At 44.2% G+C, this 71,379-nt stretch overlaps 1 protein-coding gene across 2 annotated transcripts; it reads right to left on the reverse strand.

Moving 5' to 3' along the window:
• Positions 1–7,296: 7,296 nt before the first annotated feature.
• On the reverse strand, positions 7,297–45,518 carry GLRA1 (glycine receptor alpha 1). 2 transcript variants are annotated; one of them, XM_009983684.1, is made up of 9 exons: positions 45,463–45,518; positions 30,632–30,762; positions 26,661–26,728; positions 17,897–18,120; positions 13,972–14,054; positions 13,175–13,312; positions 12,441–12,655; positions 11,619–11,765; positions 7,297–7,587 (listed from the first exon to the last, which is right to left on the reverse strand). In XM_009983684.1, exons 1-9 carry the CDS (start codon positions 45,516–45,518, stop codon positions 7,297–7,299), a joined length of 1,353 nt encoding a protein of 450 aa, XP_009981986.1. The 2 variants fall into 2 exon arrangements, with proteins under 2 accessions (XP_009981986.1, XP_009981987.2); XM_009983685.2 differs by having other exon boundaries at positions 7,297–7,611.
• Positions 45,519–71,379: the final 25,861 nt, after the last annotated feature.

Consider the following 71,379-nt stretch of genomic DNA (forward strand, 5'->3'; position numbering starts at 1 on the left):
TGCTCAACCCAGGCCAGCTGGCTCAGCTGGTCTGTAGCCTAAAGCTTGATTCATGTCTTTGGCAATGAACCCAACAGTGCCTCAGTATTGCCAAGTGCCTCAAGAAGGCAGGTATATCCTCCTACAGACCCACTGAGGAAGGTGATTTCAGCCTGCCACAGTGCTAACACTCCTGGGACTGGCTCCCCAAAAGCCACTCCTGAGCTCTCTGCCCATTAAACCTGGCAGCTCCAGGCCATCTCTGCCTGTCCCTGCTTCTGCCAAGCTTGACTCACCTGCCATAGCAATGACACACTTGCAGCTCTGAGCCAAACCATGTAGTTAATGATGGTGCCTTATGCCCCAGCCAGGCTCAGCCAAGTTCCTTGTGTAGGTGAAAAGGGTGTTCTTGTTTGGCTTAAGCTACTTAAGCAATTCAAGTGGCAAATCCATAAATAAAACCTAATATCAAGCCAGGTTGTCTTGTTCATGGTGGCATCACCCTATGCCCAGGGAAAGATGGATGATTGGAAGCACCAACATACTTGAACCTCAGGCTGGGAACAGGGAGTAGGGTTTTGCATCTTCTTTCCTTGCTGAGAACTACTGCTGTTGGGAAGCTGCTGAGATCCCTCTCCCTTGTGCTTTTTGTGGCTGGCTTCTTACTGTTGGTAGGAGTAGTGGCAGCACTAAGCACAGCCTGCAAGTTCCAGCAGTGATGCTTTGAGTGCTGATGGGATTGTTAAGCCAGTGCGAAGCCATTCCTGCCTTCTCCTGAAGAGCCAACATCCCCTTGTGCTGAATCTGTTCTCGGTGCATGCACTCAACATGTGCATGGCCTGGGTCAAACCCTGGTTTATCCATCTCTAGCGCTGCTGGGAGCTGGCCCAGCCCTGGACAGGCTTCAGTGCTCTGCCTATGATAGACCAGGAGCAGGAATATCACAAAGATAAGACTTCATTACAATTTATACTCAGGAGCCTGGCAGTAAAGTGAATGAGGACTGCAACTGAGGTTTGCTAGACTTGATGGTCATGATTACTTAATACAATCTCGTAATTCCTGCTGCCAGCTTTGACTCTTGCATCATACCTGTTAACGCTGTCTGCCTTGAATGCCAGGAGAAAACAGTGATGTGACATGCAAACAAACCTCTCCTATTGCTTTTCCTTCCCCTTGTCTTCCAGTCTATTCCATGATCTTTGTTTGACAATTTAACTGGTAATTTCCTCTGCTAGATGATGAAATCATCCCTCTATTTATAAACTGCAACATGCTTTGCGTCCTCTACCATGTTATAGTACCAGGACTTTTGGTCCTTTGCCAGCAGCATGATGCTGGGATAACATGATGATGTGACTGAGAGTGGAAATGAACCAGGAAAGCTGCAGACCTTACAAAGGAAAAGGTCAGCCTTCCTGTGCATGGGACACCTGCTGCGTGGGAGATTGCAGGCTGGGATTGCCTACACTTGTCATTACTTGGCTAACTCCAGTATGTCCAGTCCAGGCTGTGCACTTCAGTGTCCCCTCAGTGTAGGATCACCTGAGAGTATCACCCAAGGGCTGCTCATCCCAGCAGTTCTCAGAGGAGAATGACTCACCTACTGCAAGCACCAGCATCTCCCCATGGGCTGCAGGTGGAGCCTGGAGCAGCTCTGAGCAGACACCCTGTGCAAAATGTGCAGCAACTCCTTATGCATTGCCTGGTTCACAACACCTTCTGGGTCCCTCTGCTGTACACCGCAGTAGAAGGACACTGCGAATAGAAGAACCTGATTTCCAAAACACCTGCTATCACTGAAAACATGGAGCCCTATAGGGATAATAGCCAAAAAGGCTGCCTTCCCTCTGACTTAGGCTGCTTTGCTTTCACACAGAGCACAGCTAAAAAAGACCTTGTTTGCCACCCTCCTATTCCCCAGGAGTCCTCTTCACGCATGCTTTGCTATGGGAGCACTTCCCTGGTAACTGTACTGTGCCTGTTTAGGAGGAACGGTTTTCTTCATGTGTTTTGTCTTGTATTTCCCAAGACACCCATCTGTGCCAGGTCCTTCAAAGACTGCGGAGCTGAGGAACTTATTTTCGTAGAAATGCAAGTTCAGGTGGAGAAAGAAGGGAGATGAACACAGAAAAACACAATATACTTGAACAAGGGAACAGACTCATGGTGTAGATTTATTTGAGCAAGAGAGATGTGCAACTGCCACTGAGAAATAATTGTTAAGTAGATGAGGAGATGGGAAGACTTAACGGACCTGAAGTAATTTTGAAGATGCTAGAATTAATATTAGCTTCTGCTTTAGTGCCCATCCTAGCACCCTCAAGAACAATCATGTATCTGAGTTTTCTACTTGAACAGTATACTCTCTCCATAGAAATGGTGGAAATCTGTTGAGAAGTAGGAGCAGCACAAGATACCCCTTACATCTCCCCTTGAGAGGTAGACAGGAGAGAGTCAGGTGGTTTCTAGCAGGGAAGGGATCAGATATTACTTTCACTGAACTGAGCTCTGTGGGATGTTCCAGGAGGGCAGGACCTGCTGCTTGCAGTTCCCCAGACAGGAGGTGCACGATGTCCAGCTGGCAGGCAGTGACCCCAGAGCTGCAGCTGTGCTGGTAGGATTGGCTTTTGAGGGAGAAGGGTCCATATTGCGTTATTCACTGCTGCTGGTAGCAAGGTTTTGGAGTAAGGAATGGGGCATTGAAAGAGATTGTCTGTTTTTGGCACAGGGATAAGAACTATGTTTTATTAAGGAATGGTAGTACAGTACAAAAATATGATTGTATAAAATCTGTGAAAAATATGGTACCATTTAAAATAGCCTTTTCTCCTTTCATCTGTTCCTTTCTTTTTTAAAAATATATATTGTAAATACTTCTAATCTCTTTTCCACCAGCATTAGGAAACCAAGCAAAGTCTTCAAATTACAGTCTGGATAAAGGACAACCAATAGTGTAATTTGAATTGTCTTGGATTTGCCTTGAAATTAAAGATCTTCAGAAGGGGCAGAAGAAAAAAAAAACCTTCCAGAAAGGTCTGAGAAAAGAAAAAAAAAAAGTTTCTGTTCCCAAGACGTGAGAGTGTTCAGCATTAGAAATTGTTTGATGCTTTTAGGAACAAAGTCCCCCAGCCCTGAGCAGCAAAGGCTTCTAGGACAGGAGGAGCGAGGGCACTACCCGACCCACGAAGGGAATGACCCTGCCCGGGTGTTTAAAGGCGAGCGGGTGCTGTGCCAGGGCCAAGGCTCAGCCCTGCGGTCTGTAACAGACCGTGTGCTGAACCCGTCTGTCCTGGACCCTCTTCAGCACCTCTCTGATTGCCATGGTATTGGGATCCTGGATGAAAAAACACTTTCATCAGGAATTAAAGTGGGAAAAAATAGTCTATCTGACCAAAAACCAGTAACTTTATGCTACTTTTCTTTTCTACAGTTATACTTATATACCAGGAAAAATTATTCCCGCTCATGAGGTGATACGTTTCCAGCAACATCTGGAAATAATGTTGTTTGGAATAAAGCTCTGTTTTTCCAAAGAGACCAAGTGAATTAGGACCTTATTTTCTCTCTTTGTTGCCAGACCGACTGCTGTCTATCTTACTCACAGGTTTTGCTTCTGAGCCTCGTTCTTAACAAGAGCTAACAATTGCTGAGTTAAATTCCATCAGTGTGCCTGGAAGCTACCCTGCAATATCAAATCCTGGACATTCTTACTCATAAATATAATTGCTGGCACTGTTAAAACAGCCTACTTTGAAGATGAGATGGGTTATCAAAGCAAGTTCTCATACAATACAGAGACTAACCACAGCCTAGTACAAATGGAGAAAAATGTTTGATTTTGAGAACTGCACAGGCTTGCCAGGGGCTCCTGGGACAGCCTAAGGTCCTGTGTACGTGGTGGAACTGTCTGGCAGGATGGCTATCTTGGCACGGTCAGACCTCTGCCAAGACCCCAGCGTGTTTGGTGTTGGGATGTGAGCACTGCTCGCTGTGGCTGTGCTGGCAGCCCTGGGGCTGGAAAATGGCCTGAATGGAAACTGGCTGCTTAATGAAGAGAGAATAACGCTGCTTATGGTGAGCATCAAACATGCCTAGTGGTTGGCAGAGCTGAATGGGATGCCAAGGCAGGCTGGTAAGTGTGTAATTCTGATTTCAGTCCCTAAGCTCCCACAGGCTCCTCTAGCAGCTGAAGTGCTTCTGTACGAGCAGGAAAAGCAAGTGTCGTTCTGATGATCTGTAGTCCCTAATTTACCTTCCTCTGGCCTTCCTCAGTGCCAAGAGGTGAAGCTGGAGCTCCAGGGAAGCAGTAACTGCGAGCTTATCTGCATCTCCAAGCAGCAGATCTAAGACGAACATGGGATTCCTCTTCAGTCCTTCTCCAAGCTGGAGCAGAATGAAGCGAGGTGGGAATGTGTTCCTTTTCTTTGCTCTCGTCTTGCCCTTGGGATGTAGGATCAAAACTCACATGGGTGGGAGGATGGTGCACGGGTTTGTTAACAACCTACAGGCAACTCCAGTTAGGAAGGAAACCTGCAGCCCTGCAGCTGGCTGTGCCCTGCTGAGCCGTCCCAGGGAGCCTGAAGAGACTGAGAAATGTGAACCAGGATGGAATTGCCCGACTCCTCAGAGCCAGGTCTGGGCATCGAGGAAGGAGCTTTTTTTCCCAACTGTCAGCGAGTTGCGGTTGTTCCCTGTGTGAGCGAGGAGCCGCGGTGTGTGGGCTGCCAAGGCTCTGCCCTGCCGCTGGGCAGGGAGGGGAATTCCCTGGATTTGCTCTTTCGGCTCAGACAAGGACACTCCGATTAAAGCGATCACGCACGCCGCGGCTGGCACAGCCGGCGCGCACGCGGAGAGGGTTCAATAATTCAGCAAGTGAAACCAGAGCCAGCAGCGGGTTTGGGCTCCGGCCAAGGCTGGGAATGTTGTCCCAGTGTCAAATAACGGCTCAGCTCGACAGCTTGAGATCTCCCTCCTCGAGAAAACACTGTCTGCCATGGGAAGGAAAAATCCTCAGCCCGCAGGTCTTCGGAAAGGGGAAGGGGCTGATGCACTGGTTCACACTGGTACCCCGTGACCTTTCCCTGTCTCAGCAGTGCAAAGGGAGTCAGAAAGCTAGATGCCTTTGCCAAACGTTAGGAAATATTGCCGTTTGCCATAGTCCATGCAGTGGCCATCATGATTTTTTCTTTTTTTTTTTTCTCCTTGTTGTTCTTATACTTTCTTTCTTTTTCTTTTTTTTTTTTTTTCTTTTTTCTTTTTTAAATAAAGTGTATTTAGTGCTGGTGAAAGGTGCTGAATTGGCAACCTCGGAGATAGGTGTCCCTCTGCCCAGCCCAGGAGAGCCCTGGTACTTTCTCTGGGCTTCCTCTTCTTGGCACCGACCCTGTGCTGGGGCAGCTTGCGGGTCCCTGCGCTCCACTGCCCTCTCCTATCACTGCTGTTGGGACACCCACGGCTGAGTGTAGGCTCCCACCTCCCATCCCAGGCTTGGATGCTGCTGACCTGGGCCAGACTGGAGCTGGCAGTGCCGGAGGGCACTTTGCTGTGAGCTGTTCCAGCTGCTTGGGGGGATGCAGCTTCTACAAGTGGGAAGCTGCCTGTTCCCAGAGCAAGCACCATCTCTGCAGCCCGGTCAGCTGTGGTCCAGCCCTGAGCAGGAGACGGGGAGAGCAGAAGCACCCCTTGGGTGCTGCTTGTCTCTCTGCCTTCATTTAGTGCCTAATCCAGACCTGACCCGAGTGCTTCAGTGCAGACTGATTGTCTCTTCCTTCACTCTCTCTTTCACCCCTGTCACTAAAGTGCAAACGAACACGACTGAACCACCCAGCTTACACTTGGGATTCCAGCCAGGCAAGTGGGACATCGCCCTCGGTTTGCCCATGCCAGCCCTGAGCTGGGCTTGCAAATAAAAACCCTGGAGGCTTTTGGTGTGTGTGTGTCCCCATCCAAACTGCCAATACCAACCTGTGCTACCACTTGGCCAAAGGGAGACCCCTTTGCTCACCCATTCCCCCCTCCCTCCCCACCCTTTCCCCATCCCCACCAAACTGTGTCAGCCTGCCCTGGGGCAAAGCAGCCTGCTCCATCTTCCCATCCACGTTAAAGCTAAATGCAGCACCAAAATAGATACAAAAATAGAGTTTGGGTCCATCGGCCCAGCTTCGCTATTAATATTACTACTATGAAATGTCTGAAAATAAGAGCCCCTCTCTCTGTACACACCTTGCTCCCCCCCCCCCACCCCCGACAATATTGCCGTTCGCCCGGTCCTGTCGCAACAAGGCATGAATATGCCCATTTTCTCTAAATTTTAAATATAATTTCTGTTTTAACTCATCCAACACTTCCATCCCCCCATTGTAAACACACATGGCAGAAAGAGGTTTGGAAAAAAAAATATATCCTTCACCATTCCTAGTGTTCTGAATTGTATTTCTGACTCCTGGGACTCAAATCCTACCAGGTCATTGAAAAGGACAGAAGGTACCTGCGGTTTCTGATGAGGCCCTGATGTCCTTCTCGGGTTTCCCATTGGATGCTCTCTGATGGGGATGAGAGAGAGAATGTATTTGCTTTCCTCTATCCAAAAGTCACAAACTGTTTGAATGGCAAACCCGTGACTAAAAAAAGTAAATATATAAAGTAAACAATAACCCACAGCCTCTTTCTTGACTAAAAAAAGTAAATATATAAAGTAAACAATAACCCACAGCCTCTTTCTTAAGTTTCCCCGTCTATCCAGTTTTCAAAGTGCAAAACCTAGAGAAGCATAGAATGATTTTCTTGGGGTTTTTTTTCATTTTGTTAGGGCTTTTTGGCCCCACGTGCTTGACTGGTATGGCCTTTCCATAGCAAAAGTCAGATAAAGCGTAATAGCGGTCGTTTCTGCACATGGAATTATGAATCATTCCAGTGACTTGAGAATCTAAGCTGTTAATAGGCTAAAAAAAGGATTTTTTTTTTTGTTTATCTTTTTTTTGGATTGTTTTCTGTTTGCATTATAATTAAGCATGAATATATATTAATATATTACACTGCTTGGATTGCAGCTGGAGCAACCCAAACCTTCCTATGCTTTAAAACTAACCCCCACCCTGCAATCCCTGGATCAAGAGATTTTTTTCTTCTCCCTGTGCCAGTTATCCTCAGTTCACATGATTAAAAGTCCCTCCCAGCCCCCCCTTCCCTTTTTTTTTGTTTTGTTTTGTTTTTTTTTTTAGTAGATATTGCCACATTCTTAAATTCATGCATTGCTGCATTGCTATTGCACATATATAAAGGATCGCTTGCTCCCTCCCAGCTGCTCCCTTTCCCTCACTGGTTGTGCACATCCTCTCTGCGAACGATCTTGTAGATGATCCAGTAGAAAATGTTGAAGATGAGGAACGCCATCGGGAAGCCGATGCGTGAGATCTTGTCGATCTTCTTGGCTCGCTGGATGAAGAGCTTCCGCATCTCCTCGGGGGAGCGGGAGGGCGGGGGGACCGGGTTGGCCGTGTTGTTGTTGTTGGCGCCCTTGACAGAGATGCCGTCCTTGGCTTGTAGGCAGGCTGGTCCCATCCCGTAGGCAGTGAAGTTGAACCTGCCTTCGCTGGCTTCGTCCTCCTGAAACAGATTGAGCATGGGACTCTACTTAAAATGAGATATAGACAATGCACCCTCGCTATAAGGCTCTCCACTGACGGCTTCCTGCTCTGCAAGGGAAAGACGCCTCTGTTGCGCCCTGACCTCGCTGCCCTTGGACAAACCCTCTGCGCTTGGGAGATCAGCCTTATAGAGGGGTGCCAGCCGTGTGATGCACAGATGCAAATCAGGGGATCCAGACACCCCATGGAGAACAGGACCGACTCCCACCCCGCCCGTGTCTTTGATGTAACTCAAAGGGTTTATGGTACTGAGGGCATTTTTCCAGTTGCATCCCCTGTTTTGCTTCTGCCTCTCCCTCCCGTCCCCACTCCTGTCAGCACCTTCTTTGCTTTGCCTGTGCTCTCTCAGCTCGCCCAGAAGGAGTGGGCTCCATGTAACTCATGCACTCGAAGCCGCAGCGCGAGACTCCCCGCAGAGTTACATGGATGCGCAGGCACCCGGACCCCTCCAGCAAAAGACCTCTGCAGACAACGTGCAACCAGCCCCCAGCTCTCCTGCCCGCTGGACCCCCTCAAGCCCTGCAGCCCCTCCCCAAAACCCATCTTCCAGGTGAGGAACAGAAGTGCCCTTCTGTGGGTCAGCAGTAAGACATGGCAGCTGGTGCTAATTCCAGTTATTGAGCAAGAAAAAATTTATTCTTCAGTCTAAAAGCAAACGCTATTGCTGTTTTTTTTGATTCAGGCTTCTCAGAATGATTTAGCCCTATTTTATCAAACACGGGGATGGTAATCACAGGGAAAACCAAATTTGGCCAAAATAATACACCAGTGAGTGGCAGAGGCAGGGTCAGAAACCCAAATTTCTTGACTATAGGTCACTGAGGCTGATTGTTAGACCGATGGCACTAACTATCTGTCAGAGAGGCTGAGCCACACTGTGTCCCCCAACACTGACCTGTGTCCCCAGCACTGACCTACTGGCCCCCTCCCTCGTAAACCCCTGCCCGACATGTCCTGCTGCCCCTTCCCATCTTCACAGAGGGTCTTTGCTGGATGGCCTCAGTGTCAAACAGGCAGCTGTGTGGGATGGAGGCTCTGTGCTGGGGGTGGGGCAGAGAAGCAGGAGGGAGAGCACGCTGGCATATCTGAGCAAAGCGAAACAACCCAAATAAAATTAACTTTCTCTGTTTCATGGGTTTTTTTGGGAGCTGGTGAGTTGTATGACCTACTAGCGGGCTTATTTGTCTGCTGACATGGACAAATAAGCCCACTGGTAGGTCAGAGTCCCGGCTGACACGAATTTGCAGGTTTTTGGACAGTTCTTCCCTGCTTTGGTTGCATCCCCTTCGTGTATCTCTGGTCCCTGACATCTGGGGCTGAACAATCCTTAAACGTCTTTGCCTCCTAACAATACCTTTGTGAGGGAGAAGGGCACCAGTCAGGGAAACTGAGGCACGAAAAATTAGGAGCCACCTGCTCTCAGGGCTGGGCGAGACTAAGTGCTGAACATCTAGTAAGAGCCACTTTGTGAGCTAGGAGTCAAGGTTCATAGAAACTCTTCTCTTGGTTCTCTTGGAGAGAATTTTTCAGCTAATTCTGATTTTCTGATGATAGCTGATGCAGATGTTCTACTTTTCAGGCAGCCAGAACCTGCACTGCAGAGGAGGCACTGGGAGTAAGTGCCGTACCCAGGACAGAGGAGCTGATGGTGCCTTTTTCCAGGTGCTGTAACAAAGGAGAAGGGCAAAGGCATCACCAGCCTCGCTGGGCCAGCCTCCTTTGGCTGGGTCTCCAAAGAGGCTCTAAGTGGGTCTGATGATGGTGTCGTGTTAACCAGACTGGTCCGTACCTCGAAGGGACAGTAATTCTCCCTAGCCATCACAATCCCTACATCTCCTCATTCTAGGACCTGTCTGCCTCAGTAAATACAGAGTCATGGGTTCGGAGAGAGCTGTCTCACTGATCTTTCCAGTTGAGTTCTTCCCCTTCTTCCAGAGGGGAGGAGGTACGAGGTGGGTCAGAAATGGAAATGGCCAATTGAAACCTGGCAACAGATATTCATTGATTTGATTTTTGGTTTTTTGGAGAGGAAGAAAGACTCTTAATGATGAGAATAAGGTAGCACCTTGCATTTAACTCTGAGGAAAGTAAGAAACAGATGTGTCTGGATTCACTTGTGTTAATGCCAGACCATGGCACATTGTCCAGCGCATTGAGCTGTGAAGAATGGTGAGTAGGATTTGATCTGGGCAGACCTAATAAATGTGGTCACAGGCTGGTCCCCTCCCCAGCTGCCTCCATCAGCATGGACCACTGCAACATCTCACTTGTTTTCAGTCTGGCACGTCATACCTAAACCAGGCAGACCTACCCGGACAAGTCGGGACATCAGGACAGGGCAATTAGCTGCTTTGGCAGCTGCACTAACCCATTTGCATATTTGCAGTCGGCTCCTAGTTTTCTGATGAGCCTGCAAACTTTGTTCATTTGGCTTTTGCAAGTGTTTTTGTTTATGCTTCGTTCCAATTAAATTGCTGTGAGATTGGGCAGGGATTGTAATAGCAGCCTTGTGTTCAGTGGAACATCTCTGGCAAGTATCTTCTAAACTCATCTATATATTAGTGGCTTTTTTCTCCTTATTGTTTTATCAATCAAGCGATCTGCATACAACAGCATAGATCCAGAGACAGGATGCTTTAATCTGGAATAAGAGATAAAAGCACTATGAGGCACCCATGTTGGGTGGGTTTAGAACAGCCCCAGTTGATTTTGAGATGGCAGGGTCTCGCTCTGGCCTGACGAAATCAATGGGTGATGATGGTGTCAACTGTTACTTCTTTTCCCTTATATTTGTCCAACAGCCTTCATCCCTGGTCCTGACTGGGTTGGGGACAAGTGAACAATTATCTCCTGTTTTGCAGATAGGACAACTGAAGCAGAGAGAGGGAAATCTTCCAAGAGACAGGGATTCCTGCACCTTAGTCCCTGCTGTCTCCTCGAGTGGTGGCAGTTCTCCAGGCACACACTGTGAGCTGCTGTAGGACAGGTTAGACTCTGGGAAAGACTTTTAATGGCAGGGACAGGGAAGCAATGGAATGGGAAGTCTCTGAATGGATGGATCATGGCGGGCTCTTTAAAATAGGGGGTAGAAAAATACCTATGAGGAATATTTTAGGCAGACCTTAGTGCTCTCCTAGGGGCTATCTTGAGATTCCCATCAGCAAAATTTTCTATGTTTTTTATTTCTTAGCAATTTTTTTTTTTTTAATGCTGGCTTGAGAGCAGCCTCTCAGGCCTGGTGCTGAAAATTTGATACCACCTACCTGATTCTACTAGTTAATTATGGGCGATTTTAAAGTGCCTTTGATCTTAAGGCAAGACTGTCACATTTCTGTTTCTTTCTAGAGCATCCTGTGAGGTGAAATCTTTGCTGTGGTTCCTCAGCCTAAAAGCTGGTAGGGTCCAGGCCGCCGGGGACGCGTATCTATGTGATGCACGCATGCTTGGGTTGGCGCCAGTCATGATGAATAAGCACAGAGTGAGGATAAGGCTGAGAAAAATGCTCTTTCCTTCCAAGAGGAATTTGCAGTCTGTCTGAGAAGCAGATGCTTTAGAACACAGAGATGACAGAGACAAAAGAGTTGTCACTTACCTCTGGGCTAATGTAGGCTATCTTGTTGGGGGATGCTGTTCTCCGATAGACATGTCTCACACCTCCCTGCCTGCCTCCCCCCAGCCCTCCCTGTGTCTTCTGAAGAGAACTCAGACCACAACATTGCTGTGTGGAAATTGTTCTGTTGGGAACAACCCTTTTGGCTTAGACCACTTGGCTGGCTAACAGAAACCAGCTTGTGAGACTCCTGGGGTCAGTAGACTGTTAGAAGAGACACAATTCATTGAGGTAGCCCTGCTTTTTGATGTGTGACCTTCCTTAACATCTGACCACACACTGAGGACTTCCCTGGGAGCTAGTGGCTTTGTTCAGTTGACCATGTAGTGATGTTCTGCTGAGACAGATTTCAGCCATGTCCTTCATGCTTTATGTATTACCTTATGATGCCTCCTCTTCCTTCTGAACCTGAGCAGTTCTTTGTGCTGCCGAGACACGAAGTTGACAGCAGCGTACTCCAGAAGTGCGGAGAACACAAACAGCAAGCACACAGCCATCCAGATGTCTATGGCCTTCACATAGGACACCTAGGAGTCAGAGAGAGAGACTGAGATGAAGTGGCTTCTTCACCCAAATGACTTTTTGCTTACCATTTTATGTGGTACTCCCAAGGTCTTTGGAAGGAGTTGGTGAAGCCATGATACAGTTGACATCAGATCTTGGATATCAAAATCTAGCTCATTTAACATGAATGTATTGTCAGGCCACTGAAATTGCTCCTGGGCTCTGAAGTGGCAATGATTCCATAGTTTTTAATTTATCCAGGTCTTGATGGCGATGGTTTATATGCAAGGAAAACAGTAATCCAATCTGGTCACACCAGAAGCCCTTCATAACAGGGAAATTCAGTACTATTATAAAAGCATGATGGGCAAGTGAGTAAAAAGCTAGAATGTAGAGTGCATATCCATGCGTGGTTGTAGTAGGGGTTTGTAAGGTACAGAGCTCCTGGCTGCTGGGAGCTATGGTGGATCTCAGGGTAAGTGCTGAATCTTAGTGAAAGTTTTGCTACTAGTCGTAGAAACTCTGCTAAAATTTTTGCAGGAGGAGTCTGGAATTTGTTGTTCTTGCCCTTAAACCAGAATAGTGCAACGGCAACAGAATGTCTCTTATGCTGAGCAGGAGGGTCTGTGTGCTGACTTACGTGCTGTCCCCAGAAAGCGCACATTTTGCCCCTTTGGGAAGGTAAGTGTGTTCCCTACCTTGGGCAGTGATGCTCGGGAACCAGAGCTCTGCGTGGTCATAGTGAGCACTGTGGTAATCCCCAGGCCAACGCGAGCAGGTGCAGCATCCATATTGATCCAGAAGGAGATCCAGGACAGAATGACAATAAGGAGGCTGGGAATGTACATCTGGATCAAGTAATAGCCCATCTGCCGCTCCAGGTGGAAACGAGCTTCTATACAGGTGAACTTGCCTGAGAATGATGGGAGATACATGGAAGATTACTGATAAGGCACCGTCAGCCTCCTGTTTTCAGCTATTGTCTGGGGACTTGCCTTGCATTGCCCAGAGCCATAGTTTTGTTAGAGGAGGAAATTAACAGCTGTTGCCCAGGTCTGAAATACGAATGTACAACATCAACATAGAAAAGAAAGCTTTTGGCAGTATGTCCTTTGTTGCTTAAATTTCACCTGCTCCCTTGTGTCAAAGATGTTGGGAGAGAAGGTACAGACCAAACACCCTTGAACAGATGCAGATGTTTCTGGGTACAAGAGGGTTCCACACACTTGTGTCTATTAGCTTTTTATTCACTATACATGTGCATGTTTACTGGCAACATATTTATGTGTATTTATATATATGTTGTCCCTAGCTGTGTAGGACAAGACTGATATCACCAGAACGTCATCAGACATAGCAAGAGACTCTGGCAAACTCACAGTCCTGGATTCTTCTCTAATGAACCCAGCAGCTAAGGGTAAACAGCACTGACCTGTGTTGTAGTGCTTTGTGCAGTATCTCAAGTCTTTTTCTTCTTTGAGGATAAACTGAGGCAATGTCAGCCCGTCAGCAACTTGCACGGCTCCTTTTTCTTGCCACTCAAATATGAGATCATTCATTGTGTAGCCAACTGTTGAGAGGAGGAGACAAATACCATGTGAAACATATTAAATACTGATGTGGAAAGGTCAGATTTGTAGAAGAGAGCTACGCTTGGAAGCAGGGATTTATCCTGGCCCTCCTTGACTGTGCTCTAATGGATGGGATTTGGGTTGAGGCGAACTGTTTATGCATATGGTAAAAGCCAGGCTGTGCTGGAGCTGGGATGGTGCACAATGAATTGTCTGCAGTAAATCACATTTTTTCTTGAATTTGACTTGTTGAGCTGCTTTGCCATTTTTTTCAGACTTGACCTCTTTCTCTGAATGAAGTTGTTCATTGTCTTTCCCTCCTTTGGGATAAGCAACATGTACAAGGGGCCAAATGTTCATCCAGAGAGAAAAAAATCTCATTTGCAGCTGAAAGCACTTTCACCTTTCTCCTCCAAAGTGAAAGGCCAATGCAAATACAAGCAAGGCAGGGCTCCTCTCATGAGATCTTTTAAGGTTTGGCTTCTCTAGGAAATGTCACGTACTGAATGAATGGAAAATCCTGAGCGAGTGGTTCTCAAGCAAGCCTCCAGTGAAGGCTGAACTGGGAATGGGTGACAGCTGGGGAGGGAGATGGCAGAGGGGAGGGAGGGGGAAAAGACATTGCTTCCTCTCCAAAACAGATGTGCACAGGACTCACAGCTTTCTAACTGCATGATGCACGTCTGTACGTCCATGGGGAAGTTCTTCAAGTCCATGGGGCAGGCCAGAGTCAATGTGATTCTGAGGAGAGAAGACAGCACAGGAGAATGCCAAGTGGTTTGTGGCACTGATGAGAGGGTGAAGCCTCTGGGACACCCAATGTTGCAAACAGACTGGTACCTTGCCCAACACACACTGGCGTGCTGGGGGGAACGACTGATCATTCACCTCTTCCCTGCCTGTCTTTTCACACGTTGTGTGGGAAAGCATCAGAAATGTCAAACATTTGGGTCTGTGATACAATTCCCGGCAGATTCTCCTGCTGCAGGTGGCGTTTCATTGCAATGTTGTTTTGGACTGTGCAGAACAAAGAGCTCCCACACCAAACAGTTTTGCTGCTTCTGTTGTCATTTCTTGCCTCAGGTTCATACCAGTCTGGATTAGCAGCAAGCGCAAACTCATCCTCTGAACCCCCCAGATACGTTTCTAGAGACTGGGACTGTTTGGAAATCTTTGAACAGAACATTTCTGAGCCAGGGAAAAAAAAAAAGAGCTTTGGTCAAGATCACACTTTGCTATGGGGGAAAAGAGGGACTTTGGTGGGATTTTCTGCAGGGTAAATGCCCTGTGGTAAGTCAGTATGAATCTCTATATCTTCCTGAATTCCTGCAGTGCCCCCTGAGAACTTCACTTTTGTCTCTCAAGCTCTATTTTCCACTTGGTGCAGGCTGCATTTTCTGTGGTATATTGCTGTGCTGCCCTATATCATGATCTGTGCTCAAAATGTTTGTTTGGTTCAACCAGCTGATATTAAATTATTTGATTCAGATAGCTAGACTTGTGTTATTTTGTTTGATAATGCTGAAAACGCTGCTCCCTGAAGTGTTTAGATTTTTCAGCTTTTTACCTTGATATAGAAATAGCAGAATTTCCTGGGGGACAGGAATTGAATTTTTCTATCACCAGACCTACAAGAAACTTAGCAGGAGGGAAAGATATTTTAACTTAAATCCTTGAGTTGGAAGAAATTCTCTGCTTGAGTTTAGAGGCATGTGGGGACAGAAGATGTTGTGACAGAAAGAATCGACCTGCTCAAGTTTCCTTTTTATGAAAACAACAGCATTTTCTGTGTTTAAACAAACGCCTGGGTAGAAGAGAGTCACCACTAGCCTTTGTTCACTTCATTTTTCTCGTCACATCTCTGGCAGGGGACTCCATCTCGGATAAATCAGAGAGATAAGCCTTCAGTTGCATCTTCAGACAAGCCCCTTGAGAAGAATTCACTGTAACTGTCTGCCAGATATTCACATGCTAGATATGAAACAGGGGTGAGTGTGGCTGTGATTAGGTCATGAGATGCTGAGCACACACCGGCCAAGTGTGTGCTAAGAAGGGATCAGAAAGTAAAATCTCCAAGGGTGATTTTGGGTGAACTCAGTGCCGAGCATGCTGAGTTTTGGGTCCACGGGACAAAGCCTACCTTCTTGTAAGCGCCTTGACTGGAGTTTGACAATGGAAATAGTAGTAGCAAAGAGCCAGATAGAAAATGGCAGAGCACTTAAATGGAAATGTTTTTTTTTTGAAAGGAAAGATGATTTCTCCTCTTGGAAACTATTTACATTGTGCTCTTCCATCATGCATGTCCTCTTTTGGATTTTCATAGGAGAATATCCTTAAAAAGAAACCTATACTTTCATTAGGAGATGAGGAGACAGGAAAATTCTTTTTTTTTGAAACAAGAACTGAAGTGTTTTCAAGTTTTTGCCTTGAAAACAGTGATCAGCTCAGCCACATTTCTCCATGTCCCCTGCTGAGTCATTGCTCTGTTTTGCAGAGCAACCCCAGGGCTAGGGTGACCCATTATTCCTCCTCTGTGCTCCTCAAAACCCATCTGGAGCAAAACTCTGCCATGCTCACTGCCAAGATACTGGTGGCAGTCTTACTAGCTGCCTGTTTCTAGAAATTAGGAAATGTAAAGTTTCCACATTCACCCAACAGATATGGCAATCCTCTTACTGTTTTGGCCATCAGGGATCTGGTCTGTGGACTGGAACCACCTTGATGTTTGATGGAGACTGTCTATGTCGCAGAATTAAGCTGTTTATTTTCCATTTGACAGCTTCAGGCTGCGTTTTCTTCCCCATGGCTGCCACTGGGAGCTGCAGTGTGAGATGGGGTGTGCGTACCTTAAGCAAATTTACGTTATACATGAGGTGAAGAAGTCTTCGAGACAAAGTTAAACTTTCCCTCTTTAAGCTCACAAAGTTTGATCTTAATTTCACCAGTTTAAAATAAAAAGTGGGTTTGGAAGTGAAGTGAAGGTGAAGGATTGGATTGATTTCCCATAGGAAATTCAGTGCAATTAGTTCAGCTGCACTGATGGATTCTGGAATCTGGTGATAAAGGGATAAATGGGAAGAGTTACGCTGAGACAAAGCCATGGAGCTCTACTTAGCAGTTTCCCTAATTTTTTGACTGTAAAAGCTGCAGCTTTCAAAACACAGTTTTTCATGGGCTTCTACTAATTTTCATGTACTAAAACTGGTTGTAGGCTTGTGTTAGTATAATATCTGTAGTAATTTTACACTAGGGAAATCTTAAGGAATCTACTGGTGAGGAGCAGAAGTCCTCGGACTGAGAAAAGTCGAGATGAGCTAGATTCCTTCCTAGACCAACCCTTGATCTCCATATGCTTTGGCTAACACTTTCCTGGTTATCACTTTTCTGCCTGTTGCAGAAGCAGCAGTGAGTGGCGACCATTTGGCTGAAGGACCCACATCCTTCTGCTCCAACATGGATTCAACTACTGATGTAAAGAGATGTTTCACATCCTCCCTTTCTCACTCATTTTTTTCCCCTCTCCCTTCTGCAAATAAAACTGTTTCTGAAAAATAAATTTCCCAGGCATAATTGTGTCTTAGCAGGTCTTGAGGACAGAGCTGCCTGGGGGTGTGGAAATGCCCCCAGCTATGCAGTGGTCTCTGCTGTCCCAGAGGCAGCCCAGCCCATGGTGTGCAGTCTCCATGTCTTTTGAAAGCACCATCCAACTGCAAGATCCTGACTTCTGGAAGGAGGCATGAGGCACAGGAAATTTGTATCCATCTCCAGCTCTTCACTGGTGTGTGACAGAGCACTGCCAGGCTGCCCATTCCTTTTGAATGGGCATCTTCATATCTAATCGTGAAGAAAAATGACGGTGTTTTGTATGCTTTCTTTTAAAGGGAAGCTACTACTGCAAAATTAGGACTTGAAGCTCAGGTAGCTGGTGGCACTTTCTCAGAAGGATTCCACACTTTTGCCAACCTCTTCTTCTTGGGGCAGCTGGAGAAAGACATTCACTTACAGCCCATTACTCTGCTCCCACAAGGACGTGCTCAGACATGCAAACAGGGAACTGTATACCTCACTGCTCTTAAGAACAGGTGAATGTTGGATATAAAGGTCCAGAAGAAGGAGCTGGTTAATGACCTTTTCCTTCCTTTTAGCTTCTATAGTGATATTTATCTCAAAAATATTTGAAACTATATTGGTCAGGGAAATAAGGATGTGTTTCACTTTTCAGTGATTTTTGTGCAGAGGAATCTGTCCCAAAAGGAGGATGAAACACTGGCACAGGCTGCCCACAGCAGTTGTGGGATCTCCATCCATGGAGCATTTCAATTTGGCCAAAGCCACAGCTAACCTGAGCTACTGTTGTCAATCATCAGGAGGTATTTGCATGGGAGACCTCCAGAGGTCCCTTCCCACCATGTTGTTATGACACTGTTAATTGGAAGCTTTCCCACTTAAACCACCTCAATTTCTTTTATCCAGCAGCATGCTCAAAGTCACCACTTTCTCATTTTAAGCTTGAACAGTGGGGATTTAGCTCTGCCCTCCCCCACCTTGGTGAAGCTCTCCCCATTAACATTAAGTCACCTCACCTGATGCTGTAGAGCACATTGCCATTCCTGGAGATCCTCAGAAGTTTGTTGTCTGTGGTAATCTCATGGAAATGGGCCCCTTTCTCATTAGCAAAGAATAAGTCAGGCTTCCAGATGGAGTCCAACATAGAGGGGTCCAGGTCCAAAGAGTCATCAGGATATTCATTGTATGCCAGCCGTGGGTCATTCCACTGCTGTCGCAGGAAGATGTTCACCCGGTAATCCTGCACGGTGTAAGCAGGGAGCATAGAAACACAGTTAGTGCTCAAAGCAGGTCGAAAGTGCTGAGAACTGGGGAGCATGTACTAAAATTGTTCTCAAATCCACACCATGTCTAGGTCTACATTCCCAAGCTATGGCAAGCCTTGGCATTATTTCTCAGGGAGCTGTTGTTATTTTTAGCTCCATATCTTGGAGCTATCTCATAGCATGAGCAGCTGCCTATCCTTGCGTCCCTCCGTCACAGTGATCATCAGCTGTGTGTGAAGTGTCAGGACCTCTAGTCTGAACCCTGGGGCTGGAGAAGTGATGTTCAGTTGCAGCAGTCGTAAGGGCTGGGGTCAGCACGATGACCGTTGCAGAGAATTAAGTGGGAAAGGACATCGAAACCAACTTCCTTTCAGTGTTGAACCATCCCACATTGTGACTATCTATGGTTCCTCCAGACTTGTGAAAAGAAAAGGTACAGTGAGACAGGGAGTTCATGGAAGGGATATTCCCTCTGTGTCCACTAACACAAGGGTGACTCCGATGAACTGGTGGGACAAGCTTCCCTGGGCAATAGTGTGTGAAGATGTGTGTGAAGTCTGCTCTCATAATCCTAAGTGAGTGTTCTGGGCTTTGCTCTTTAATGTCAAAATGCCATAAATGCTACGGATTTTACAGGATGGCCATCTCCTTAAGTTGAAGGTAGTCCCCCAGCACTATGCAAAATGGTATCTGCCTCGTAACCGTGTATCTTACAGCTCCCCTGAGTTCCCCAGGCCAAGGCTGGCTACTGAGGTCCAGCTCAGACACTCTCCTGGGCAATTAAAGGCAGTTTCTGTTCTCCCTGTCTGACCAATAGCTTTCCAAGGAGAACTGCATGCCCCTTTTCTGCTGAATTTCACATAAGAAAGTGAGCCAACAAATTGAAATGCAGAAAGGATGTGCCAGCTACCAGGAGAGGGATGAAATCTCCATGTCCATAACCTAATTGACATTTTCTAAGTATAGAGGCAGAGTGCATCTGAAGAGCAGCATATAATAAACCAATTTCACTGACCTGGCCCAAACTAATAGTTGCTATCATGATTAAAGGTTTCTTTGGTGCCTTTGTAATACTAACCTACTTTGAAGACTTTTCTTGAGAAACAGTTAACAGAGGATATCTGATGTGCTTACTGGTCTCTAATACATGCTTCAGGCACTAGGACCTTTCTTACAGTGAGACTATTTGGCACCTCTGAGGGTATCTCCCTGGCTCTGCCATCAGGTCTGTTCTTTCCGTCTGGAGAACACAAAGCTGTGGAGTTGAAGGGTGTATGTGGAGAAGAGTCTTTCTGATGTTGCTGCCTCAAGTGCTCATTTGACTGTGAACCTACAGCCTCATATCCAGGAGGACTTGACTCGTGTGGAGTCCACTCACACTGGAGCATTGGGAGAGGACGGTGTCTTGAGTGCCTTGTGTTTTTGGCTGGGGCAGTTCATAGCCAAGCCGTGGTCTAGAATCTGTTTGAGGCCACTTAGTGCCATCCGCATCCTTGGAGCGCAGAAGCTGCTAATGACATTACTGATTGTGACAACAGCAAATGGACCAAGGGCTTGATGCTAAGAGGAGCAGACCTCTGAACATGAAAAAAAGTCGCAACACTCTCTTCTTCTGCTGATATTCCAAATGTCACCTCCACAAGTCCTAGTGCATCCCTCTGACTTAATTATTCATCTTTGTTGACCCTGGATAATGGGTCTTGAGAAAACATGAATAGCTGTAGACAGCTGGGAACCAGGGTCTTAATGCAGGACTGGCCCATCATGCAGACCTGTGAAAAAGAAAGCAACCTCCAGTCTCCACTTCCCATGGCACGCAGCAGCTCCGTGAACAACTTCTACACTTTCAACTCTCCCTTTTCCGTGTGTAAAGATCTGCAGCCATCACAGTCTGAGGAAATCAATGTCACTGACCTAATAGGTAGAAAGTAAAAGGTTGTTTTGCTTATTCAGCTACAAATAAGCTGGATGCTAGCAGGTCAGCTGCAGTTGGGGGCTTATGTCATGTTCAACACAAATTAAACTCATGTTTGGAAGAAACTTCAGCGGTAGCTGCCCAGAAGTGTTCTCAGCCTGATGGAGTGCTGGAAGTGGGGGCGGGGAAGTGGAGCCAATCTCTCTACAACAGCCTGTGTTGCCATGGATAAGCTTTGTTAGAGTAAATTCACTGCTTCTGCTGCAGAACTTGCCAAAAGAGAAGGAAAGGATGGAAAGAGAGGTGTAGTGTGGTTTGCTCTACCACCACAGCAGGCACAAACAGAGTGACTGTCATAGTCTTCATCACTGTGATGAGGGATCTTAATCACAGTCTTGAGAGTCAAATGACAATTAACTTCTCACAGTAGACGGCTGTGAGAAGGCCCCTCCTAACTTGTCTCCAGAGGTGAAATGTCCTGTACTCATGTCCTACGTGGGAACCATCCAGGGGCATGTAGTAAATGTGTGGAGTGAGAGACTGCACCACCTCCTTCCAGAGGATGCTCAGCAGTGTAGTGAGCAACTCTGGTGTGTCCTAATATTTGTGCTCCTCCTTTGGAGACAAGTGTTTGCAGTGGATATTTTTTATTTTGAAATATAGACACCTGAGCATTTTTGTTGTGACATAAAAAAGGCAAGGCCAAAGAAATATAGTATGTGCACTGGATGCAATTCTCTGGCTTTGCAACTTTATGGCATTAGTATTTTACCTGCCTGTGTGTGCCTGGTGTATGTGTGTTTATGAAGATTGTCCTGCCCAGTGGGTTTATTCCACAGTTCTGGCCTGGCCACTGAGAAGGGATGTTTCCTCCCAGATGCCTTTTCCCTCGTGACAGACAGCTGCATTGCACTGTAGTACTGAAGGTGCTGAGCAGCCTTTTAGATTTCTTGTGTCCAGGCTTATTTGAACATAAATGTAAAACCAAGCACTGCGACTGCACACTGGACATTACGCTGCCTGAGGAGCCAGCAGAAGACAGTGAGCAAATGGGGTATGTCTATGGCTGTGACATCACCTAAGATAAGGGTTGCAGTGTTCTGTACCAGCTAAAGGATCTTGTGTGTTCAAAGCTCCATGTCTAGGCATTGCAGTCAAGCTGAGAGGTGATGAGCCAAACAACACTCATTTGTTGGCTACCTGGAGATATACAGTGTTTCTCCTGGATGCTGTTGTATGAGGTCTTAATTAGCATCACCAAGAAGTCCGCAGTTATTCCTAACTGATGGACAGAATGGACCAATTTCTGATGTGAACTTTCGACAGAAAAAAAAAAGAAAAAGGTTTTACTGGGGCTGCAAACTCAGCAAAATACCCTTTTTCTCCATATCCTTCTTATCACTTGAGTTCCTCATTTGTGTGCCAATCACATCCAGGCATTGATTATCTTGTGCAGCCTGCTCCTCTGGCTGGCTTGGGAGCAGAGAGCAGCAACTCGGTGTTGTGAGGGCATTTAGGAGCTTTGCAATTTGGCACAAAGGCATTTTGGTCCCAAGGGGGAAATGACACAGGGCAAGAAGAAAATAACCGAAGTGATCTAAGTAGTTCAATTTGATAATGCTGAAATGAAATTCTGCTTAGTGGCCTCCAAGGAGCCAAGGAAACAGAAGATCATTTCAGACTGTTCCTTCCCAAGACACGACGGTCTTGGCATCTGATGAAGAGTGAGCTGATGAAGGCAGTGGCTGCTGGAGGTAGTGCTGTGAAGAAGGGATGGATGCTGTCGGGAAACCCATTAGGTTTCAGCCCCTGACTCGGGGGCTCTGTCAGAGCAGCCTCTGCACTGAACAGTTTTGGTGAGAGACTTCACTCTGATGGATTTACATTTTGGTGATGGAAAAAAACCCAGGGTAGAGACTGAGCTCCAGGAGGGGTTTCTGTTATCCCACCTGGATAGCAAAGCAAAAGAGGCTTTATTGACATTGAGTTCATTCTCTACAAAGGGAAGGAACAAACACTTTTAAGGCTACTTGACCTGCAAAGGAGCACTACAGCTGACTGCTTGAAAAAAAAAAACCAAAAACAAAAACAAAAAAACAACACACTGAGAGCAGATCTTGGAAGGGTTAATAAAGGACCTCATTACCTTGCCACAGCTGTAGCCAAGTAGTCAATTTGAAGCCTGATGTGAAAGCCACAGCTGGGCAGGGGAGGAGGCATTGTGGGTAGTGATTGTGTTGGAGGTGCTGCTGAGGTGGGAGTCTATCGCTTGAGGAAGGTAGGTACATGGTGAGGGGCGGGAAGATGTGCCGTGGTGCTTAATATGTGTGGGATTTTGGTTCTGGAACCCAAAGAAGAAAGTTTTTCTGGGCCCTCCTGTGAAAGGAGGGGAAAACATTTTCCTCTGGGCCAAGGAGGGGGCTGCTGGTGGGGGCAGGCTGTAGCTGCTAACTTGGATTTCAAGCTTAGCAACTTAATAGTGAAGTCTTGTTCTTCAGCTTGATTTTTTTGTGTCCTTGTATTTGAGTCACATAGTCTCATTTTATGACTTTTTATTTTTAATACCTTCCCTCTAATCAGTGCAAAGACAGATTGCAACCACAGAGGTGGCCAAAACACTGCAGGTCTAACACTGAAATTGCAGCACACTGTGAGATGTTGTGAAAACCTTTTCATTTTGTGTTACGTGACTTGTTACATGCTTATCATCTCTGTGGGACTGATGGCTGGTTTTAAGAATGACTGACTGCAGAAAATTGAGCTTAAAACCTAGCCTTTGCTACCAGCTCTGTGCTGTGGTACTTATGTCTTTTGCTGACCTTGGAGGGAGCAGGTCTGATATTAATGTGACCCATACACTTCATCAGTCATGTTTGTGATCTCCACTGTGACTTGTGAGGCTGGAGTGAATTGCTTAGCCTGTTTTGCAGGATGGTTTGTTATCTCATTGCAAAGCTCACGTGCAGATGTCTCTGAACAAGTATTTAACATTTGGACAGTTGCAGCCTCCAGCTTCTCCTGTCCTTAGGAGATGCTGGGAGACCAATTGCGGCTGTCTTGCAACCGGCTGGAAAGTTACATTTGGTTTGCTCTCTTCGGATGGCATAACTATGGCATGAAATCAGCAGAAATAAATTTGCATATGTACTGTGTCTAGGGGAGTCTGTGCTGGCTGTTTTGTGTGTTTGGTTTTTTTTTCTTACACACTATCATTTTCTGCGTGTGGGTCATTTTTAAACCATGGGATGAGGACCAGTCATCTCGAGCATTGAATCCAGCTCCTAGAAACTTGAAGTGATGATATAAAAAAATATTCCTCCTTATGCATGTACTTTGGCTGTACACAAAATGCTCTCAACTGCTTAAGCCGATGAGAGATCCATAAAACTGCACCCTCCATTGGAAGAGAGATCAAGGGCATCATTTAATTCCAAGTTTTCTGTTATAGCAGGAGATGTGTTAGATGAAATGCTCAGATAATCCTACCAGCTGGCTCTGAAAAACCAAAGATGGTGCACTTTTTTCACTTAAAACTAAGACCCTGTTCCTGAGGTACTTGACTTCTACTTAATTTTGAATTAAGAATTTGTAGCTTTGCTACAGGTTTCCTACTCTGTTATGGCTGGGGGAAAGATGTTTATGGTTGGGGTGGGGGTTTTCTGGTGTTTTTAGTAAAAATAAGCAGATAGAACGGATGCATCTTGCATTTGTCCTCTGGAATCTCTTGCTGTTGGATGCACTACTGTAGTAATGCTTTCGGACAGGAGAAGGTTGACTGGACTTGTTTGGGTGCTGTCTTGGTAGTATCTTTCCCCTTGAAGCACTCATTGGGTTCACAGGGATGTGTTCCCAATCACAAGTTCCCTTGTCCTTAGAGCTGATTGCAAGTGAAGCTGATGGATATAAGCTATAAGTTGCAATCTAACATAAACGTCCAATCAATTGTGTACTCCACTAGAGGCTTTTATGCTGGATCTCCAGTTCTGCAGGATACTTAAAGGAGTTTACTTCCCTTGCTCTAAGTCAGCTTTGCTTTGGGAATTCAGTTTGGTGGATGACTTTGCTTTCTGCCTGCTCTGAGAAGTCCATGTGTTCTCTCAGCCCCGACTCGTTATCCTCCTCCCTTCTGAGGCTTTTAGAGCGAAGTGGTTGTACTGAATGCCTGTTTTGTTCTGTTTTCCTGTATTTTATCCTCTTCCTCTACCTTCCATGAAGCCTCAAACTGTAAGCGAACGTTTGCCTCCAATCTCTAATCCTCTGCATTTACACTGATTTGTGAGATTTGAGCAGTGTAAACCCAAATGCTAGCAGTGGTGTTTTCTTCAGCAACTAACAGCCCTGCTATGGAGATATCTGAAAGGCTTCTCTGATTTCATGTGTGGTATCGATAAAAACCTGTGACTCTTCTCCTGCAGGGAGTAGTGCAATAACAACCAAATATAAGATGATGTAGTATTCAGAACCTGAACCTGGCCAGGCTCAGAGTACCTAATGGTTGAGGTTTAAACCATAATGTTGCTCTTTCTCTTTTGGCCAGGGAAGCAGCTGGGGGAGTGTTACCATCATCTCTCCCAAGGGTCAATGATAGAGTACTGTTTTCTTTTTTTCTTTTTGGTAAAAGATTGAATTGCCTCTCTGCCACCCCAGCTTCTCCCCTGCCCCCAAATTTGATCACTGGTTTGAATTCAAAATAGTTGGGTCTGTCTCAAAATCCATCCACAACGGGAGCTTCTGCCCTTACCAGAAACTGGTTTGTGGTGGGGGGGAGAGTAGCTGACGCTGCCTGTTTGACCTGATGCATTCTCAAACAGTGAGGAGACACTAGCTTCTCTGCAGAGTATATCCCAAGTTAGCAAATCCCAAAGACTGCTCTAACTTGCTGGACTCTCCTTTTCAGATGTTTCAGTACCTGTGTTTCTGGTGTTCTCGTCAGTGTTTACAAGCAGAATTGCTGTCCCCAAAGCAGCATGTTATTTTAGGTTGTGTGCAATGCTGCGTCAGCCTGACATCTGGATTAGCTTGTCAGAGCTGGCTTGGGTATTTCGAGACAAAGCAATGTGCCCAGAGGGTGTTCTGGGGCTCCCATGGGAGTTTTTTTCTGGGGAAGATAGACTACGAAATGAGTGGCATCTAGAGAGGGGAGCAAGTCCCCGCAGCATGTCTTGGAGGTGAACTGCATCTCTCTCTCTCTCTCTCTCTCATGCTAGTCTATGCTAATTTTATGGAGCATCCTGCTTACTGGGATCCTGGGGTGTCTTTGTATGACTGCTTTAATGTATCTTGCAATGTAAGACAGACATACTGGAAAACATGTCGTCGTGATGTTCCCTGTGCGTCGCACAGGGATCCCCTGTGGGCCTGCCCTTCTCCCTAGTGTTCTGCGGATCACCTCTGCTAGACTATGTAGGAACAGAGTATTTATTGCCTGTAACACCAAAGGAGGTATCCAGTAAAATAGTAAATTAGGAATAGATGTGTATTTCGGTGCTAGTTCTTGCTCTTTTGTTTTATGTACAAATGAATCCATAATTACACTTCTCATCTATGAACTTGGATAAATTCTACAATCCAACTGTGAAATGTTCCTTTGTGCTTGGACAGAGTTACAGCTTTTTTTTCTCTAGTGCTGAAACTGAACTGCCCCCAACCTCAAATGTTTCCAGAAGAATGGTATAGTGTCAGAAAAGACTTATAACCCCAGACATTTAGCTGTTGATCTCCTCTGACAATGATGTGCATGACAAATAACTTGTTCAAGACAAGGGGTGTAATCTATACGTAAAGCCTATAACATCCTGCCTGAATGTGCAAGACACCTGAAGCTGGAGCCTTGCATTCTTCATTCAACATTTTTCTTAGAAAAAGAATTACCAAAGAGTAATTAACCACCATATTTCTGGATTACTTTTAATTAGCACAGAGGTAAGGCACTGTACCTCCAGAGTTTTCCTTTGCTGTTCACTGATTATGTCACAACCAATCTTTAATAGTTTTCAGATGGAGCAATTATCTCCTGTTCTAGTGATCCTCTGCTCCAAGTGTCTTGTCAATTAGATACAGCCTTTAGCTGTGTTCACTAATTTTGGCTGAAGTGAGCCTTAACTTGCAAATATTGGTTTTGATTTTTTTATTAAAAAATCCTTGTCCAACAGAATTATGCCTCCAAGAAAATAATAGTCTAGTGATTCTCTTGATCTTTGGGAATCTGAAATCTGGTGCAGACCGAATTAGAGTTTGACCGATTTATCTTCACTTAAAGTGTTGAATAAAACTTCTGGATTTATGTGCGCTTAATCACAAAGAATCTGCAACTGTCTCTGAGCTGGGGTCCTTAGGCAAGTCTTCAAAAAAGACCATTTGTTTCCTTTTCTGACCCTTATGCTTTGCCTCTATAGTGCTTTTGTAGAGATGCAGATAGAGACTGATCTTCAACTACATGCAGTGTGAGTCTTATGCACTGACTATTAATTTACTCAAACCTTAGGTAAACTTGGGAACAGGGAGACAATGTTTTCCTTTGGTCACACTAAAGAGGAGAGTGATGGTGCATTTACTGGGAGCGCAATGAGGCCGAGCAGCTGTGCTGTGATTTTCACTTACCATAGTTGTTTCTGCAATCGAACCAAAGCTGTTGATGAAAATGTTGCAGCTGACGTTCACGGGTGGGCCTGCGTGACAAATACAGATTGGAACAGCAGTTCACCATGTGCTTGCAAAACAAAGTATTTCCATGCTGCAACATTAAAACCTGTTGTGGGAACAGGGTGACTGAGGGGGGTGAGTATGGGAATAGGTGTGGATGGACATGGCTTAGTCTGGTCTTGGTTCTGATGCCAGTTTGACATCTGACAATGCCCTTGTTTCACCTCTGTTCCCCTGTTTGGGAAAGTGTTTATATCACTCTCCTGTGAACTGTTTTGATAAAAAGAAATAGCTCACGACCAGGCAGGACGGCTTTCTAGATATCTTGACATTGCTGTATGAGTGCCAGGCCCACTTTGAACATGATAGCAATGTATCTTAGAAAAGGATTGAGAGACCATTGGCAGGTGCTCTAAACAAGAGCCCTGTACTTTTAAAATATTTAAAGTACCTAAATCCTTCTGAACTAGGACCATAGGCTCCTGACGGAGCCAGCGCAGGGCTAAGTGGAGTGTGCTGTAGGGATCAGGCTGGGTAAAGGAACAAGTACCCCAGGGGGTGATGGTGGTGTCTGCTGAGGCTCACAGCTGGGCAGACTTCAGGGTTCTGCCAACAGAAATTCCCTGGCTGTCCTATTTTGGGAGAGGGTACTCCCAGGCTTTGAGAAGTGCATCTCCTGGGCTTTGTTTGCTTTCAGACCAAAGCTTTGCTTAACCTGCTTGTGTTAGAAAAGTCAAGGAGCCACTAAAGGAGGGGAGTGAGGATTAAGGGATGAAAAGATTGTGGTTAGAGGGGGATGGGGGCCAATCTGTTCTGTGGTACTAGGGCCCGGTGGTATCAGTATGACCAAATGCAAATCACAATATTACCTGATAAATTTGAAGGGGAAAAGCTGCATTTTCATTGAGGGAGATGCCAACAGCCCCAGTTTGGCACAACTTTTCACAAGCTGGAGAACATTTTGAACCAGAGCCCTATTTAGTGCCTGGAAAACCAGTGACTTTCCCACATAGTTCGAGGATTTCTGTAGAGCCTTAACAGGGGAATGAGAGAAGCAGAAAGGGCTCCTGCTACTGGCACTGCGCAGTGCGTGGTGGGGAGAGGCAACCCAGGCAGAGAGCAGAAGAGGGTACTGTCCCAGGAACCACGGTCCCCCTTCCTCACTGGGGAAATTAACCTCGTATGGTCCCTGTGACAGATTCTTCTGGGAAGATAAGATCTCTGGAAGTGGCAAGTGTGGATTTTTAGATTGTTCCCCCATCCTTTATGGAGTCAAGGATGGCATCTGCATTTCACACACTGCCTGATGGCTCAGCCTTGCTCCAGGAGGGACACTTGCCCCTCGAGGCCACATCTGCAGTCTGGCAGCTGCTGCAAGATGAAATACTGGGGGGAGGAATGGCTTTCACAAGAGGCTTGTGCCTCTAATCAGTGCAAGCTTCCTCCTCTGTGGAAATCAATGGAATTCCTTGATTATCTAAGTAACATTTGGAGCTTGGTTTGCTTCTCTTCATTTCCCTTTCCTCCTCTCCCGCTTCAGCCTCTTCTGAAACTTTGTGCCTGTCCTCTGCAGGAGTGGGATTGCAGCCACGTAACAGCAATGCTCTATAGCTGGGATTTTCTTGGTACGAGTCCCAGACAATCTGAGCAGGCTTCTGCCTCACCACCTCCCAGGCAGCCCTTTGCCAGCTCGGCAGCAGCTCCCATACTCTTCAATCTGTGCAGCTCTTCCCTCCAGACTGTTAAGCACAGGCATGGGCTACAATATCAGGTACAAAATGGTGTCTTTTTTCCCCTTTGCCATCCCCTCTTATCCAACAGGTTTGTCAAGTTTATCCAGCAGCTGAAAGTACTCATTTGATCAGGCTTTAGTGCTTGTTTGATACCTTCTGTAGTGCTCCTGTTGAGCTCAGGAGTAATAGTTTTCTTCTCTGGACCCATCTCATGGGCCATGCAAAAGGTCCGTGTGCATTTGATTTCCCCTCCTACGGCATCAGAAAAATATGGAGCTGACCTCCCAGATAAAGACGTGCTCATGCCTCTGACAGGCACAGAAGGCTCTGGCCCTGCTCTTCCTGATCCTGTGCTGATGTGAAGCTGGGAGTGGGATGAGCTCGGCCCAGTGCATATGAAGACAACCCTCTCCTTGAGGCAGCCCAGCTCTTGGTACCTCACCACACTCTTCCTGCTGTGTCCAAGGGCAGCTGGGAGCATTGTGCAGGTGTTGGGGTTCTTGTTATTTGTTTTTAACTTATGTGAGGCTCTAGAAACTGCCCTGCCTACCACTGAAACGTGCCACCTCTGCAGCGGGATGCAGCTGTGAGAGAACATAGTTTTCCAGCAGCGGGGTTAAGGGCACAGTCTGGGTGAGGGGTCCCTTGTCCCATACCTGTCAGGTTCAGCCCTGTCCCTGCCCACGTTGCTGACTTCATCCTCCAACTTAAACCAAAGCCCGAACACTTCTGCCTTTTTCTCAGAATGCAAATCCCCAGTTAAGTCCAGACTCCACTGCATTTATGGAAAAGCTGCAACCTTCTTTTTGTTAATCTTCCCCTCCCCCAAAATCAATCTGATATGGATCTTTGGTATTATTTTCACTTAGATCTAAGCCATTAAAATGCCTTTATGAGTTACTGCAGTTAATTTAAATGATATGCTTTGAGAGCTGCAACCCCAAGCTCTGTAAAACACCTCCTGTGCCTCCCATGTAAATTGGAGCCTGATTTATGTGTGGGAGGCTAAGCCAGCAAAACTGCCCTGTGGGGAAGGTGTAGTTCATTGAAATAAAACTGAAATTAAATTATCTCAAATAAAAATGCAATACAGCTGCCTTCAGTAGGAAGATAATGTATACATTTCATTAAATATTAAAGTTTAATTTCTTTTGTGTGTGTGTGCATAACTTAGTGGTAGGCAGGTTTACAGGGTGGGTTAACTCTTTGTGATTTGGATCAAAACAAGTGTTTTCTATTGTCTAGTTGATTGCTAGGACATGAATTTCTCACCTATCTTTGGGTTTAAAAGCCCAGAATAGAGCTCATTGCTTGAAGTTGGATGGCAGGTGCTGTCACTGTGATTAATGAGTCCTTGGAGCCCTTTGTTAGCATTGCCAGTGACTCTTGGGGTGAGGAGGAATTGGTGATAGGAAACAGAAGAAGTGAGGTTTGAAGAGGGCTGGACAGTGGCTGAGAGGGGGCAGGTTCCACTTGATCTCTGGGTGTGAGTCGAGGGCAAATAGCTCTGGGAACACAAGTTCAGTTGAAAAGAAAACAAAAATAAAAGCTCATGAAACCCACCCTTGTTAGAAGAGTTGCTTTGAGGAGCAAAGATAGATATTTTGTTGCCTCTTCCAAGGCCTTTTTCAGTGTTGCTTGGCCAGTGAGTACAGGGTCAACTGGGGAAATCAGGTGTGAAATGCAGTGGTTGTGATGGGGCTGTGTTGGGCACTGGCTTGAGAGCTCCTCTGCTATGGGCGACAGTGGGGGTCAGAGCTGGATTCCTCTGGAGCTGATGGGAGAGAATCCTCTTGGCTTCGGTGGGTGTAAGGGGGGAGCATTGCCCGCTATTACAAGATGCTGCGGGCAATGCCCTAGAGGAGAAGGAAATTTGAAGATTTTTCCCCTAATCTGTAAGATGTTCAGCTCCCTGTGGGTCACTGCTTGGTTTGGCAGGATCCCTGATCCCTCAGTGTGTTGATGTTGAAGTTCTTCCTGCATATAAAGGTATTACAAGGTTGTTTCCATTCTGAGTGGAAATCAGATGCCTTTCCAGACATCTACAAGGGATCTGTAAGCCAAATCTCTTATTATCCTACGTTTTTCACATGAACATAAAGATTGTTCGTAATCCATAGGCAGTTAGGGAAATATAAGGATTGCATGTAGTTTTCATTCCCAAAACCGAGCCACATGAGCGGGGTTTTCACATACCTTTAAAATTTGGCCTGATCCTGGCATCGTATCCTGAAGTTCGCCCCATTAACTTATCCAAGAAGTCGGAAGGAGACATGGGTTTGGGGGCAGATCGTGCTGCTGCTTCAGCTTCTTTGGAGGCTGCCAGGCTGTGTGAGTAGAAAGAGATTTTTAGTATATGTCCCATACCGGGGAGTGTTTGGGGTCTAGAAACTGAGCAGTCAGCATCTCATTCCGGCTGTGAAACAGGATGGGTACCCACATGAATTCATAATGAGGCTGGTCTCTGCTAATTTGTTTGCCCAGCCCAAACATCTCTGAATACAGAATCCCAGCTGCCACCAAAGTAGAAGAGAGATGATGAGTGGAGAAAATCCTTTTGTGAGTTTAGGTATAGCTCCTTAGCATGCCACTAAATTACTAACGTGAACTCTGGTGCTGAGCTCCACAGGAAAAATACACTCTGAGATTAGCCTTGGGCAGCAATTACTACTTAATTACATGGCAAATAACAAGGAGCATATTTGGTACTCTGACAGCCTAATTTTCCAAAAGGCAGGTAGGATCAGAGCAATCTGGAATTTGAGGCTTAAATGAGTGTCATGTGATTGCAGCTCCTGCAGAGCCTTTGAGACTGTAGGAGATACATATATCTTTGTTTCCCACTTGCTGGTCAGTCCAGCATTTGCTGTTGGTACCTGCAATGCAGGAGTCTGAGTTCAATACAGCAACACGGTCTCTGGTCTGGGAAGTGTCTGCAGTGTAATCCTGAAATGACACTCACGTTGGGTTGATGAGGAAAACAAATGAAATTTTTGGGACCTGTATGGCCTTTTGGGTAGAAAGAGTGAAATTACCAATTGATCTGTAGAAGAAAATTTTAAGGCTGGCAATGTGCCTTCTGACTGTATGGGAGTCTGCAAGGTCATGATTTGGGCTTAAAGAAGTCTCTCTTGTTTCCATCTATGCAGGAACAAGTGACCCCTGATACTAGGTGCTTATTCTCAACTTTGTAGGAAGGTTTGATTTCCAAGACAGGAACAGACACTCACGGCTTGGTTTTCAATCCTGCCAACTCACAACTGAAGTCTGGCTTAGTCTGCAAGCTGCAACTGTATTAGGGTTCTCTATTGCTGGATTTCTAACTGTTAAAAATTGTTTAATTTCTGCAATTAAAGAGGGGAGATAAATCCCAGATCACTTCTAGTGGGAGTGTAAAACTAGGATTTAATTTACCCTTTATATCTTCACAATACCTTCCCAGACACGACCTTATCTGAACTGGCAGGTGCACACTCATGCTTGGAGATGATCTGACAAAGTGTGGATTCGGCTTTTACTTACTTTTACTCCTGCCATTTCTTGTTTTGTCCTCATCTCCGCTCTAAGAAACTATGCAAAGCCAAAACAGTGTGTTTCAGGGGTAAATAAGGTTGTGGAATGGGTGATGTTTTTTAATTTTCTTTTTTTTTTTTTGGAAGGAAAACAACAGGGTGCAATTGATTTGCAAACTCAGAGGAAGAAAGCTGGGAGTGGGAGGACAATCAATACTGGGCTTGACTACTGCATTCCAATAGAGTGTCTGAACGGCAATGAGTCTAGAGAAAAGATTTCAATTAAGCAGCAAATGGCTTGGTAACCAAAACCTCCTGCCACTTCAGCACGATACCAGATAGTGCAACACACTGATTTCTTCTTATTAACTGTAGACTGAAGGAAGTATATGGAGGTGGAAAGTGGGGAGGTAGGGTGGGGAAGAGACAATACAGATCTAACAAGCTTTAAGTGTAAAAATATAATTTAAAAACTGTAACTGCCCGGACATTAATTTTAAAAATGATGCGAAAAAGCACTTCAGCTTTCCTGTAAATTCAGTGTGAAAGCCCATGCTGGATATGTCCAGTCCACTTCCAATGAGTGAGTCTTCTGGTGTTTCTTGGGTGCTATCTTCTGATTCTGTTTCAAGTAAATGAATGCAATGGACTCAGTTCCTACACGGAAGGATATATCAAGACAAACGATTCAAACAAGCATCTGGGAGAGGACCATCCTCTCACAGCCTCACTGTTTATTTTCAGCTTCATGCCCATCCCTATGAGTGTTTTCTGTGAGCACCTTTGGGGATGTGCTGAAACTGTCAAATGTGGTTTGGTGCCTCCTAGTGAGTGTTTTAGAAGCTCCGTTTGGCTGCTGTGTGTTGTTACCCAAATGACCCAGGAATGATGAGTTCCCAGTTCCTTCCAGTTTCTATTTAGTTACTAAATGTTTTCCTAAAACTAGCTGGTAACAATTTCTCCCCCTAAATTTAACAAGAAAAGGCGAGAAAGCAGATGAGGGAATAGCAAATCCTCCCCAGCAGCAGGCTCTAAGGGGAGCAGGCAGATGTGTCTACTCTCTAGCTTAGAAGTAGTAGCAGAAAAGAGCGCTGCGACCTACAGAGACTGGCCCACCCCACCATGCTTTGGAGGGACGGGTTACATCTAATGTAACCCTGAAACATTTGTTTTGGTTGTGACAATTGAGCTTTTCTGTGGCCGTTTAGCTCAGCACTCAAAAAAGCTGTCGGCTTCTGCTCTCTTCCAGGTCTGTCTTGGTCAGTGTTGTGCGCTGCCTTGGGAGCTCTCAGGGATTTTCTCCATCCTTTAGTTCTTACAGAAGGACCCTTGAAAGTCCCATAGGACTGTTCGTCTCCTGCCCTGGCAGAGACAAAGGGAAGGAAATTACCAAGTGATTTGGGAACTATTGATGATAAAGAGAATTGGAAATTCGGAGGTGGGGTTGTTGCATTGTTCAGAGAGAAAACTTACTCTCCGAATAAACAAAAAGAGACAAAACACGTAACAAAAGCACTGAGGATGTAGTTTGCATAGGTTCAAGAGTGTTGTCTAAGCCGAGAGCTCTTGGTGCATTTTAATAGCAGCCAGACATCGGCTTATTTTATTTAGGCTGGTGTAATCCCTCGTGGATCTGGCTGAGAAAGTGCCATCAGGCAATCATCACAACAACAACAATGGAAAGGATCTCTTCAAAGGGTCGATGAACCAGCATAATCTTTAGCAATATTAAAGCTGGCATGTAAACAGGCACCATCGAGCCCCTGAGAGGTCCGGCCCACCAGCGGGCAGGTGAAGGTGAAAGCTGGTGGAGAGGAACAGCCGAGCTGCTCAGGATACCTAAGAAATGTGTTCCTTAAAATGGAGCAGTCAGGCTTTGCAGGTTTCTCCCAGCCTACACAGGCACTGTTTTCCCTGTCTGCGTTATTTTGTTTCAGCTAAGCAGATGACGTTCTTATAAAAAGTTATTTGGTTTAGAAAGCAGCTCTTCTGCAGTCTAGATGTGTCAGTTTGCTTAGTTCCCAGCTCCCGAGTGGCTGTACTCTCCTCTTCCTCCTCCTATTTGCATGGCCCTTGTGCAGTATTTTCATGCTTCTTAAGGCTGTGCCCATGGTTGTCCATCTAATTAAGTCCAATATCACAAACTGCCCTGTTCTAGTTGAATGCTGATACTGAGAAATATAATTTTTTTTATTTCCTTAACAAAGAGGAGAGATGAAGGAATTTAATTAGCACTGGGCTTCTATTCCCCTGTCAAATAATTTAATTGTTAATCATTAATTCTGAGAGTAAACAATAATGTGTGGCAGCAGAAGAATAAACTGTTGCAAAACAAGTGTTTGCAGAGGAAATATCTCTGCAAAGCGTGGAAGGCTTAGGTCCCTGTGAAGGTAAACTGGTGCAACACCAGTGGCTCTAGAGAACAGCACCGAGTTTATTCTGGTTGGGGTCTCAACAGGTGGGGAAAATAGGAGATACCCGATCACTCACCCCCATTCAGTGCTGCTCAGCAAAGGTTTCTGAAGAGGGTTATTAATTTTTTTGGATCACAGCACAAGCCAGAAAGCTTGTAGTAGTGTTCAGGTGGGCTGATTTGCATGTTTGTCCTTTAAATGTGATATTTTCTGTAAGCAGGTATCCCAGGGCAGAAGAAGAGCCATCAGGTTGAGGTGACCAGTACAACGGTTTCCCTCATTACCTTCAAAGACAGGCCTTTCTAGAGCAGTGTGGGTTTCTTGAGGGCACAGGAGAATCCATCAGGTCTATTTTATTGACTCCAGCAGGGTCCAAGAGGTGTAGTCACAGGGAACATGAGATGGTTGGGCATAAAAACATATTGTGTTGTCCTTGATTAACCAGTGTTACCTGGGGTAACTCTCCCTCTGCTCTGCTTGCCTGGGCTTCCCAAATCATCTCCCTGGTCTCTGAGATGGTGCCTCTTGGGCACAGAGGTCCCAGAGCAGAGACTAGAGATCAGCAGAGCTCAGCCTGTATTCAGGCTTTGCTGATGCTGGGGCTGCCCATCTCCATCTTGTCCTAAGCAGCCGGAGGGAGGAAGGACAGACGAGAATTTCCTGGTAAAAAGGGACAGCCCTAAACTCTGTCCTCAGGCAGTTATTTCTGACTGCACATCAATGTGTTATCTCGAGGGAAATGCTGCCAGATGCTGACTTGGGAAGGCTTGGCAGAGTCTGCAAGAAGACTTTTTTTAGTGATTAGATTTACTATCAAAATGAATAGCACAATCAATATTGATATGCAATTCAATTAAAAAGGATGAAACTCATTGTCTGCCTGTTTTTCTCTGTCATGTTGTCTGAACTCCTGGCCTGACAGTAGAGGTAGACAAAATGAAAGAAGAGTGGAGGTGTGTGGGGAGAAGAGAGCCCCGATACTATATCTTTGGCCTGACATGGTGCAGAGTAGAAGGAGCTGAGTCTTACAGATGTGCTGGTTGCAATCCATGTGGTCATGCTCAACTGCTGACCATTACAGTCCATGCAGTATGGGTGTGGGGTGTGCTACAGGGGTGAATTTGCAAAGCCAGCTCTCAGAGATGCTGAGGAAATTTGGACTTGGTTGTTATTTTAATTCAGCTGAGACTTTATACAACAGAAGCATGGAGCAGACCTGGATGTTGGGACAGACTGGGAAAATAATCGTATACAGCAAGACTGGCGAGATATGGAATTTGAGAACCTGCGAGAAGATGATTTTGCTCTGAGAAAGAAATGGGCAATAAGCTACTATTTATCCCTATTCATAGCAGGAGGAGTGGGATGGGAAAGAAAAAGTAGGCTTGTAGAATGTTGCCATCTCTGTCCTGGATGGTTGTGCTCTGTTGCTGTGAGCTGTTTAAACCAATTCTAGCTTTTGCACCAGAAGTAACTGCATTGCAGTAGTCGCAGGATGTAATCAGTTAAAGTTTTAACACAAAGGATCCCAAAACTCTCTCAAAGGTCCTTCACAACACTTTACTACTGGTCTCTGTGGCTATGCAGGAGGAGAGGAGCTGGGAGGCACTTTTCCATGGGCCTCAGGGAATTAAACCTCTGTGATCATTCCCATCCAGGGAAAGCTGCAACCACTTTACTGGGGTGAGAAAAATCTCTTCTTCGCACTGCAGCATTCACATATCTCTGTGTTCTGCTGCTACGTTCCTGCAGCCCATGGCTCTTACCCCATATGGCAAAACACCCTGTTTAGAACTATAAAATATTCCAATTACACTGATTAACTCTATGGAAAGACACCAGCATTTGGAACAATTGCTGACGCTGCCTGGACAGAGCAATAAGCAAATAACAAATGACTAGACAATCAGCATGGGGGGAGAAATCTGCACATTGAATGTAGTTGAGATCGGAAGAGCAGAGAGAGACCAACAAATTGCATGGGAATAGTGCTCAGCTGCATGTAAGATCCCTTCTCTTACAAGAACTGTTGTTCAAACTCTCATGTATCGCATGGTCACTGTTGCTCATCACATATTATAAAAATGTGTGTGTTAAGTTCAGTTTTGAAGCCATAGGCATTCTCTCTAGTGACATTCTCAAGTAATCTCTCTTCCAGAAGGGTCTACAGCTCTTGAAGCACAAGTAGTGACTTTCTGGAGATGTATGATCCTACGCCACTGAGACAGGTTTGAAAACATAACTCAAACAATGGAGAAACACAAGTCAATGCTCAGGTTTTAATTACTTGTGAAATAAATCCAGCATTGACTTTTATATGTACATATACTGAAGGTTGGTGTGTGTTTTTTTTTTTTAAAAATAGCTATAATTGCATTTTTCATGGGAAAAACAAAGGAAAAAAGCCTCTGCAAAGACAAAAGCAGGCATCTAGCTTCACACACACTGAATATTCCCTTTAAAGTTGGGGGGGATAGTCAGATATTTAAAGCTATGCACAAAGAGCCTTCCTGAATGTGGTAAATACAGTGGGGAAAATGTCTTTACGAGACTCAGTTTCATATTCTAGGTAGCAGTGTTCTCGTTTGGACGGAGAGCTGTGGTGGGAACCTCAATTGACGTCAGAAGGTTTTAGATCACAGACCAGACAAGTGTCAGAGAATTACGAGAAATCGCGGCTGCTCTTCTATCTATAGCTCTGCAGTCGCACTATCAGTCCCGTTTTCATCAGTTCAAACAGCTTGCTACGGCAGCTTTTTAAAAATTGGTTTTAGTTTGAGGATTTATGCTGCTTGTTAAGATTGGATAAGGACATTGCAACTGCTTTTTTTTTTTTTTTGATAAATCAGGGGTGGTATGAATAGAACTTTTTCAAAGAGATATAATATCCGGTGCAGAGTGGTGGTGGGTTTTATCTTCTGGAACTTTTTTACTACTTTTAAAAGGCCTCCAGAGCTAATGCACAAAACCCACCTACAAAATTGTGGGTCCTGTAGTAAAACTGGGGCTCTCTAATGCGTGTCTGGTACTGTGTAAAACAAGTCATCTGACGAGCGAGCTCACTTTCATATTTTCTGATAGAATTAATTGTTGTCACTGAAATGCAAATAAATACCCTGTTGGAGATGACTGTTCCCTCTCTGCTGTCTGATTTCTGGTGTAATTTATCAGTTTATTCATGAACTACAATGAAAAGTAACTTCTGAAACGAATGGCTAAGCTGTGGCTCCCCTGCCCTGGAGGGCTATTCTCTTCCCCACCCTGGCTGCCTTCTGACTTTGGTCTTTTCAGCTCCTTGACAAAAAAACTCCATCTTTTTCAATCCTGCCAGTGCTGCAGGGCCCGTGTTGGTGCAGGAGAGCGGGTTGTGTTTGATGAGGCTTGTACTTTGTCAGCCACGCTGCTGGGAGATGATTTCTAAGCCCATAGCTCTGTGTCAGGCTGTGATGGATGGGGCTGGAAGCTGGAGGATGCTTGTGATTCTTGGGCACACGGGGTGGCAGGAGAGGTGAGATGCGTGTTTTGGTTTGTAAATCTGATCTTAGGAGCTCTGGTGCAGGAAAAAGATTTGTGTACGTGTGGATATACCAAGAACTGTTGTCCTGCTCAGCAGTGCTTCCTGAGGGTAATAGGAGTGGGGTTGAACAAAGAGACAAGAATTGTAAAAATACCCCATGAAAAGTCATTTTTTTTGTCCACGACCTGTCTTTGCAGTTCTTACAAGATGAGAAAAAACTGCCTCACCTGGGAAATCAGAGCATCTCACTTCCCTACTCCCAGCTGTAGTAGAACATGTGGAGCACGGATCCTGCTGTAGTGGGGCACTCGACTTTTGTGCAGGGGCTCTTGGCACCAACAAGGACATTTGTAGCTAAGGATTTTTTTAGAGGGTGCTGATAACAGCTGACACTCGTATGCTTTCAGATTTTTGTACCTTCTCCATAACAAAGGGGAGGAGGGGCCTGTGCTGGGGGCTTTGTACAAAGCATCTTTTTACTTGCGTTATCTGAAATAAAAGAAGAAAAATAAAATCCAAAGGAAATTGGGTGAAAGTGAGAAGTGATGAATTTTGCTGGATTGTCTACATGATTCCTGACTCTGCTGCATTTTGCTGTTGAACAAGGCGCGCGCGACAGTGGCCCAGTCCACCATTGATCCCGCTTCCGTTGCTATTTATCGACTGGTGCGGTGTCTCCAGCCGCGCTGGGGCTGGGGGGCAGACAGGGTCTGTATTCGGGGCGAGCAGCCATAGGGGCAGGCATCGCTCGCAGAGCGGGCGCAGGGGGAGAGCTGCTGTCGGCAGCTTTCGTCTGAAGGCAGCGTGCGCGATGATTGATTGCACTGCAAGCCCTGCTGCTCCATGCATGCGACACGCCTTCTCTTGGCAGCCTCTTCCTAGTTTTTTCCCTCTTCCACCCACCCTGCAATGAGGCACTGATAAAAACAAGAGTTCCCTGGCTGTCTCCTAAGGCATTTGGATTTTTTGTCTTTTTTTGTTTTCTGTTTTCTTAGCGGGACGTGAGCCGTAGTGGAAAGATGAAGAGGGAGAAATCAAAAGGAAAGCAGGTGCAGAAGTGTGTTCTTCTGTTTTCCCCCTCCCGTCAAAATCCAAATTTCATGGAGTTTGGCAAATTAAGATTTCTCCTGCTTTTTCTCAGCTGGCACTTAGATCCAGCAGAGATGTATTTACAGGACGCCAACTGTGTCTATGTATCAGCCAGATGTGATGCAGTCCCCGCATCAGCAGCTTACCGTGGTGCATTATATGGATGAAATAATTGTCTGCATCACGGGGAGTGCTCAGCGCGGGTGAATGACGGGGGCATCTGTCTCTATCTATTTCTGGTCTCCACAGGCCCTCTCTGTGCTTTGGCCTTACTGAGGGGACAAAAGCTATATTTCTGTGGTGGTGTTTTTCAGTTTCCATGCATCAGTTTCCTGAAGTATCAATAGATATTTAGGAGCAGTCTGGAGGTGTGTATCCGATCCACAGCACCGGTGTGATCAATGCACGCAGATCTCCAGGACCAGATCAGCTAAAGCGTATCAGCAGTTTCCTAAGAGGTTGAGGGAACTACATCATTTTGCACTAAGCAATCATCTTGGCTAAGAAATATCAATGTAAACCATCTTCCCTTGAGGGAAACAGTCTCTGACTGGCTATGTAAACACAAATGTGAATTGTTTGGATAATCTGAGGAAAGGCCGAGGGGAAACAAAGAGGAGATGAATTATTTTTTTTTTTATTTGCTCTTTAAGGGGAACTGATCTGCTGAATTAGCAATACTTTATTGTGCTGAGTACAATGCAAAACTTTCTCTTTTCTGGGCTATGCAAATAGGTGTAGAAGGCAGCAGCCAGACAGCCTGGTGTTGAGTTGTCTGGTCATGGCTGCTAATGATCCTTCTGGTGCCTTACACTGGAGCAGCAGGAGAAATTCCTGCTTCTCTTGCTCCTTCTTTTTTGCTCTATTTATCCCAAGCTCTTTTTTTTTTTTTTTTTTCAAAACTAAAATTATCAAAAGAGCTTGGAATTGTTATTTTTTTTTGTCAATCGCAAAATTGAATCAAACCATGGTGAGGAGAGTATGCTGGAATGACACTTTTTCACATGTGGAAAACATGCTATGATGAGCCATTTTTCTTGAAAGATGTGAGATGCACAAGTGTAATCATACCTCATAAGAATAGAAATCATTGTGCTCTTGCTGATAGACAAAGGTCAACAGAAAATATGCAAGGTAATGATAGCAAATCAAAAGGGTAATTTACTGGAAATAGTGAAACCCTGATTTAATGTGCCACAACAACAAGAGCTGATACAGGCAAGTAAAACAGAAGTCAAAATGCGTTATCAGCCTGTCTGTCATCTCAATACTAGTCACTTTGGGATTCTTGGAAAAGGTTCAGGTTCTGGAAATGAGCAGGTGAAACTCAGTGAATAGATTTAGATGATTTGACATATTTAAATGTTGTGATTTTCATTTGGAAGTTGTGATATTTTTTTTTTTTTTAAACCCTTGTCTTTCATCAGTACCTAAACAGCAATTACATTCATTAGGTGATCTGACATTTTGTTCCCAATACTGAAATTTGGAGAGCCCTTTTAACCTGCATGCTAGGATGAAATGAGAACAGACTTCTCTCCTGTTTTTCTATCACAGGTGAATGATCATTGGTCAGTCCTGGGATAATAAACTAATTTAATTTTGAACATCGATTAACATCTTAATTCAGATGCTGGGATGCTTTTCTATCAGGCGAGCGCATGAGGGTTTGGTGAGATGAATTCCATAAGCCAACAAAGAAAGTGTTTGCCCAAGAGCAGGGAATTGCAGTGTGCTGTTGCTTACAAGCGCTTTCCTTTTTGACTTGAATCATTTGGTCAGTAGCAGAATGAACTTCTTAGCCTTTAGTCTGTGCTATTAAATCTGAGACACTTAAAACAGAGTGAAAGGTCCCTTTGCTGCTGACTTTCTTAATGCATAAGAGTCTCCAATACTTCTTTCATGGGAGAGGAGGAATAAAGGGAAACCAATTCCCATGCTTAAATTCTTGTTCTTGAAGGAAGTATCTGTAGACAATTCATATAATGTAATGCCCTTATATGTAAGAGCAGGGTCCTCCCATTCCCTCCACATACTGATCTCTTCCCAGAAGCGAGTCCCTTCAGGTATTAGAACAGTAAATGTGTTCTGCCAGTGGGACTCGTTGCAGTACAGAGTGGGAGTCAAGGTGGGCAGCCAGTCTATATTACCTAAAATCTGCACAGCACCAGTGCCTCAGAGGAGAAGGATATTTTATTAGTGTATGTAAGAAACATCAACTTTGTTTTTTTTGTAATGTTTTTGTTAAGCAAGGTGATTATCTATGGCTTTCCTGCTCCTTGCACCCAATGTGAGGAGGGGGAAATGGTTTTTGCCCAGACATTTGTGGAGCCTTTCTTTTGTTCTTCTCGCTGCAGAGAGCAGGTCTGGAGTCATTTAAGGCAGCTGTTTAGAGAGGAAGGTTAATATTAGACTGCTTTAGAAAATGTTTTACATACTTATGTTGATTTTAATTGCCTAAAGTGCAAGCGAATTGTTGCAGATAGATGGAAGTGTGTATAAAGCCTCTGCAGAAGGCAGGGTCCCAAACGTTCTGTGCTTCTACTGGAATAACACCAAATTAATCTATCTTTATGGAATGATTTATAAGGGTTTCTATGTAGAATTGTTTGCCTCATCACACTTTCAAACCTTGAATATGTAACCCTTTGAGCAGGGTCTCTTATGGGGCTTTTATAAGCTGCAAACCAAAGAAGCTAAAGAGTGTTCTTGGAGGCACCTAGTCCAAGCCTTTGCTAAATCATTTGTGTTCCATGGAGGAGCCAACAGACTCAGCAGAGGCACAACAGGTCATAAAGCACAACTTTCAGTAGATTTTTGTGGTTTGTGGTTTTTTTTTTTGTTAGGGTGAGGAAAATATTCTTTAACTACTGAGAGCATCTGCCACGTTGCTCAGCTTGTGGCTCTGGAAGTCTCTGGTTAGCACTTCGTTCTCGAGTACCTCTGTAATGCTATCTAGCACTGCAGAGCTATAGCAGAAATTTTGAAGATAACATACACATCACTCGATTTTCCTTCCCCTGCCTTTTCTTTTGTTGTATTTCAAGGGGTTGAAATCAGCAGCTCTCCAATCACCTACTTGTCAGGTCTGTTGTGGAAAGAAAGACACTTTTTTCTGAAAAAAGTTAAGAGGCATCATATTCACAACGGCATTTTGTTGTTTTCAAAGCTGAAATCAAAGAGGTCTGTTACTGACAGGAGGGAACACAAAAATACCAGTTAGAGCAATCCAATAGGGTCTGAGGCTGGCAGCAACTTTTAGCCTGTGAGTCACTTGAAGCAGTAGCCTTGACTCACTCCTGCTAGCCGACAGATTGCTGTTCAGAAGGGGCCAACTATGATCTTGACTTGGTGAAGGTCATACTGCTGATTCCTGATATACAGAAGTGCAACTGGGACAAGAACTGGGCCCAAACAACTTCAAAGCATCACAAGACAGTGTCCATTTGGGTAAGGTGCTGATTCTAGGCTATCTCTTATCTCCTGACTTGTGCAAGGTGCATTCCCACCTCCAGGCATATGCAGTGGTATTTCTGGACAACTACAGCTATTAAAATGCTATGGTACAACAGAACATCCAGGCAAGATCATCACAGGGTAGGGGTAGCATTTTGTTCTGCACAGAGGAATTCACAACTGAAGCAGGGTATGAACATGCAGTGCATGTAGTTAGACTTTGGGAGAATGTTTGTGTATGTCTCCGCAGGTATAAGCAGGACATCTGGAAGTCCCTGTGTAAACATTGTCTAATGTATTTTTATTTTCAAGAAATAGCATTTTGCCTTAGAGATATATCTGTAAGGAAAGGTTGGTCAAGCAACCTGTCTGTCAAAGACACTCTTCATCTCTCACTCCAACCCTGTTTCTCTCTCTGCCTCTATCCAGGCTCTCAGTAAATGCCTTAGTCACAGCTAAGCCACTGCAGTCTGGGAAGGCAGGTAGCAAAATGGGAAACACCATTCCACAACGAAAGGCATGTCAGAACAAGCCTCTCATCACAAATTCCTTCTAAAACACCCCAACTGTAACAGAAACAAATATCACATTGGCGATACCATAATGTTTGCGTTTGCACACCAGCTGTTACTCTTTCCCATAGGGTCTTGTTTCTTAAAAGACTGGCGACAGACATTTTTGTTAAGCAACAGATCTATTCTTATTTCCGATATTGGCTGTCTACAGTTTTCCTTTGGGACATTGGATTTTTCTTTATTTTTGTAGTATATGTGCTAACATACAATGGATTATTTTTCCAGAGTATTTTCAACAGGCTGACAATAAAGTGTGGTACACTCTGTAATTTAAAGCAATGTGTACTTCTATTACAGATTATTGGATTATCAGCTTGTGGGTTTTTAAACATTATGTGTGACTGAATGCTGGAGTAATGGACACGCTAAACTTATGAATGACTCTTAATGAATAGGCTTTGCTTACTGAAACTGAAATAGCAAAGCTATTCCTGAACCAGAAAGACTGGTAAATTTTTGGCCTGTAATAAATTGAACACATAACACAAAGCAGGAGGAAAAAAAGAAAAACATTGCTTTGAGTCAGTTCTGAGCAGAAATTACAGATTTTTTTTTTATTATTATTTTTTTCCCTTGTTTTGAATGTACTTGCAGCACATAAACCAATTTGGTTTCAACATGTCCCTGTAATTGAAATACAGCATTTTCCATTTTTCTTACATGTTAATTTCAGGAAAAATAAACTTCCAGGTATACCTTTTGTGTACAATATGACATCATACTATAGCACATGTATGTATATAATTTATAGCAATACAAATGTTTATATGAGAGCTGAAGGGACTGGTTTATCAAGGTTTTGACTGCCCAGGACCTTAATTGATGTGTTGAGGATCTGTAAGTGCTCACATGTGTTGTGTGATGCATAAGTGTGCATCACAGAATGGGATTAGCAGTTCAGAGGAGAGCCAGTCAGATGCTTTAGTGCCAGGGCCATGGGAAACTCAAGCCTGGAAATGCTCTTTTTTATTTTCCTTTTGTATTTTACCTTATTTACAGACAGCATTACAGAGCATTTGTGTGTTGTTTAATCTTGTGCTTTTAATCTCTATGCTTCAACATTGTTTAACTAAAGAGTTTATTGCACATACATATGCTTCCTTTCAGTCCACCCCACTCTATTTACACTTGTGACTAAATAAGATGAGACAGGATGGCTCTGAAGTATTGGGTGTTGTGTATTGCTTTTCAGATATTGGTGATGTTAGTTAGTTCTAGAAGTTCTTTCTCAGTTTACCTAACAGATAGACATTCAGTGTTTCTATTTCATGTTACAATGTTTCTGTCTTTGATTTAATGTGGAATTACAGAAAAAGTGGGGATATGCCTATTTTTATGCCCGGAAAGACTTTAGTGTTCAAAAGGAAAGAGACCACTAGCTAGAAAAGTCTGGCCAATATCAGCAGATCTGCTACTGTAATTCAGAAAATAGTAAGCATTACACCACTGATGTATATGTAAATAATGTGTGTTCTTTCACGTTACACTATAAGATGAAGCTTTGGTAAAATACAGAAATGCAGAAGTAAGAGCCATGCAACTGAAATGAAGTCTAAGACTGATGAGCAACTTCAGGTCATGAAAGAAGGTGTTTGGTTTTTTTTTTTTTTTCAGTGGCATATATCTGGCATTTATCACCTGACACAGCAGGCTACATTATTCATGCAAATACAGAAGACAATCTACCTTCCAATATATCTTTTTATTGTCCATTTAATAAAAGCACTGCAAGGAGAGATGCACCAGAAACAATTCTTTGACTAATACTGTTCCTTCTCCTACCTTAGCCTTGAACTGAACATATCTAAAACAGAGTCAAAATACGTCTAGTTGATAATGGATGTGATAGCAAAAAGCTCCCCACATCCCCTTTGGCTTTCCTTTAGATTCTGCCAGGGAAGGATGTTGAAAACAACAGGAAAGAAAAACAAAGTTGGGAAGGAAGGTGATTTTTTTTTTTTCTTTGCTTTCAGTGACTTTAGATGTAGTAAGCTGAGGAGATAGTGAGCCCTCCTTGAAAGGGAGTCCCGCGATTTCTCCAGATAACATAGCTAAGCAGTGAAAGCATCCCACGGAACTCACCTTAACCTGCAATCTGAGGATGGGGAGAGGGCTAGGTGGGAATATTTACCCGGGCAAATTCAAGTGCAGCATTCCCAGCCGCCACTAGTTGTCACTTTGCAACCAGCCGGGGTCGGTGTTTTCAGCACTGCGGTTAGCGAGATTGCGGCGCTAATTAAACGGAGTAACTCCCAAAGCCGCGGAAAGTCCCGAGCCCGGGGCTGTGCTGTAGCCAGTCTCGGGGAACCGAGAGGAGGCGAAAAGGCAGCTCGAGAAAGGCGGAACCGCTGTCCTAAGGCTGAGGCTGTGTCTAGGGGCTGTGCCCTGAGCTCGGGGTGGGCACGGCAGTCTAGCCCGGCGGCGCCCGGTGCGCACACACTCCTCCCGTAAAGCCGAGCCTTACCTGAAGAAAACGATCGTCTCCCACACGTAGACTCCGAGCGCGTTGACGTTGCACATTTTTCCAGCTCTCGCTGTTGTTGTGGTGGCTTTTTTTTTTTCTTTTTTGTACTCCGTGAGGGGTGGGCCGGTGGGGTTGGCCAATAAAGTAACCCGGCACTTGGGGAGAATTGCCCGGGGAAGCAAGCCGCCCCTCCCGAGGCAGGCTGGGCAGGGGAAGGGTCGGGGGAGACCCCGTCAGCACCCCGCACCGTGGCGGGGAGGGCGGCCCCGGTCAGCACCCTGGACAGCGTCTGGCGCGCGCGCCGGTCAGCACCCTGGACAGCGTCTGGCGGGCTCGCCGGTCAGCACCCTGGACAGCGTCTGGCGGGCGCGCCGGTCAGCACCGCGGACAGCGGCGGTGCGCGGCGCTCGGCGGGCGCCTGCCCGGCGGCCGGCGGCTCCGCTCCGCTCCGGCGCTGCCTCGGCTCGTCCCGCCTCTCCCGGAGCCCCCGCCACCGCCACTGCAGTGGTGCTCGGGGCCGGAGGACCAGGCTTCCCGCACCGAAATCTCCCTTCAGCGGGATCTCGCTCCGGACATCAGGCTGGCGAGAGGGGGAGACGCAGGGGGTGTAGGCTTGCCATCAGGGTGGTGGGGGGTAAGATTGGAGCGGGGGGGACGCGACCCTCAACAACCCAGGGCTTTAATCTCCGCTGCTAGCCGGGGTGTCTTCCTAATTACATCCACAGGCATTTGTCAGTGTGGAGTCGCGCTGCAGTCCCGGTTGTGTCGCTTTCCTGCCCGCCGTTTGGCTGCTGTTGATTCCTGCTTCCTGGGCTATTTTCCTCCCGAATAAGTTATTGCTGCTGTAGGGAAGGTGTCCCATTGCTCAGGGCTAGAACGGAGGGGAGCGAAGGGGAAGTTTCTTGGGAAGCACTCCCATTGTGCTCAGAAAGAAAGTGGCTCAGTGTCCTCCTAATGCATCTCATTTCCCCTCTGCCCTCTCTCCCCTGCTACGACTCGCCAGATCTTGGGAGTTTCTTGCTGCATTAATTTACTAAACTAAAAAAAAAAAAAAAAGAGGAAAAAAAAAAAATAAAGGAGGGGGAGGTGGAGAAGAGGGAAGGCAGAGGGGAGGGGGTAACAGCCTCTCCACCATCCCAAGGCCCTCCTCTTAGCTGTGCTCATTGGTCTCGGGGCTGAAAAAACTACTCTAGGATGTGGTTGGATAAATGCATGTTGTTCAGCAGAAGCTGTTAACCTTTAAAGCGCTGATACGTTTTGGTTTATTTCAGTTTTTTTAACCCGAATTGCTGTCTTTTTAAGAAGTCTCTGAAATCGTCTCCCTTGACAGGGCAAGCGTAACGTGCCTTAAGTCTCCATCTCGTGGAAGATCTGCTTGGCTAGCAGTAGCTATGTGTTGCTGTTGGCTTTTAAGGAATATCTCTGTGTTAGGTTTTTTTTTGTTTGGTGTGGTTGTTTTTTGTGGTTTTTTTTTTTTTGTTTGTTTCCTTTTCTCTTTGCTTTATTTGATTGCTTATCTTTTTCCGTTTTGCAAAGAGGTTTGGCAAACACCAGAGCCATCAAGGCCAGGGCAGGTAAGGAGCATTTCTTATTGCAGCGCCAGCACCCTGGGCTCCGGCTGTGCTCACAGGGTGCTGTGTGGTGGTCGGGGAGGGGAGGAATGGGCTCCTTAGTGACTCTGTCAGCGTGTCACTCTGCTCGTCTTCTCATCAACTTCTGAGAATTGAAATGGAAGGTGTCCCTGCCCATGGCAGGGGGGTTGGAACTCGACAGTCTTTTATGTCCCTTCCAACCCAAACCACTCTGTGATTCTATGAAATTAAAACTTAGCTCTCCTAAATAATCTAGGATTTCTTTCTTCTCTCTTGTCCCGGTGTAACGGGATTTTTCTTCTTTAAGTTCCGTTTTGTTTACTTAACCTGTGCTTTGCAAAACTCCTCATGGCAAAGAGTTGCTTTTAACCCCTTTTAAACTCTTTTTAATCTGTTCAGATATTTGCCCCATTCCACATTGGGAGGGTGGAGATGAAATGGGCTGCTTGCTCCACTACTACTGTAGCCCCCACCCCCGTCTAGGAAATAATCAATTAATTTTTTCTCCCTTTGGATTGTATCTCAAAGGACCTTACTACCATACTAAAAATTACCCGATGTTTTTGATCTCCTGTTATTTGTTTTAAAGCAGTGTGTTTACTTAGCTAAGCAGACAAAAATATCCTTTGGGTTATCATTCAAAAGAAAAGGGAAGAAAGACCTTCTTGGCTTCTAGCCATTGAAACAGAAGGAGTTTAATCTGATTTACTCCAACTACTGGGTCTCAATGTCTAGCTAGATTAATAACAGGCTCTGATTTCAACTCATGGGGATGTGATTCCATGCAGTGTTTCCTGCCTGCTGCTTGCTGGCTCCTGGCTGTACTTTCTATCCTGATGTTTATCCCCACACGGATGAGCCTCTGTCACTGTTTTTTTCCAGCCCCTAGCGCGTTAACAGACCAGAGGAGGAGCTACGAACTGGGAGTGTTAACAGGACCCTCGCAGAAGGAGAGAAATGGTGTTTCCCTGCATTTTTACTGTGTAGCAGGACAAAGAGCAGGAGGCAGAATCATCTCTTGGCATCCATGGGTTAAATCTAGAGGCTTGTCAGCCTCCTGGTCCCTTAGAAATGGGCTCTGTAAGAGATAAGACTGTCTCGAGTGGTTTCTCCCTTGGTTGTAGTTTGGTCTTCTGCACACCAAAAGAATCTAGACTTATCTCCTTTTGTCCCCACTTACTCTCCTTGCACTACCTTGGGTTAGAAGAGCAACGTGGCTGTGCATGACACTGAGAAAGCAGATGAATCTGTGCGCATGTAACACAAAGAAGCTGTGCAGCTGTTGCTGTTGGAAGGTCTCAAAACTGCTTTTCCCAGGGAAAGAACATATCTGCTTTGTTATCTTCTGTGCTAGTGGTGATGGTGACTGAGTGATTTGTGTGGGCCTGGGGACTCCTCTACTGGTATTCAAACACTTCTGACTGGAGAGAAATAGGAGTACTACTTGCTTTGGTGTTTGGGGAAGTAGAGGCAAAACCAGGTTGCAACAGTTGTTTCAAGCAGGTCTAGGCATCAAGATGATTTAGGTCAGGGAGTAAAATAAAAAGAAATGTTTTTCAAGTCTTATCAGGAGGTCTCCAAAGGTACCTGCATCTTCTGCATTATGTGTTTTACTGTGATTGGAAAAGGAACATATTCTGAATACAACTTTCCTTGGGTTTTCTGGTTTGGTTTGATTTGTTTGTTTTTTTTTTTTTTTTGACTGGAGATATCTGCTTCTAGACCATATGCTCTTGTATCCTGGTGCTAAAGTGGTTGTTGCTTGCTTGTCTTGGTACAGTGCGTGCTGCTTGTATGTGTCAGACCTTGGTCAGGAAGACTCCAGATCCTTACAGTTTCCATCCTCTGACTTAATTCAGATGATTCAAGAAACAGCCAAAGACGCCCCACTGAAACCCATCTATAGGAATATTCATGGTGAAGATACCCACATTGGTTCTGTATAATGCTTTATTTTTAGTTTCATTTTGCTCTCCGAGAAGCTAAGGGCAGATAAACTGGAAATCAGGTTTAGAGATCTAATAAGGGCTGGAAGTCAATTTTATCACTGTTACTGTAACCCCTGTCATCAGGTACTAGTTGGCTGGACTCCTCTTCCTGGATCTGTCCCAGCTTGCTCTTAGATTGGGTTTCAGCTTTCTGCTTGGTTTTGCTGCAGTGTTTAGTGGTTTTTGGGAGAGTTTCCTTGCCAGGTCTCTCACTTTTCAAGCGGATTCCAAATGGATTTGAAAGACATTTGTCTTTCTCTGGTGGTACTTGTACAAATGATGGAGTTGAAGATAACTTATCATGATGTCAAATGAGATTCTTTAAAATTAGAATTACCGGCTGTGTGTTCACCTTGTGGTTTTTATTAGTTTGTTTCAAAGTAGATGAGTCTTGTAAAACTCACTGTAGGTGAAGTTGTCTGGGAAGCTTCTGTGTCATCTGCCTGGGCTGTGAGCAATGGATTCCGGTCAACATAAGACACCGCAAAAATTATTATTTCAGGGTGACTGCTGGAGTAGGATAAAATGTCCTCTCATTTCAGATGTCAGTATTTATATCTAAACTTTCAGGAGCAGATCAATATTCTAAAAGTTGTGACTAACAGCAAAACGTGCCTGGTGAAACAACCGACAGATGGGACTGTGTTCTGTGCGGTTCTGGGCTTACCTTGGTGGAAAGGAAGTTGCTGGAGCTGCAGGATTTGGGCTGAAGACACTAGTTCTGTGACAGAGGGCTAGATCTTAACTGTGTCTTATCATCATAATCTCATTGTTGTCTTCAGTGCAAGTGAATTTGATTTTTATCCTTACAGTGATTCAAACTTTTCTGTTAGTGCTGATGGCTGAGGACTCTGTAATGACAGTCCATCTGGTGCAGGTGATTTTTTTTTTTTCTGTTTCTCTTCACTTACTCTTTAGTAGTTTAGACAGATGGACAACTGGTTTTCATTTTTTTTCAGGCATCACTGGCTTTTAATGTTTTCTATATGAGCAACCATATCATGGTTCACTGTTCTACAAATGCTGATTATCAGAAAGAGGCTATGACTGTAATCAACAATGGGCTATTAGGTGGCTGGCGGGGTGAGATGCAGCTGTGGAGGGAGACAAAGATGGGGATATAACAAAGAATTTGTGAAACAACATTTTCGCCTTCAGGTCTCTGGGCATGAGGGCTAACAAAGCTAGAAGTCAGTGTTGCCAAGACAGTGAGGGTTATGACCTTTAAGGTATCTGCAAGCTATGACTCTTTGAGAAGAAGGAGCTGCTGTTATGTGTCGCTGGGTGGATGTTGTAGCCCCAGTGCTAAAATGTGGAACTACCACAAGATCCTTTGAAAGCCAAGGACATATAGACTGAAAAAGGGATGAGTTGAAGTCATGGTTAATTGTATAAGACAGCTGTACAAGATATCATCTCCTGACCTATCACCTCTCCCAAAAGCTCACCATGTCTGAGGCTTTCCAAATTCTATTTTTTATAGAGGGGCAGGTAATAAATAGCAAAGAATAATTTAGTTAAATTTATTTATTTATTACCAGTGAAAGGCTGGGTCTAGTCCAGAACAAAGTTACTGAAATGCACTTATAAGTCTCTGTTTCGGTATGTCTTCTCTTGACTCCTTGTACAGCATGAGCAGACCAGGCCTTTTGATAGGAAGGATCAAATCAGACTTCTCAGAGAATGCAACCGGAGTCGTGGAAAACATAATGCTTAAAAAAAAAAAAAAAAAGCATAATGCTTTTAATTTCTCTTTAGACTCAACTAAAATTTGGCAACACCTGTAGAAAAGGGTGTGCATGAGGAATAACATGTACTCAGATGATATGTGTGTGGTTTTGTTTGTGGTTTGTTTGTTGTTTTTTTTCTCTGCCTATGAGAGTCAGGGAATATCTGCTCTCCTGGTTTCCTTCCTGATCCTTTCCCCTTGAAGAAGCAAGTGAATTTCTTCTCTTCTCTTCTCTGTGAAGAGAATGAATCTTTCAATGTTCCTGGTAGTCTGTGAGCAAATTTTCTTGTTGATGGTATCACTTAAGGACAAGGGGAACCCAGAAGGCCTTGGTGATGCTCTATGACAAGATGAACATGCACCCTGTGCTAAGAATTAACCTAAAGCCTCATTTACAACTGCAAGATGATTTCATTCTTCATCTGTTTTTCGTATCTGGATTTTATAGCAGGCAGAGCTCACTTTAGTTTCTTTTGTTTGCTTTTTAAAAATTAAAATTCTGATAATAAATTTATATAGGGGGTAAACTCCTTCAGGCTGAATATGCACACACACTGCCTTCTTTCCCCAAATAAATTACAGGATTTTCAGCGAAGAAGTGTCTAGTATAGCAGTAAAGTACACTCAGTGTATCTTGGGAATACTAAATCCATTATTGTCAGTTTGTTCTTTGGAGAATGGCTAATGAGGAAACAGTGCCCCAAGAACTTGGATTGTGCTTCCCAAGACAGAGATTCAAATTGCTACAGCAGCACTACTTGCCTTTTGACACTGAGCAAATGAAAAACGAATTTTAAACTAAAGTTAAGTTCAGGGAATTTTACAAAGGATTCTATAAAGTAAATTTCTATTCAACTAATTTCCATATGTGGTAAGTTATTTCTGTGCAAGATGATTCAACTAAAGACACTTTTCTTAAAAACTTTAGAACTTGGAAGAACTTTTTTTCTTAAAAAAAAAATGCTAGTAAAATAACTATGCAATGTTCCTGTAATATTTTCTAAAGTTAAGTGCTTATCAAGATTTTTTTTTTTTTACTGGAAAGATATACAAGCGAAAGAGGATTCACTGGAGCTAATGCAAAGGTTTGTTTTATCCATATTTCAAAAAATATGTTTAAAATTGAATTCTGGTGAAAAGTTTGATAAATTCTCTTTTGATATGCAGTGGATCTTTGGAAAACAATCACTGGAGGGTTTTGCATAGGAAATTCAGCAGAACTTGCAGTCTAAGGTTAGAAGGCCACTAGGGATGGAGTTGAGGGATTTGTGGTGTAGGTGATTGATATGTTTGAATAAAATTCAGACCAGATATCACTGAAAGTCTTTTGCCCCATTCATTTAAAAAATGATAGGTCTAACCAGAGAAATAGAGGTTGTCTTAGAAAAAGTAACAAAACTGAATTTGGTCAATATGCTGGAGCTTATTTGTTATGGAGTGTACTCTCTCATGCATGGAGTATCCTTATAAAATTATCTCCTGGTTTTGTAAGAACTCTTTCTTAATAGTGCAGCCAGGATGAGAAATGCTGAGAGGCACAAAACTGAGGTATGTTGCTGGCAATCTGAGCTCTTGATGGCATGACCCAAAGCTGAAGACATACAAAGCAGATGAAAGCTTACAGATTTTTTTTTTTTTTCAGTTTCCCTCCAGCTTAAACCATAATACTTTGAGCCAGGGAAGGTTTTTACAGCCATACACACTCACATCTGCCCACACAAATTGTGTTATTGCTATATACAATTTTTGTGTTCTCATAAGTGAGTGTAATAGTCAAGTAGAAGAGTCTCACGGAATTGCTGAGGCCTCCATATCCTCCTCCTTCCCTCCAGGCTGTACAGGTACCCAACTGAAGTGCCTACCTGGTGCATTTAAGTTTACTGTCCAGTTTCCACCAATGCACATAAGCTTTCTCTTCATGTAAGGATGTATATACACTGTATACAGACTGTCTTAAATATTGTGAAGAGGGAAGAGAACCCTACATCAAGGGTAGGAATCATGAAGATTCCTGCCCTACATCATTCTCTGCAGAAAGAGCAGTTATATAGACTGTCCTTGACCTTCATGCTCTTGGGCAATATATTTCTTGACAAGTAGATTAGAGGCTGTATTGATTTCTCATCACTGGAAACACAACTCCCATGAGTCTAGTGATATCCAATCTGTGATCATAGACTCTTTGGAAGCGGTGTGAAGCCCTGTGTTAGGATGACTTCATCACAGACTATATGTTTGCAGAAGACCAAGCGAAGTGCTTGACAAGTGCAGGATTTGGGTCTTTCTGACCTGAATGTGTGTTTGCCTCCTGTGTCAGGTACATGAATCAGGTTAAGGCAGTAATCCCTGAAGAGGAGGAAATAAAGATCAGATGGGTGTTTTTCCCTTAGCGGTGCTGATTATTAATAAATTTCCATGTCTCATATGTTATATGACGACACTTGACTTGAGCTCTGAGTAGTCTTGCTGCATGTCATAGGCTTGTCACTGCTATAATTTATGTGGTGTTATGTAGTAAGAAAGCAACATGGACCTTGTAGCCCTAAAGAAAATATATTGCTACTTCCATTAGAAGCTTGATTTGCAGGTCAGAAGTTAATTATTATCTGACCTTTACAGAATAATTACCAGGCAATCCTAGAGAACCCAGAACTACTATTTCTTTCAAAGGTCTTAGCCAATAAAACTTTTTTGGTTACACTACCATGTGAATGAAAAAATAAGCCACAGCTGCTTTTACAGCTGATCTTGCCAGAACTTTTCAGGTGCTGAACATAACACATTTGTTGGAAATACTATCTCACCTTTTGATTTTTTGTGAAGCCCATTGTTCCTGCCTTAGCAGCCCTCAAATGCTGCAGGAAAATTTTTTTCTACTTTTTTTCTGTGCCTTGTTTGTAAAATAAAGAAACCATCTATTTATTTTGAAGTCAGCAGGCACCAGGTTTTGAGAGATGCTTAAACAGGGGTAAAAGCATACAGGACAGACCTAGAGCTATTCATGTCCCCCTCTTCATTCCTGTTGTTGTGGTTTAAAAATAAAACAACAAACAACAACAAAAAACCCACCAAAAAACAAATATAAAACAAAACAAAAAACTAAACCAAACAAACTCAGAATACATAAGAAGAGAAAGGGAAAGAATATGTTGCATACTTTCCTTGCTTCATTTGTCTGGTGAACTCAATAGAGTGTGTGTGGGAGACACCAAGAAGTGGAACCTTTTAGAGGAAAATTGTGACTGCAAGTAGCAGACTTGGAAAGCAAATCAGGAGAAGACAGCCAGTGATGCTAAAGTGACCCCTCTGTCCATGTGTTTAGATATCCTTTTACATGCCTCAAGTCATTCATAGGACCAAGTAGTGTAATTTATCTTCTGGAGTGATTTTTTTTTTTTTTTTTTTTGTAAGCTTTTGGTAATAGAAATATTTGCATGTCACACATCTAAAGGATAAAAAGAAGCCCTGTAGGATCTCTCTTCTTTTAATTAATAAAAAGGGTCTGATCCTCCATCTGCTTTAGCAAAGCTTTTTGACTCTTAAGGGAGATATGAAACTGCTCTTGTTAACGGTCTCAGTTTCCAACACACTAGAAAGCACTGATAATAGGGTAGGTCTTCATGTTGCATTATCAGAAGAAAGGATTTTTCACCCATCTGAGATGCCTTCAGGTTTGATAGCGCTGCTGAGACGTAATGTATCAGTAGGGCCTCCCTCTCTAGAATGTTGCTGGAGTATCACAGTCCTCTTGAATTGCCCAAATTAGTGAATGTACTTTGAGGTTATTTTACTGACGGGGAGCAGCAGTTCTGGCTGCTTCATTGCCATCCAAAGCAGTCGTTCCCTAGTGGGGTAAGCAGTGATTTTTTTTGAGAGGTCATTAGGCAAAAGACTTACTACCCAGCTGTAACTTATTTTATTGTTTGAAACTTTATGGCCACAGTAAACTTGCAGAAATTTACTTAAGCATCACTGACTTCAGCTACTTACTTGGTCTTCATAAAAACTTCTTGCTTTTACCCCTCTATTTCAGGCAGAGAACTGATGTAGGGTTGGGTTACTGAGGGAATTTCTGCACTGGGTTTACTGATAACTGTCATTTGAAAATCTCAGTTGAGCTGAGATGCTTACCTCACCTAAAATCCTTGCCTCAGGTGAAAGAGAACAGGGATTTTAATACATTTGCTAAGTACCTTGTTATTGCCTCTGGCTATATACTTCTTTGCAGCTTGCTGTGTTAAACCCTAGGACAGGTACAAGCCCTCTTTCATGCCACCTCTCAGCCTACTCTTTGCCCAGGGCTTGGGCAAAATTTCCCCCACAGAGAGGTTGTGAAGTTTGTCAGTGTGCTCCGCTTCCCACGTTTTGTGCGATACCATTGATTCACTAGTTGGAGAAGGGTGTTAGACAATGTGGATTAGCCACTGGACTCAGCTGAAGGAATTTGACAGTTGTCTTCGATGACTTGTCCTCCGACAAATCTGAACGGAGGGCGCACTCCTCTGATGCAAGCTTGCACGTGCTCTACTTGATCATAGCACTTGAGGAGGTTCTTTCTTTAAATGACTATTCCCATTAATGAATGAAATCTCTTGATTTTTCCCAAGGCACTAATGGTTGATGACCTTTCTCTTGCACAGTGAGTGTTCCTAAAGTCCTATGTTGGAGAAGAACACTGAATCTCCTAGATCACAATTTTTTTTTTTTGTCTTATCTGCAAGATTGTTTTTTTTATACCAGAATCAAAGTTCTCTTCCCTCTTCACAATATTTAAATAGTGGGTTCTAATGACTCTCAAGGCAGATCCGCTTCTGTGTCTACAGTTCAGCTAATGCAAAGGTGCTGAAGTGCTACTGGTTACAAGTTTTGCAGCATTGTTCTGTTGCTGCCTTTACCTGCTGCATGCCTGGCAAAGATGAAAGTTGTAAAGCCTTTGCAAATTCCTGCTAAGCATCAGTGGCCTGTGTTTATTAAAAGGAATGGAAGTGTAAAACCCGAGATGTAAACAGAATGGATTTTTTGGTAAAAAAATTTGCTAGCTCTGATTTTTATTTTTTTTCCCCCAAAACATCAATACAGTTCTTTATGGTAAAAAATTGGAGTGTTTTCATGCATTTCCTTTGGACAAGTCAGAGAAAAGATATTGCAACTCGTTCATGATGTTGCACCATGCCAGCATTTTTCTTTTCTATAGCTTCCCCTCCCCGTGAAAATAGTTCTCTACCAAGGCAATTGAATCGGACAAAAGTGATTTATGTAGGCTGTGCAGAGAGAAAAGGCTTTGTCAGGTTTCAGGGAAGACATGGAACACTGAGGGTGAGAAACAGCTTGACTGAGACATGGGGAATCACAATCCTCTCATTAAATCTCCATGCCTATGACCAGACATGGCCCCACTTTACATTTGCTGCTTGATTACCGAATCTATGAAGCTGTCGTCTGGAAACAAAAGGCAGTAAATCAAATCAATGGGCATCTTTCAGTGGGAACTAAAGAAGCTTGTGATGTCTACTCTCCTTTGGCCCACTGTCTGTCTGAATGCTAAAACCTTTCCATGCATGTTTCTGCTTGCACGTGGAAATGCAAATGTAACTCAACTTTTTAACTCTTCATGTAATGTGTCATAGTCTAGGAGGACTACTTTCCATGAGAAGAATTCTCCCCCTCTCCTCCCAGATAGCCTATTCATGGTAAACTCAACCCCATCAACTGGTGGAGACTTTTACTTGACAGCATCTTTTTGTTTGTTTCATTTTATTTTATTTCTTCTGTACTGTTATTGCTTAAACCATCTTGGGCTCTGACAGGGAGAGTAAAGCAAGGAGTAGTGCTGGTTTGAAGCAGGCTAATTCACTGTTACAGAGAAAAAACTATGGTGACTATCATCTAACTTCTGTATGGAGAAAAACATTGGAGATATTTCTGATGTTGCACTCTAGGTATTTGTATTATTTGAAGGGAAATTAGGTACTGAATTAAATTTTTGAGAGCTTGATTGTATAGACAGTAACCATTCTAATGCACTCTTCTTGGTATTTGAGAGCTGGCTGAATTGTCTGTGAAGGAATAACCAAAATGTTATAACATATATATATATACACAAATAACATAATATAATAATATGACTTTGTGTGTATATATGGATATAATAATCAATAACACCTACATGGGCTTTCTGGATAAAAAAAATAAGCTAAAACTGTAACATTTTTTGTCTTTCTGATGTGTTGTAGAAATCTGACATAACATTATAGTTCCTAAACCCTTGGTAGTGTAGTATAGTATGTGATCCATATATGTCATCACACTACATGCAGTCTGATACCCAACCCAGAGTAACTCAGTATGTAGAAACATTCCTGTAGGCTGGATAGAAGTCTCTACCTCTAACCATTCACCAAAAATGTGTGGGCATTTCTTCCTTTCCAGAAAGGTGTTTTGTTGTGCCTTTGAGCCATTCAATGGAGTCTCTGACAGGGAAAGTGCTTGCAAATCTGGGCTGTGCCATGTGTCTCACCTCAAGGATATGCATATTAATTTCCAGAGATATTAAAAAACTTCCTAAGCCTCTTTCTCCCATGTAAAAGTGCCATCCATCTTTTCAGAAGACCTTTATCACCTCTGGACTTTTAAACTGGAAAGCACTCCTGTTGTAAAATCTGTGGCTGCTGGATTACAGCTCTCCTGCTTGTTGAATTCCTCTGGGCAACTACTGGGATAAATAACTGACATTCAGATTTGAACCACTTCGTGGCTTCCAGAGGTGAGCTGTTACAACACTTACTTCATCTTTATCCCACATGCAGATAGTCTTCAGATCCTGGAGGTGAGCTGTCTCTCATTTAACTGACATTCCTGGCAAATCTAGGGAATCTCAGAAAAGTCTTTTGCAAATCTCAACATCCCAGAAAGCCCCAGAAGTCTTGAATATGACAACTTGAAGACTGTGCAGGAACGACTACACCTGAGTGTATCTTTGCTGTCCTGAGAATGTGCCCAAGAAATTGTCTAATTGCAATCGAGTAGAAATTTGTGAGAACTTCAATGAGGCTCTGGGATCTAAGGCTTTCCAAAGGCTCATAACTTGACTGAAATTGCACAAGTCTCCCTGGGAAGTGTAAAAAACACATCTCCCAGCCTAAATCTTTACTCGGAATTACTGGGAACAGGTTAATTCTTATATAAATTATACAGAGGGATGCTTTTTTAGCATTGGTAGACCAACATATTTTCCTCAGTATGCACTGTTTTGGTGGAAAGCTAAGGAAAAATGCAGTATAGAAAACACCATAACAGCAGAAGGGTGAACAAAGTAATAAACAAATTAAACAGGGTGGTACAGTAGACTTGGACAGTCTGAAGCATAGGCTCTGCTCCTGGCACTGGGTAATATGATGTATTGTCTTGTAAATTCCAGTTAACATTACATCAGCTATCTGTAGAGGGTGTATCTATGCTTCTGTATAAAACCTGAGACCTGCGGGACCTTGTCTGTTAAACAGTTTGTTGGCCCAATAAAACGGCTCACGTGGCAGCACTGTGTATTAGAAATCAATACAGCTGCACTTTCCTTGTCCTAGCAGAAGAAGGGAAAGCTCAGGGGACTGATTAAGTTCTCTTTGCCAAAAAAGCTGCTGCATCGTGAGAAGTTTCAACTAAATGCCATGTGCGTACAGGTAGTTCTGCATTTAATTCTGTTCTTATAAGAGGCTTGTTGTACACTAAATAAAAGCATCTTGACTATAAATAGCTTATTCACTGTAAACATTCATCTTATTTCATAGTTTTTAAATCTCATTATAATACTGGTTTTAATTAGTATGATGAGCTGTCATAGTAAATTTTCATTGGCCAGATATTCTTGGTGAGGCTGTGAGTGTCTAAATTCAGTTATTCTTTTACCACCACAGCTCCAGAAATAGTCTTTTACTTATGGAGTGTTTTAATAAACCAGATAACATACATGCTCCTTTCCACTTGGCTTGGCAGGCTCAAAATTGTTTTGCTTTCTGTCCAAAGCCCTCAATGACATCAACTGGTCAGACTCTCCCCTGGGGCTGGTGCTTTTAAGAAGGAGAGTCTCAACTGTCTCCAAGTTATCTCTGGGAAAGCACAAGTGATATGAGTGTGGAGTATATTTGACAGATTAGCAAATTTGTAGGTGGCCAGAGATGTTGATGGTGAATGGGGGTTTTTAATAGGGACTAGCACTTCTTGCTCTTTTGGACTTGTGGTACGTATGGAAGCTACTGCAAACGAGGAGTCAGAGTAAGGACTTGGAGAAGTTTAGCTGTGGTGGTGCATGGTTTTTTGCACGGTGGTATGTGTGCTACTGATGGTAGTATGGGTACTTTCTGCCAGGTCTTGTGATGTTGAATGCAGATGATATGAGTCTGATGAGTCAGGTCTGTCCCTATATGACAGAGGGCCTAGCTGGGAAGGGAACTAGAGCTGCCGCAGGGCTAACATATATGTTTCTTTCCTGTTTCAAGAACAAAACTGGAAGGGTAATGCAAATGGCAATACATGTGCACCCTGACACTTGCATGTCTATATAATCCAGTATTTTATGTGCATGTATTTCTCATGAGCAGCAACAGCACCCCCCAACCCCCCAAAATCAAGAGAGAAAGAAGGTTTTGTTGATTTATGCTGCCCAGTAAATTACTTAGGTGAAACTTTATGCATGTGACTTATGTGATTCCCATAAGAGGATGAGAAGGAGGGAGAAAAGAGGAACCTGCCTTGTTGGTAAGATAGGAGTTAATAATCAGTTTAATTTGCAATCTCTAGCTCTTCAAAGGAGTTGCTAATAAGTGTTTGTCTTCTCTTTCCCTCCCACTCTTTTCCCCTAGGAGCTAGTGAGAGACACAAACAGCACTGATCACAGAAGCAAAATTGTAAAGGAGAGAAGAAATCCCCAGTGGAAACTCTTTAATCTGCCTCTGGAAAGGGCAATTTGTGTTAATAGGACAAAACTGTAACGTTTAATATTAATTACAGAGATTTGGGGAGGAGCATGTGAAGGATGGAGACAGAACAGACTGGAGGGAAGGAGAGAACTGATTGCAACAGTCTCTTACTGTAGTAGGATGCAGAGCAGCCAGATGAGCCCTGGCTTTTTGGTCAGTGAGAGGAGAATTATCTGAACCTCGTACCAGTTGAGTTCTGGTAGCAGAGAAGCTTCATGTGTTGCAGATAGACGCAGTTTCTTTGTGTATTCCTGATGTCAGAGGTTACTGAGCTCAGTCAGTAAATGGTACGGTGTGTGAAAGATGAGGAAAGGTGTGTGGATTGGATTTCATGGCGTGGAAGTCCCTGTTTACTTGGGCTCTAGAGTACCTCAACACATACTACAGTGCTTCCAAATATGCTAAGGTTGTAAGTCAAGCTTTAGCTTAGACTTCTATCTCAAATAGATGCCAACAATGGATGCTGAGATAAAGGAGGATGAAGAAGGCAAAAAATTCAAAGCACTGCCTGAAATCTCCCGCGGGATTTCTGGAGAAACGTGTGACAAGCCAAAGGGTGTAAGGCAGAAATCCCAGTGATCCCAGTGCTCAGAAGGATACCTGCTGTTGTCCCTTGGCCCCTTTTGTTGTGCTGCTTCCCACTGCTTGCTGCTGCTTTTTATTTGCATTGGGACACTCTGAATTGTGAGGCATCAATTTGCAGCTACAACTGCTTCTCTTTGTGGTCATGTTTAGTCTTTGTCTGAGCCCTTTGTTTGTTTGAATGCTTCCAGAACCCCCAGTTTCATTTAGGCTTGATTCCCATACAAACAAATCGAGGCTGATGTAAACACTAAACGCTATCAGCCAGTCAAGCCTTTGCATGACAGTTGAGGATTTTCTCAGGTTACAGTCAGCAGGTGACATTCAGTTACTGTGCCCTAGGCCAAGATGAGCATACGGAACCTCAGTGATCTCTAGATAAGAAAAGTGGAATGAAGAGGGTCTGCTGGCTTGTCTAGATGACCAAACACCCAGGGAACCTGGCATTGCACACTGACTGCCTCTAGATGTTCAAAAAAGAGTAAATGATGAGAACAAAGTTAGGTTTAACAGTGCATGTGGAGTTTAGGCTACCTAGATGCAGCTACATTGCCATGTCCTTCTGAGTGGAAACAACCTTCTTCAGCACAGTAGTACCTCAGGGTTTCATCGAGCTACTTGATAATGTTAGCCAAACACCTGGAAGTGGCTGCCTTCCAACAGTCATGTCTTTCAGTTCTAATCTGAAAATGGGGCACTGAGGGAGGGAAAATGCTGTAGTCCGACATATTTGATATCCTGGAGTCTCTCCTTTTGAGTTTGGATCCCTTGGTGGCATCACCTCATGCCCACTGTGAAAAGCTTGTTTCTGCTGTAGCGCAAACATGCCCTTGTTTGATATAGCTCATCCTATTGTGAAGAAGGAGAAACATTTTTTTTATTTAGTAACCTAATACAACACAGGTGTAAAAGAGACCTGATATTTGATTCTGAGACCAATTCATGTGGGTGGTTTGTGGGCCCAATGTCAAGCAAAGGGGATGGTGTGGGCAGCTGAACTGTGCTGGCAAAGAGCATCACGGGCACAGAGCAATGGAGGAAGAATGTGTCTGAGTGTAGCAGTGACTTTTCTCATGCTCATCTCTTGCACCTTGAATTAATGCAGCCTTATCGGTTTCAGCTCTTGCTTCTGGTGCTCGTGTCAACATTGCATTTGGTTCCCATTTCTTTTTTCCAAAGTGTGATAAAAAGATGAGGAGATTTAATTTCCAGAAAGGGACACCCAGGCAGGCAGCGGGATGCCAGCTGTTGGGTAGATTGATGTGGGAAGGTTTCCTATCAGATGTTCAGAGTCTCTGTTACAGATAAGCAATTTTTTTTTGGAGGGGTGGGGTGGGGGGAAAGGGACACTTATATGTATTTTTCCAATGAAGCATCTTGGTGATGTTCCATTGTAAGCAGGATGAACATGAGCTGGATTTCGTCTGACCTTTAAAGTACCTCCATTTTATCAGTTCCATTTTATCAGCAGCTCTTTATAGAATGAGCCCTTACTTGGAATTAAAAGATTCCTGCATTGCAGGGATTTGACATGGGCCTGTGAATAGCCTAGCCAGAGTGTTTTTTTCCAGAAGAGATCACATTTGGAGCAGAGGAGTACCCTGGCATGTAGGAAGGGAGCTTAGGAGAGTTGGATTTGCCTTGATTTTGCCTGTATTCCTTATAGAAGAAAGTTAATCCCTACCAAACAGTGATAAAGGCATAAAATCCTAATTCTTTCTTCTCTCTGTACTGCAGACCTGTGTGGGCAGAAGATGGACTATCTCCTTAGCATCCAAGAATGAAAGAAAATTGCTTCCTAAATTTTGGAGATAAAAATCAAATAAGTGTTTGAAGAGGCTGGATCTGGGGGTTGGTAGGGAATGATACTGGAGGTTTTTGTTTTCTGTGGTGTCTAGTGCTGACTGACCTGCATGCTGCCAAGGCTGACATCTGCAGTAAAGGTGGCTGGTTGTGGGAGGAAAGGCAAGAAGCCAAGTGTAGCCCTTGCAGTGAAGTGGTATCCTGGAGAAGAGCATGAGGAGTGCAGAGGTTCTCTCCCTCTGAAGCTTTGATCTACGTCTTGTTGGTACTATTTCTGGGGTGTAAAGAGCCCCCAGAAAACATTGAGGCTTTGCTTCTGCCCTCATACAGTGGTTCAGGTTCAAGCCATGGTAGTAAATGCAATTTCAGTTTCAGAGAGAGACTGTATCCAAGGGATGAAGTGATGCAAAGGAGCTTGCAAGGACCAAACGTGCTTGCCTGCCCACAGTGGAGCTGAGGATACGTTCTATGCTTGTGCTGATGTTAAATTTCAGTGGTCTCATGAGAGACAACTCTTGAGACCTTTGGATACAAAAAGGATGCAAGAGGCTGACATGTGCTTCCAGCACAAAGTTGTTTCATATTTAGTTGAAAGCTTTTTGTTGTGTGATTAATCACCGGTGTATGTGTGGAGATGTGGCTTTTGTTATCGAGACTGTGATTTGTCATATCAGTTTCTGGCAGCCTCATCTATGTAAAAGTTAAACGTTTTTTCAGTTGTGCTGTTAGAAAACTCCAGAGTGAATCACGATCATGATGCTATGTTTTTTCTTTCGCAGTCGTTTTTAGATTGATCCACATACTTGTATAGCAGGATGTCACCTCTCTGGTTGTCCCTCCAACCTTGTGTCACCTTAGGGCTGCTTTAAACAATGCTATTCCTGCATTTCATGAGGAAGATGGAGTTTTATAATGCAGAAATTTCCTGTTGATAGTAGTTAACATCTTTGTGGTTTATTTAAAAAAAGACCCATTTAATTTTCTAATTTAATGATAAATTGCAGCGATTCATCGGGGAAGAAGGGTTTATTAATAGAGAGGATAATAAATGGGCTGCGGAGAGATACGAGAAAATAGTTTTGTCAAATAAGGGGCTTAGAGGAAAAAATGCAGAGCATTAAGTCAGAACTGAAATCTTCAGAATCGTTATCTCTCTGCACCCCACACATCACCACAAGGACATTCTCTCCTTGTCTCAGACTTGCTACTATTGGTTAAATTTATACTGTAAACGATGCAAGAAGAGAAATACCTAGAGATACCCTGTATGCTCTTCAGGTCAGTGGACATGTCTCCAGATCCAAAACAGGTATGAAAATATTCTGAGAATGTTCTGAGTGGGGGGAACTGAAACTATCTACGAATTTGGGTTGAATTTATGGAATTGCTTCTAACAAAACTTCCAACTGTAAGTTAAAAAATATTAAATACTTAACTTTTCATATGGAATTCCAGAGTCTGGTATCCACTTTTGTAAAGACATTGCAGGCAAAATCACCCAGGTAGATATTTCTCTCCAGTGCCTTGAAGTGAGATTATTCTTGGATTCAGGTTAATAGGATACTAGGTTAATAGTAACTTGTCAAGTTTAATGTTTGTCCCTGTAAATGCCGATTACGTTTGGTGACAAAAATCGGGGTGAGATTTCCACAAAGTCACTGACAAAGTTCTTGTTGTTAGGAAATTTTGCTTAGATGTGAAGATACAGTTCTTATTTCTCCACATGGAGGGGAAAAAATGAATCTACATTCCCTCTTCTGGCAGAGCTTTTATTGAACAAGGAACCAGCAGAAGCTGATAACCTTTTAAGAACATCTACCCCTTCAAGTCCTTTGCTTGTCTGAGGAGATATTGAGGTGGAACACTTTTCCTGTAGGCCACTTGAAAGATTTTGTTTGGCAGATACGTGAGATGTTTTGAAGGTTTTATTTTGGTGAACCAAAAGTGATGTTTCAATAAGATCTGGGTTCTGTCTTTTTCCTGTTTGGACCAGCAGCTAAATCAGTTCCCCAGCACTCAACTGCCGTCCAAGCCCCAGTACTGATTTTGACTGGGCAGGCTGGTAGCAGCCTGGCGTTTGACTGCCACACTTGTGAACTACTGAGTGATCCTCCTGGTGCTAGTTAACAAAGAGTTATTAATCATGATTGCTTTCTGTCTCCTTTGGCAGAAGGAAAAGGTTGGGAGGTGCATTGCTCTGCCTCTCCCTTGGAGGAGGGTCAGGGAGAGGCATCACGATGGGAAACTTACCGGTGTGTGATGCTGTTTAAGGGAAAGCTGATTAGAAGAGGGGAGGGAAAGGGAAAATCCCTCTAATGAACTCATTAGTGCTGGGTAAAGTCAAACCAAATTGCTCTTCAGTAAAGCACTGTCTAGCTGGATTTATTACTATCTGTAATTAGGCCCAAAACAGGATGGAGTGTGGTACAAGCAGGGGTTGAGAGAGAAAAAAGTGGTCTATTCAAAGCCTAATTACTCAAGTTGAGAATGACATTTGCACTAAAGAGGGAATAATATCACAATGCCGTTACCTCACCTAAAGAGCCTGTGCTTTGCTTACGAGCTGCCTGTAGATCAGAAACGCTGGGATGGAGAAGGTTTAAAGGGATTTGAGCATGACAGATAAGAGGTAGGATGCCTGGATGTGTTTGTACATTGACACGCTGCACCTGGTCCTGAGCTGGTGAGGTGCACATACTTCTGCATTGAGTCACATGGACCTAGCAGCAACACTAGCTCTGGGAACAATTTACAGGCTGGCAGAAGTTGGATCTGGACATCCTTAGTGAAAAGAAAAGAACCTTGTGTGGCAGTGATCCCAAGCCTCAGCCACAGCTATTGTCGGATATCCTATTGCTTTCAAGGGAGGTTCTTCCCCGTTGGACTTGAGTCAAGTGTGTTGTGCCTCATGGTCACTGCCCTGGTACGGAGCAGCAAGGAGAGGAGCAGAACCTCCTGTAGCAGGGAACATGCATTTGGGCTTCATTTGCCCGAGCTTGAGGAGTCTTGGCTGAGCTGTCAACAAAGTCATCCTTTGCAGAAACCGATGCAGAAGGGAGGGAAAAAAAAATGGTCTCCTCAGGGACAACTGCGTTTAGTCCCGTGCCGGGGAGAGTCTCTGAAGACTGCACTAGTTGCAAAAGCTTTTGTCTTCGCCTCTTCAAACACAGCCGCCTGGAGGGTTTTCTTTGAAAAGAGGCTTTCTGGTGTGTTTCTTTCAAGTGGCAGGAGTTGTGTGTTTGAGCCGCAGGTGGCTCGTTTGGAGTCTGAGCCCAGCGTGTTTGGAGGGGCTGGGTGAGTCGGAACTCATGAGCAGGGAGGAAACATCAGAGATACTTAAAGCTTATCTGTGCCAGGATGTGGCACCGACTTCGAAACGGCAGTGCAAATGCAGACTGCTTTCGTCAAAGAAGTATAAGCCTCTCTGTGAAGAGTCACAGCTGGCTTTAAAAGTGACTTTTTTTTTTTTAATGTAAGTTATTGATCATAGTATAATCGGCTTAGTTTAGTTTAAGACGTCTTGAGTTTAGCAGTGTCTGTTTAAAATGTGTTTAAAGAAAATAAGGTAATAAAACATAAGCTGGTATCATTCCTCTTCTCCTACGCCTCCCATCAGTATGCAGTTGCACTCTTCATCTTGCAAATCTATCACATATCGTCCTTCCATGGAAATTTCTAACCATCTCTTACACACGTACTTCTAACACATTTACTTCTCCATGGAGCCTCAGCCCAAGGGCCAGCCATGGGTACCACAGCTTGAAAGCTCTCCCAGCCTGTTTGAACTTCAGTAACTGTCCTGAGACTGGTTTGAAATCCCCTGCAGAGCTCTGGTGCTTTCTGTTCCTTGGCTGATCCTACAGCAATTGTTCAGAGCTGGAGAAAGGTCCAGCTATGAAATGCTGATCTCCAACAGTATCAGAAATGGATACTTGTGTGACAATTGGAAGAACAGGACAAGGGTTTCCAGCTGTTTGCAGCTCAGCAGCTGCTTAAACCAGACATAATATCTTTGTTTTGATGTCACTTTTTTCCCTGGAACTTGTCCAGCTGCTTTCTGAATCCTGGTAAGCATTTGGCATCCTGAACCTCCTGCAGTAAGTGGTTTCACAGCTTACAGTGCTGTATGAAGCTTCTCCTCTGGTCTGCTTTGAACCCGCCACTTACTAATCCATTTGATGCCACTTTCCGTGCTGGGAGGGATGATGAACAATTTCCCTTTACAATTTCTCTCTTTACGTTACTCAATATTATGAATGTCATACTCCTCAGCCACCTCTTTTCTGCTCTTGAGTGCTAGACTACTTAGGTACTTCTTGGGTAGAGGCTCAGGGGACTTAGTAAGATTGCAGAAAGTGGGTTGGAAAGCAGGGCTCGACCAGAATCAGCGTATACAGTGGTGTACTGGCTGTCCAGGAGTTTTATTCTTTGTTTCCTTTTCTTCTTGGGCCTCAGCACCAGGAGGCAGCTGCTGTCTGAGCTGCAAAGAGCCTGTCTGGTGGTAACCAGCCCCGATGGAGTAGTCGGAAGAAACAGGAATAACTTCTACCCAGGTGTCACATTGATCTACATGGAGTGGAGGGAAAGGAATGTCTCTGTTCAGCAAGATGAACAGAGCTCTCTCCCAACCCATTAAAGCTCGGTTTCCCGTGAAGTGCTGGACACAAGTAAGCACTTGTTCAATGACTCACTCGTGTTAGATGGCTGGAAAAGAGCAAAGTCCTCAAGCTGCTCTCCCTGGCACTGTGACCTGATTTGACACCCTCACTAAGGCTTGTGGGCCTTTATGGGTAACATAAATATCCATAAGGTTACTCAATTAGCCCTGTGTCTTCTGCTTGTACAGCTCCTGTTGCTGTCACAGCTGAATGCCTTCCACAGTATCTCACAGCAGCATCTGACACAGACACCTCCATTACCCACATCCTTCAAAGGAGCCCACAGGGGCTTGGAGCCTGTGGCTGATGGAGTGGCTGGTATGGCTAGAGCTGGGGCAGAGTTTGGCAGCAGTTATCTTTTTCACACAGTATTCTCCAGGGTGGAAAATATGCTTATGATATAGAAGACATACTGTCTTCTACCTTCTTCAGGAGCATCAAGTCTCCCAAAGCCCAACCTTTGACGTCTTCACATGATGGAGGTGCTCCTCATAGAGGTAATGGAACACTGGTTGCAGATACTGACTTCAACAGATGTTGGTGTGCAGCTGGGCTCCCTCAGTGCTATTGAAACACCAGATTTCCTTAGCTGATAAATGCTAGAATTTGTAGCAAAATTCTGCTGAAGAGTGTGGCACAGCTTCAAACTGACTGATAAAACCTCTGCTTAACCAAGCACTATATGTAATGGGGGAACAAAGAGTTCGTAAACCTCATTGTTCTTTCCAGTGAAGTTGGCTTCCTGGTCTTGCATCTGCTGAACCTGACTGTAGGAAGCAGCACATACAACTTGGTGCTTCTTCTGTTGCATACTGTGCTTGGAGGCTCCAGCCTTTCTCCATGGAAGTGAATTTGGAGGAGGTTGTTCTGCCAGTTCAACTTCAGGTGTAAATTGAAACTGGTGTAGATATGGCCTCTCAGCAGGATGGGCAGGAAGCAAATGGTTTATAGAAGTTTTTCTTGTATACTTCATTGCAGTCATTTCCTGAGCTTATGTCTCTGAGGTGTTTCAGAGAGGAATCGGGGTGTGCATATGTAAGAGGTTTAGTGAAATTTCCCATGGTAACCTTGCTGAACTCCCATGTTTGATGGCATGCTTTTTCCACCATAATTGAGAGCACATTCATGGCATCTGAGTAGCTAGACACCTTTGCAGAGGATTTGGGATACTGTCTCTGTATTTTGTTCTTCATCATCCTAGATCTACAGTGTTTGATTTCATGAGCAACAGAGTCTTAGTGAGTGAATTGATTGCGCTCGTTTGCTTCTGTTACCCTGTTGGATACGTGTTCTTGGTATGGCTTGGGGGTGCCTAGTATCCCTCATAACTTGAAAACAGGGACGTAGGGTGTCGACCTGACAGCTTCTCACTGACATATTCCCTTTTTGTCCACTACAAAAGAGTTTCCACCAAAGATTTGGTGCTGCCTCTGACACTCTGCCAGCACTGGTTGCTCTTATTGGCCTTATTTCCCTGGCATAGTTGCATATGTAAAAACCTAGCTTGGCCTCAGATGGTTCCTGTTGCTCCTCTCCCCTTCTCTGTTTGAAGGAAAGAGGAGATTAAGTTTGAGCCAAAACCAACTCATAGGCCAAAAGGGCCTCAGAGATGATGCTGTTAAATGTGTAGGCTGCAGATAAATCGGCAACATGCAGTCCCATACTTTGTTGTTCTCTTTTCAGTTGTTTCCTGAGCATGTGAGTTCTGCATTGGAGGCTCAGTCCTGCACAGAAACGGAATAGTTACTTCACCTTTCAGTGGCCTCCTAGATGATGTCAATACTGTAATATGTTTTCCTACAGTGCTGTTTCTACAGATATGCAGTCCATGCTGCAGCACAGACAGCTTTAAAGGAACTTGCTTGGACCTTTGTAGCTGTCAGACGTTTTTTGCAGCAGTTTGGTGCTGGTCTCCATGCCGTTGCATTAACAGGAGTGCTGTGTGCCAGCTTGGGTGTTTTGGTGCCTCTCTAAGAGCCTCTGCCCTATGGCAGATGACGGGACAGTTGCACAGGTTCACCAGCTGCCAGAGCACAAGCCTTGTGCTAAGCAGGACTGTAACAAAGCTCAGCAGATGTTACCTAAGTTCTCATGGGTGTACATAGCTAGTATGGGTAATGGTAGCGATGAAGACCTCCGAGACAGCATGAATAAGTATACCAGAGTTTCTTCCAGAGTCACCCTGCACATGCTCGAAACTGTCCCTTCACTATCCTTGATGGGCTTAACCCTCTGGTGTAGGTCAGAAAAAGTTGCACCTGCAGCCTGGCAGTTGCCAATGATGAAATACGTCACGCTCAAGGACACTTCTGTGCAACAGTCTCCATGCTAACCAGGTGGTGCTGGAGTGGAGAAAGTCTCTCACTTCACATGTCCCTTTTCCTTCCAGGCTTGAGAGATGGGAACCATTCTCTAGTGTGTTGGTTAACTCTAATGTCAGTCCAGCACCTTGAGCTTGCAGTTCAGTCCTCTTCTTTCCAAGGGTGTCTTGTATCTCAGCAAATGTATAAGCATGGAAAAGCTTTCTGTCTCTGCCTCTCAGCCATTTAATGTTAAGAAGACTTGGTGAAATGTAGTTTGCACGGTGGTGGAAGTGTCTTTCTGTTTGGAGATGTGTCTGTGCTGCAGGGAGCTGCCGGGCTGGAGGCTTGGCAGGGTGGATTGCTGCATTGTGGAACTCACCTGGCACTTTGCAGAGGCACCGCTGCAGGAGTTTGGGTGTAGCACTAGCTCAGATGTTCCTCTGTGTGGTTCCAGGAGAATTCTGCAGCTGTCTCCAGGGTCTCCCTGTCCTTCCTCTCCATCCTTATTTAACACAAAACTCCCACTTCTAATCAATTTTGCTTTCCAAAATCATGTCTCTCTGTAGCACTGAGCTGTTTAAAGAGATGCTCTGAGAGCACAGTGAGGGGGAAGGAAAACAAGTTTCTTATTGATAATAGCTATCTTTGACTGCACAAATATCCCAACCTCTGGGGATGTGCCTGAGCTGATGGAAGGATGGTTTATGTTGGTCCAGTTCCTGCGCAATGCTTGAAAATTGACAGGAGAGTAATGCAGAAAATGTGTCTTCTCTAGGAAAGCGGAGCATGACTCGGTGCTTTCTTATAATTCCTTCAGTGAAAACAGGTTTAAGACCTCATTTATTACAAAAAAAAAAAAGACCAGGGCAGTACAAACAAGGCTGAAGTCCTCACATTGAGATGATTGCACAAACTAGTGGGGCAGAGGACAGAAAAAAATTGGGTGCTGAACTTCTGTAGAGCTGAATGTCTGTCAGGCAACTGTAATTTTTGCTCTTGTACCTACTGGGTCGAGCATCCAGAGAGGACATGTCATAGTAGCCGAGGGGCTTGTTCACCCTCTGGAGAGCATAGGTTTTGCAGCTCAAGACAGCAAGCCAGAAATGAGAGAGGGTGAACCAACAACTGGAGCCTTGCAGAAGAACAGGCAAGGTCACTGTGTAGCCACCATGCAAAGGAATCGTAAGGGACAGAGGGGAATAGCAGGAAACTTATAGCAATGGTGTAGTACTGTAGAGGAGGAAGAAGGTGTTGAGTTCTGAACGTTTTGATTTTCTGTAGGATCAGATTTATCTTGTCTGCTTTGGCTGCCAGGGACAGGACCCTGAGTCAGAAACTTCTGCCAGATACTGTGACAGTTGTTATTTTCTAATTGGGTTTCTACTGCAGCCCATCAGAGACTAATAAACACAGATTCTCTTCAGTCTCCATTCACATATGAGCCATTACCTTTTACTTCTGGGAATTCATCAGCTAAATAAATGCTTTTTGTGGGAGGCAGACATTTGTGTATGCAATAAAAGTAGGGATAAAATAGGTGTGTAGAGTTAAATGATGACAACTTAAGGAATTAATTTAGTTCTTGAAATTTGTAGAGGTAAGCATTTTTTAAAAAAAAACTTTAGTGAATATACACAATTGTTACTTAAATTTTACACAGATCCCCGAATTGTTTGTAAACTGTTCCCTTTGACCAGGTCTTGTGCTATTCATTACTCTTGGTCTTTGAGGGGCCATCTAAAGTCCATGGTACCATTAGTGAATCCAGACTGGAAGAAATGCAGACTAAATTATGTCTGAACTGTTGTGAAGATGGTGAAAGACATTAGTTGTTTCAGATGGCTTCATGCTAGCGATGCTTCTCAAACTATGTTTCTGTTTGTGTATTTGTGAGCTCAGGGCTGTCTGTTTCTCTGTGGAAAAAAAAATAGCATTTCTATGCATGTCTGTGGATGCTGTTTAATAGCAAAATATATTTAGACAAGTCTCTGCTCTTATCATTGTTTGTGAATGTTCCTTTTCTTTTTTTCCCTCTTGTCTTTTTTCTTGAAACTTTAATTCCAAGGGTTGCTTGCAACACATATGCTTAAAGTTCCTTCCTCACTCTGCTGCAGTGGAAACAGACTCATTAATGGACTCAATAATCTCCAGCCGGACGCTACCCAGGGAGATCTATGTGCTCTGAGTTAACATGTCTGTGGCTACCTCTGCCAAGTGGACATCTATTATTTTCTCACCTCAGCCACCGAAATGGTTCCCCTGACAGAGGCACTTTGCTATACCACAATAC

This window comes from Tauraco erythrolophus, chromosome 16, assembly GCF_009769465.1.
Source record: "Tauraco erythrolophus isolate bTauEry1 chromosome 16, bTauEry1.pri, whole genome shotgun sequence".
Classification (NCBI taxonomy): Eukaryota; Metazoa; Chordata; class Aves; order Musophagiformes; family Musophagidae; genus Tauraco; species Tauraco erythrolophus.

Excerpts from the sequence above, each read along its gene's own strand:
- GLRA1 (XM_009983685.2), bottom strand. The coding sequence starts at position 45,518 with ATGTGCAACGTCAACGCGCTCGGAGTCTACGTGTGGGAGACGATCGTT. Across the intron at positions 18,121-26,660 it reads CGATTGCAGAAACAACTATG|GATTACCGGGTGAACATCTT; the intron begins GTAAGTGAAAAT and ends TACACCGTGCAG. Across the intron at positions 12,656-13,174 it reads CACAAAGCACTACAACACAG|GCAAGTTCACCTGTATAGAA; the intron begins GTCAGTGCTGTT and ends CATCATTCTCAG.